General features: G+C 43.4%; 3 protein-coding genes across 3 annotated transcripts in view; all 3 read right to left on the bottom strand.

The window, feature by feature from the left end:
• Positions 1–24,048: 24,048 nt before the first annotated feature.
• Positions 24,049–34,261, bottom strand: LOC131928759 (ankyrin repeat and SOCS box protein 11). The gene is made up of 8 exons (XM_059284877.1): positions 34,135–34,261; positions 33,541–33,619; positions 32,509–32,562; positions 31,695–31,765; positions 27,889–27,947; positions 27,142–27,253; positions 26,865–26,912; positions 24,049–26,064 (listed from the first exon to the last, which is right to left on the bottom strand). Exons 1-8 carry the CDS (start codon positions 34,237–34,239, stop codon positions 25,927–25,929), a joined length of 666 nt encoding a protein of 221 aa, XP_059140860.1. The 5' UTR covers positions 34,240–34,261; the 3' UTR covers positions 24,049–25,926.
• Positions 34,262–35,210: 949 nt separating this feature from the next.
• Positions 35,211–64,697, bottom strand: LOC131928761 (serine/threonine-protein kinase 10). The gene is made up of 22 exons (XM_059284878.1): positions 64,197–64,697; positions 62,890–63,140; positions 62,533–62,697; positions 62,176–62,374; positions 61,912–61,984; positions 61,616–61,692; positions 60,448–60,565; positions 59,609–59,690; positions 58,977–59,099; positions 58,043–58,114; positions 57,613–57,960; positions 55,661–56,386; positions 54,339–54,472; positions 44,875–44,998; positions 44,287–44,415; positions 43,168–43,311; positions 41,962–42,091; positions 41,029–41,153; positions 39,997–40,185; positions 39,740–39,865; positions 39,191–39,304; positions 35,211–38,457 (listed from the first exon to the last, which is right to left on the bottom strand). Exons 2-22 carry the CDS (start codon positions 63,055–63,057, stop codon positions 38,281–38,283), a joined length of 3,543 nt encoding a protein of 1,180 aa, XP_059140861.1. The 5' UTR covers positions 63,058–63,140; positions 64,197–64,697; the 3' UTR covers positions 35,211–38,280.
• Positions 64,698–68,297: 3,600 nt separating this feature from the next.
• LOC131928765 (uncharacterized) overlaps positions 68,298–72,089 on the bottom strand; it is a 13,388-nt gene continuing 9,596 nt past the window's right edge. Inside the window, 3 exon segments of the mRNA XM_059284883.1 lie at positions 68,298–71,108; positions 71,564–71,695; positions 71,971–72,080. Of these exon segments, the coding sequence (XP_059140866.1) occupies positions 70,782–71,108; positions 71,564–71,695; positions 71,971–72,080 (569 nt within the window). The 3' untranslated portion in view covers positions 68,298–70,781.

Here is a 72,089-nt window from a genome sequence, read left to right as displayed (position 1 = left end):
TTCTCCATCTGACTAAACTTCTCCATCTGACTAAACTTCTCCTTGGCTAAACTTCTCCATCTGACTAAACTTCTCCATCTGACTAAACTTCTCCTTGGCTAAACTTCTCCCTCTGACTAAACTTCTCCTAGGCTAAACTTTTCTCTCTGACTAAACTTCTCCTAGGCTAAACTTCTCCCTCTGACTAAACTTCTCCTTGGCTAAACTTCTCCATCTGACTAAACTTCTCCCTCTGACTAAACTTCTCCTAGGCTAAACTTCTCCTTGGCTAAACTTCTCCATCTGACTAAACTTCTCCTTGGCTAAACTTCTCCTTGGCTAAACTTCTCCATCTGACTAAACTTCTCCATCTGACTAAACTTCTCCTTGGCTAAACTTCTCCATCTGACTAAACTTCTCCATCTGACTAAACTTCTCCTTGGCTAAACTTCTCCCTCTGACTAAACTTCTCCTTGGCTAAACTTCTCTCTGGCTAAACTTCTCCCTCTATGACTTCTGATAGAGCAAGTGAGCTTCCCCAAACTTAATCGAATATTCTAGTAGTAAAGGTTGGGATGTCCCTTTCAGAGCCATAGGGCTATAGAAATAGTAGGCAAGGTCAAGGCAAAACCGCTGGTTTTATTTTTTAATATATAGGGGCTGAAAGGGGTATTAAAGTGTGTTACTTTGTAGAAATTATCAAATTCAGAAGCTTTTTGAGAAATTATAAATGAGTGAAGTATCGCTTCTGATTACCCAAAATTGTCCAAAGTTTATAGAAACCTAGAAATAGATCAAATACTAATTTGCAATTACGTCCACCTAACTTAAACGGGATTTTATAGTATCGGTTTTTTATATTCCGGTTACCGGAAATCGCTCAAATGTTAAGAGACGGCCACGTATCCGATTTATCATTTTTTCTCTATTCTGCCGATAAACTAAATTGATTTCTATACATAGAAAAATAAAGACGTTCTTTTTAAAGTTTGTAAAAAAATAACTTGAAAGATACCAGGGTATCTTACTTTAAAAAAAAAAATACTTTTATTTTCAATAAAACAAATTACGACATGTTTGTGAATTTCTTAGTCTGTAGAAGCAATCAGGAATTTTACAGTAAAAAAATTTACATGCAAGTGGTAAGGTAATAATTATTTACATAATGGCAAATACGTGAGGAGCTAAGTTTGATACGTAAAAAAGGGGGGGGGGGAAATAATTATAAGGGGCTAAATACAACAAATAACAACAATCTTAAGATAACCTTAAGATATCAAATTACCTCTTCCTAAAATATTCAAATTAGAAAATAATGCATTTTATATTTTTGTCTTTAGCCTTCAATTTAAAGTCATGCAGCTCTAAAAAGCTGACAATAGTGAAACTAATGACTGCTGCCTTACACCTTGAGTAACTGAACAGTAAGGCACATCCCACTGAGTGAACGTCTGTAGAAACAATCAGGGGAACAATTATAAGGGGTTAAATTAAAATAAGCGAACGGTAGTGAAGGCCCGTGGAATCCGAGCAAAAGTAGTTGTTGTGGGGACCAATCAATGTGCTGTGATGTATGAGAGATATAAAAAGGCGAACATGTACTAGTTGTTCATACCAGGGTTTCTTTCAGACGTTTGGGGGGCTCTTGAAATTTCCGTGAAGCTGCTATGGTTGAAGTAGATTTTTTTTTCTTATTTCCTCTGGGTGGGGGGGGGGGGTGTCGACTGACGTGCTGTTACACCCAGTCAAGTCAGCGAGTAAATGACCAGCTAGCGACCGACATGATACCAATGTTTAACTTGTCATCCCATCCGACGTTTGTTGACACCTGTCTATAATCTGTTGACGCCAAGGTGTCAAACACGTAATTACTGACACCAAGCACACAATGGGCCCCACACCCGCGGGCCGGTCAACTAGGGGGGTGGCGCTGGCTGCAGCACTTACAGGGGGCACGACGGGTGTCACGTGACCCATTCACGCCGCGACACGGCTGTTTGCCGGTCTGCCGGCTTGGGTTGCTGGCACAGACAATCGTGTGTCGGACACCGGATCATTTGGTGGGAGGGTTAATAACTTCTTATCGGCCCCATCATCTGCTTTTCCAATTCCCGACCCTCGTGTCCAGAGAGCCCGCCGCTCAAAGGGCGACCAGCCTGGGTGTCAGGCGGCAGGGGAGTTTAGTTACCTCCCCCTGGCGTAGGCGGATGGGGGGGTGGCAAGCCCGTATGGGCATCGTGTTTGGGCCGACCAACGTCCCTCTATTGTAATTTTTTTCTGTTTAAAGTTGTGATAACCATCTTTTAAATGCACAAAAAATAAGAAAATAAAAATGCTCTCTTCAAAATGACACATTCTCGAATGGCTAAAAAAAACTTTCTTTCTACCCGCTTGTCTGATGTGGCAAATGTTCCCTAATAAAAACCTCTCTATACGATTGGTAAACATTTGCCGTGAATCCCATACCAGCTTACCTGCAGAGTTTCTTTCAGACATCTTCTCGGGGATATCAAATCCCCCCCCCCCCCCCCACACACACACACATACTCACAGAAAGAAATAGAATTTATATAAAAATATATACTTTTACCAGTGTCCGCCCCGATTGTAGGGAAAAAGAAAAGCGTTGGTCACTTTAGTATCTTTTGGATACCTTTACTAATGTTAAGGAAGACACCCACGCTTTTCTTTATAGTTATTTAAAAAGTAGTCTATAATTTATTTTCTACTTTTTAGTGCATTATTACATAAAAGCTTGTTATTAAAACGTTTTTTATGAAATTTTTTTCAGTACTTTACATGTTTTGTTTACAATAGAGTTACATAACTAAAAAGCCAACTGAACGTGATGGCGCAGCCATTGAACGTGATGGCGCAGCTATTGAACGTGATGACGCGTGTGGTGTGGTTGGATAGACATGCCTACTAATTCGGTCCAAATTTTAATTAATTCATAAAAAATTAATTAGGCATCCAATTAAGTCAAATTTAATTTCAGATTGCATTGTCTTCATGTCTTGATCCACGCGCCAAGTGTGAATCGTATTGGTCAAGTAGAAGTGTCCGAATTTTCACTCCGGCGTTTCGATCTAGACAGACTTACGACAGACTGACGACAGACTGACGAGCTTGTAATAAATCAAAATATTTCTGAAAAGATTTTTGTGACTTTTTTCTGTGACTTTATTTCTGTGACTTTTTTTCCGAAATAATTTTTCCATAGTGACTTTTTTTGTGTGACTTTTTTTTCTAGCAAAATCTGTGACTTTTTCTGTGTTTGTTTTTCTTCGCAGTTTTACCCCACACCTCACAGTTTTACCCCCACACCTCTCAGTTTTACCCCACACCCAACACTTTTACCCCACACCTCACAGTTCTGGGGACCTCACAGTTTTACCCCATACCTCACAGTTTTACCCCACACCAAACCTCACATACCTCACAGTTTTACCCCACACCAAACCTCACACACCTCACAGTTTTACCCCATACCTCACAGTTTTACCCCACACCAAACCTCACACACCTCACAGTTTTACCCCACACCTCACAGTTTTACCCCACACCTCACAGTTCTGGGGACCTCACAGTTTTACCCCACACCCAACAGTTTTACCCCACACCAAACCTCACACACCTCACAGTTTTACCCCACACCTCACAGTTTTACCCCACACCAAATCTCACAGACCTCACAGTTTTACCCCACACCTCACAGTTTTACCCCACACCAAATCTCACAGACCTCACAGTTTTACCCCACACCTCACAGTTTTACCCCACACCTCACAGTTTTACCCCACACCTCACAGTTTTACCCCACACCTCACAGTTTTACCCCACACCAAATCTCACAGACCTCACAGTTTTACCCCACACCTCACAGTTTTACCCCACACCTCACAGTTTTACCCCACACCTCACAGTTTTACCCCACACCTCACAGTTTTACCCCACACCCAACAGTTTTACCCCACACCAAACCTCACAAACCTCACAGTTTTACCCCACACCACACCTCACATACCCCACAGTGGCACAGATTTACCCCACACCTCACAGTTTTACCCCACAACTCACAGTTTTACCCCACAACTCACAAACCTCACAGTTTTACCCCACACCTCACACACACCCACAGTATTACCACACCCCCCACACTCTCAGCCCATACCCAACAGTTTTCCCCCACACTTTCACCCCCACCCCACACTTTAACCCCACACCCCACAGTTTTCCCCCACACTTTCACCCCCACCCCACACTTTAACCCCACACCCAACAGTTTTACCCCACACCTCACGTGTTGCCTATCATGTTACTCACCCAGGAAACGACGCACGACCATCTTGTGTGCTCACCCGACCGTGACAAAGGCAGCCAAGCCCTCACGTTTCGGACCTTGCACCAAGCCCTCACGTATGGGAAATGTCACCAAGCCCTCACGTGTGGGACCTGGCACCAAGCCCTCACGAGTGGGACCTTGCACCAAGCCCTCACGAGTGGGACCTGGCACCAAGCCCTCACGTATGGGACCTTGCACCAAGCCCTCACGAGTGGGACCTGGCGGCCAAGCCCTCACGAGTGGGACCTGGCACCAAGCCCTCACGTATGGGACCTTGCACCAAGTCCTCACGTGTGGGACCTGTCAGCCAAGCCCTCACGTATGGGACCTTGCACCAAGCCCTCACGTGTGGGACCTGTCAGCCAAGCCCTCACGTATGGGACCTGGCGACAAACATATGATTTGAGCGCCACAAGATGAGCACTCTTTCACTGAGTTCCTCAACTCTCACGAGTAGTCCTCTCCTGGGTGGGGGGGGGGAGGGGTCAGGTAAAGCTTTAAACTGTTATTTGATGCGTCATTAGACTCCTATCGCCTCGTGTAGGTTTTATAACCTCTGTTTTTGTGGGACGGGGGGGGGGATATTCGGGTATTACATTGGTGCCCGGGGGAGGGGAGATATTCAGGTATTACCGTAGGGGAGATATTCGGGTATTACCGTGGGGCCCGGGGGGGGGGAGATCTTCGGGTATTACCGTGGTACACAGGGGGGGGGGAGATATTCGGGTATTACCGTGGGGGAGATATTCGGGTATTACCGTGGGGCCCGGGGGGGGGAGATCTTCGGGTATTACCGTGGTACACAGGGGGGGGGGAGATATTCGGGTATTACCGTGGGGGAGATATTCGGGTATTACCGTGGTACACAGGGGGGGGGGGGAGATATTCGGGTATTACCGTGGAGGAGATATTCGGGTATTACCGTGGGGCCCGGGGGGGGGGGGAGATCTTCGGGTATTACCGTGGTACACAGGGGGGGGGGAGATATTCGGGTATTACCGTGGGGGAGATATTCGGGTATTACCGTGGTACACAGGGGGGGGGAGATATTCGGGTATTACCGTGGGGGAGATATTCGGGTATTACCGTGAGGCCCGGGGGGAGATCTTCGGGTATTACTGTGAGGCCCGGGGGGGGGGGGATATTCGGGTATTACCGTGGGGCCCGGGTGGAGATATTCGGGTATTACCGTGTGGCCCGGGGAGGGGATATTCGGGTATTACCGTGGTACCCGGGGGGGGGGGATATTCGGGTATTACCGTGGTACCCAGGGGGAGGGGGGATATTCGGGTATTACCGTGGTCCCCACCCAGGCTCTTTGTTCTCCCTCCCTGCGTGAAAAGTGATCAGACGAGAGGTGATTTATTTCAGACGGTGACTTGATCGTTTGCAACAACTGTCGCGCGACACTGAACACACCGGATCACCACAGAGGTTTCAGGTGTGAGCGGGAGATAACCTTTGATAGCACATCTTGTTTGTCTCCCTTCTTTATCTTCTGACGCCGTGTTTCTTTTTTATATCATTCTTTCGTTTCTTTTCATTTGATGCAGTTTCGTTTCGTTTGTTTTTATTTGACGCAAGTTTCCTTTTGTTTCCTCTCATTCTACACGTGTTTCGTTTTGTTTCTTTAATTTTTTAGAATTTTAATTTCGTTTCTTTTTACTGGGTTTTTTTCCCGTCTGTGGTAACTTTTCACGCATTACAAAACAAGTTAATAAAAAGTCTAGTGACAATTTAAGCGCAATTTCCTTATGTTATCCATAACAATTTTTTATTTTTTGTGACCGAAGGAAAGGATATTTTTTTTTGCGCTAAAAACCTACACGATGCTCAGTTTAAATTAAAAATATCATCCTAGGCCTATACGATGCTCAGTTTAAAAATTCTTAATTAATTTTTTGTGACCGAACGAAAGGATATTTTTGAAAACTTTCTTCGGCAATATTGTTCTAAATTATGGCAGGAATCGATTGGTAAATGGTCTGGTTGCCGAGATATGGACCAAAAACTGCATTTGTTCGAGGTTTTTTGGCTTTTCCGGGAAATCCAGGAAGGAATTCCGGGAATTTTTTTGGCTCACAATCATCCTTGGAACTTGCTTAACATATTTGATTTTGGAACTAGTCCTCGATATTGCTTCGTTGAGGAGGAGATACGACTTAAAGCTGCGGACACACATCCATACATCCATCCAGAAATGACGAGTTAATAAGTGGTGTGACGTCACTTTTTTTGCATTATAAAAATCAATGTTAGAAAACGAGTTTTAGCCGTTATTTCGCGTTTTAGAAAAAGGTTTTAATAAATCGTAATAGGAATTGATCAAAATACTCTATGTTGACAGAGTTCAGAAAAGATTTTGGAAAAATATCGATGTTTTAAGAAAAATTCAACAGCAATTTTGAGGGGGTTGTAGGCTGAGGTGTGACGCTATTTTAGGGGGGGGGGGAGGCTGGCTTTTTGTGGGGAAGTGTGACGGAGGGGAAGGGGGGGGGGGTAAAAATCGTCCAAAAAAGCGTGACGTCATTTATGGATGACCCCCTAGCTCTAGTTTCAAGATCCTGAAAATACCAAAAGTACCTAAAATGAAACAATCATAAACAGTTGACTAATAATAGCATCAAATAAAGTACCGCAGGGCCTAGGGTATTAATGATATTATATAAATTTTTTTGGTTACAGAATCGAATAATTAATAACAAACAAACTGTACGCTCTTAAAAAAAAACTTTAAGTAGGCTATAATTTTCTTTTAACTAGCCTACTTGTCTATCATTATCATTGTTTACGATTTTAAATAAATTAATAGTAGGGGAAGTGACTTTTTTTTACAGATTTAATAAAAACGAGCTGACCCGCGACGTAGCATACGCCGCTATCTAGTTGTTTATTTTCTACTTATCAACAATTCATAATGTGTAAATTCTGTCCCCAATAGCCGGCTCTCCTATTGTAAACATTCGGGGTGAACCACAGCTCACCTGACAGGTGGGGATGAGGGTGGCGGCTAAGCTGCCTGGTGTTTTCTATGGTCTCAATGAAGAGAATTATATATATAGATATTCACATTTGGTTTGAAAAATACTGGCTGGCAAGTACGACACTTGGTGACTACTTAAAATTTTAAAAAGCCCTAATACTATTACTATTACTATTGGTACTATTGCTATTGCTATTGCTATTGCTATTGCTATTGCTATTGCTATTGCTATTGCTATTGCTATTGCTATTGCTATTGCTATTGCTATTGCTATTGCTATTGCTATTGCTATTGCTATTGCTATTGCTATTGCTATTGCTATTGCTATTGCTATTGCTATTGCTATTGCTATTGCTATTGCTATTGCTATTGCTATTGCTATTGCTATTGCTATTGCTATTGCTATTGCTATTGCTATTGCTATTGCTATTGCTATTGCTATTGCTATTGCTATTGCTATTGCTATTGCTATTGCTATTGCTATTGCTATTGCTATTGCTATTGCTATTACTATTACTATTACTATTACTATTACTATTACTATTACTATTACTATTACTATTACTATTACTATTACTATTACTATTACTATTACTATTACTATTACTATTACTATTACTATTACTATTACTATTACTATTACTATTACTATTACTATTACTATTACTAACCAACATTTTTTTAAACTTTATTAGCATCGTACCATTCTTATTTTTATTATATTAAATATTAAAATATAGAAAACACATTTTAATGTAATCGAAGTAAGAAAAAGAAACATATTATTAAGCTTTCTTAACCTTTAGCTATAATAGAAGACTAGAACAAATGAAAATGTATGTTTATTTTTTATATTTATATTTAGTACATTTCAAACGTGCTTGTATTAATGTGGTAAAGAGTTTTGTTCTAGTCACTGAGAAATCCAAGAATTTGACCAAGTTGGATCAAACTAAGCTGGTTACCAGTATGTACAGATGTCCTAATATGGTGACGTCATAGTCCTGAGTAAGTACCGGGCCGCATCTTTGTGAGTCAGCCATCAGGATGGAGCCGTGAGCATGGCTCCGCACGGCTGGCTCCGGCTAGCGGTGCCAGTAGCCACCAGAGACCCCGCAGACAATGACGGGCTTGTGGTGCCATCTGCTCTGTTTTAAGTCCAGCTACACGCAAACAATGTACAAGACTGCTGCCCAAATCTGATACAAATATCTGCGCTGTTTTAAGTCCAGCTACACGCAAACAATGTACAAGACTGCTGCCCAAATCTGATACAAATATCTGCGCTGTTTTAAGTCCAGCTACACGCAAACAATGTACAAGACTGCTGCCCAAATCTGATACAAATATCTGCGCTGTTTTAAGTCCAGCTACACGCAAACAATGTACAAGACTGCTGCCCAAATCTGATACAAATATCTGCGCTGTTTTAAGTCCAGCTACACGCAAACAATGTACAAGACTGCTGCCCAAATCTGATACAAATATCTGCGCTGTTTTAAGTCCAGCTACACGCAAACAATGTACAAGACTGCTGCCCAAATCTGATACAAATATCTGCGCTGTTTTAAGTCCAGCTACACGCAAACAATGTACAAGACTGCTGCCCAAATCTGATACAAATATCTGCGCTGTTTTAAGTCCAGCTACACGCAAACAATGTACAAGACTGCTGCCCAAATCTGATACAAATATCTGCGCTGTTTTAAGTCCAGCTACACGCAAACAATGTACAAGACTGCTGCCCAAATCTGATACAAATATCTGCGCTGTTTTAAGTCCAGCTACACGCAAACAATGTACAAGACTGCTGCCCAAATCTGATACAAATATCTGCGCTGTTTTAAGTCCAGCTACACGCAAACAATGTACAAGACTGCTGCCCAAATCTGATACAAATATCTGCGCTGTTTTAAGTCCAGCTACACGCAAACAATGTACAAGACTGCTGCCCAAATCTGATACAAATATCTGCGCTGTTTTAAGTCCAGCTACACGCAAACAATGTACAAGACTGCTGCCCAAATCTGATACAAATATCTGCGCTGTTTTAAGTCCAGCTACACGCAAACAATGTACAAGACTGCTGCCCAAATCTGATACAAATATCTGCGCTGTTTTAAGTCCAGCTACACGCAAACAATGTACAAGACTGCTGCCCAAATCTGATACAAATATCTGCGCTGTTTTAAGTCCAGCTACACGCAAACAATGTACAAGACTGCTGCCCAAATCTGATACAAATATCTGCGCTGTTTTAAGTCCAGCTACACGCAAACAATGTACAAGACTGCTGCCCAAATCTGATACAAATATCTGCGCTGTTTTAAGTCCAGCTACACGCAAACAATGTACAAGACTGCTGCCCAAATCTGATACAAATATCTGCGCTGTTTTAAGTCCAGCTACACGCAAACAATGTACAAGACTGCTGCCCAAATCTGATACAAATATCTGCGCTGTTTCAAGTCCAGCTACACGCAAACAATGTACAAGACTGCTGCCCAAATCTGATACAAATATCTGCGCTGTTTTAAGTCCAGCTACACGCAAACAATGTACAAGACTGCTGCCCAAATCTGATACAAATATCTGCGCTGTTTTAAGTCCAGCTACACGCAAACAATGTACAAGACTGCTGCCCAAATCTGATACAAATATCTGCGCTGTTTTAAGTCCAGCTACACGCAAACAATGTACAAGACTGCTGCCCAAATCTGATACAAATATCTGCGCTGTTTTAAGTCCAGCTACACGCAAACAATGTACAAGACTGCTGCCCAAATCTGATACAAATATCTGCGCTGTTTTAAGTCCAGCTACACGCAAACAATGTACAAGACTGCTGCCCAAATCTGATACAAATATCTGCGCTGTTTTAAGTCCAGCTACACGCAAACAATGTACAAGACTGCTGCCCAAATCTGATACAAATATCTGCGCTGTTTTAAGTCCAGCTAAACAATGTACAAGACTGCTGCCCAAATCTGATACAAATATTCATAACATGCCAGTTGGGTGCACTCGTAGTCTGGTGTGGATTAGTTAGGGTGGGGGTGGGGGGGGGGGGGAGAGAGAAGGGTGTTGTTAAAAAAAATTGAAATGTAACACTCATACAATCATATGTGAGCGAATAAAATAGCTTTAAAACATTCATGGCTATTTTTGGACAGAACCTGTCACGTGATACGTCAGTACAGCCTGGTTGTTGGTACCTGAGTTTTAATATACCAACCCCGGACTTTCGGCGTATGTTGGTATACATGTCAACATAGACACGGTCGGCATCATAGACACGGCCGGCATCATAGACACAGACGGCATCATAGACACAGTCGGCATCATAGACACAGACGGCATCATAGACACGGTCGGCATCATCATAGACACAGTCGGCATCATAGACACAGACGGCATCATAGACACGGTCGGCATCATCATAGACACAGTCGGCATCATCATAGACACGGTCGGCATCATAGACACGGTATGCATCATAGACACGGTGGGCATCATAGACACGGTCGGCATTATAGACACAGACGGCATCATAGACACAGACGGCATCATCATAGACACGGCCGGCATCATAGACACAGACGGCATCATAGACACAGACGGCATCATAGACACAGTCGGCATCATCATAGACACGGTCGGCATTATAGACACAGACGGCATCATCATAGACACGGTCGGCATCATAGACACAGACGACATCATAGACACAGTCGGCATCATCATAGACACGGTCGGCATCATAGACACAGACGACATCATAGACACAGTCGGCATCATCATAGACACGGTCGGCATCATAGACACAGACGACATCATAGACACAGTCGGCATCATCATAGACACGGCCGGCATCATAGACACAGACGGCATCATAGACACGGCCGGCATCATAGACACAGACGGCATCATAGACACAGTCGGCATCATAGACACAGACGGCATCATAGACACGGTCGGCATCATCATAGACACAGTCGGCATCATAGACACAGACGGCATCATAGACACGGTCGGCATCATAGACACAGACGGCATCATAGACACAGACGGCATCATAGACACAGACGGCATCATAGACACAGAAGGCATCATAGACACGGTCGGCATCATCATAGACACGGTCGGCATCATCATAGACACGGTCGGCATCATCATAGACACGGTCGGCATCATCATAGACACAGTCGGCATCATAGACACGGTCGGCATCATCATAGACACAGACGGCATCATCATAGACACAGACGGCATCATCATAGACACAGACGGCATCATAGACACGGCCGGCATTATAGACACGGTCGGCATCATAGACACAGACGGCATCATAGACACGGTCGGCATCATCATAGACACGGTCGGCATCATCATAGACACGGTCGGCATCATAGACACGGTCGGCATCATAGACACGGTCGGCATCATCATAGACACGGTCGGCATCATCATAGACACAGACGGCATCATAGACACAGACGGCATCATAGACACGGTCGGCATCATCATAGACACGGTCGGCATCATCATAGACACGGTCGGCATCATCATAGACACGGTCGGCATCATAGACACGGTCGGCATCATAGACACGGTCGGCATCATCATAGACACGGTCGGCATCATCATAGACACAGACGGCATCATAGACACAGACGGCATCATAGACACAGACGGCATCATAGACACGGTCGGCATCATCATAGACACAGACGGCATCATAGACACAGACGGCATCATAGACACGGTCGGCATCATAGACACGGTCGGCATCATCATAGACACGGTCGGCATCATAGACACGGTCGGCATCATAGACACAGACGGCATCATAGACACAGACGGCATCATAGACACGGTCGGCATTATAGACACGGTCGGCATCATCATAGACACAGTCGGCATTATCATAGACACGGTCGGCATCATAGACACAGACGGCATCATAGACACAGACGGCATCATAGACACAGACGGCATCATAGACACGGTCGGCATCATAGACACAGACGGCATCATAGGCACGGTCGGCATCATCATAGACACAGACGGCATCATAGACACAGACGGCATCATAGACACAGACGGCATCATAGACACGGTCGGCATCATAGACACAGACGGCATCATAGACACAGACGGCATCATAGACACGGTCGGCATCATCATAGACACGGTCGGCATCATCATAGACACGGTCGGCATTATCATAGACACAGTCGGCATCATAGACACAGACGGCATCATAGACACAGAAGGCATCATAGACACGGTCGGCATCATCATAGACACGGTCGGCATCATAGACACAGACGGCATTATCATAGACACGGTCGGCATCATAGACACAGACGGCATCATAGACACGGTCGGCATCATAGACACGGTCGGCATCATAGACACGGTCGGCATTATCATAGACACAGACGACATCATAGACACGGTCGGCATTATCATAGACACAGACGGCATCATAGACACAGACGGCATCATAGACACGGTCGGCATCATAGACACAGTCGGCATCATAGACACAGAAGGCATCATAGACACAGACGGCATCATAGACACAGACGGCATCATAGACACGGTCGGCATCATAGACACGATGGTCGGCATAATCTAGACACAGACGGCATCACATAGACACGGTCGGCTGAAGAGCATGCCCTGACCTCCATGATTACATTTCCCTCTAGTTTTTGTGCCAGCCCTAGCTAACGGCACTCGACAGATCGGTGGGGTAGGGGAGACGACCACTCCGCCTAACTTACAAGATAATTTGCAAGTCGACAAAGCGAGTTATTGCCCATCACATGCTAGCCTCGACTTTTTTAATCTGCCGCCGTGGCAAAAATCTGGACAGATGGCACTAACTCGGTTGTCCCCCCCCCCCCCCCCCCCCCACAGAGAGGGAACCGCTAAAACAATACGAGCCATATCTCGCACGACGTCATCACTGGGTGCCCAAATTGATTGCAGTGCGCGCGCATTAATCTGCTAAGCACCACGATTGCGCTTAAGTAATCAATTGAGTAAAACAAGAATAGAGGGAGCGGAAGCGGAAGTAGAAAGAGGGCACGTGGTGTGACGTGGCTGACTTCTGCCGCGGTGTAAACTTTGGGCCAACAGATTTAGGCAATCTTTGATGTGGCTTACAAAACAAATCGAAGCCGAAAATGTTGTCAACACAATTTTAAAATCATTTATTTTTAGACTGACCTAGACGTAGTGCAAATAGCCGGATCTGGAGGGGGGGTGTCATTGTGGGTACTCGAGAACTAGAGCAGGGATAGAGGGAAACTATGAGCCAAATATGTTGTTTACAATGAGCCAAATCTGTTGTTTACAATGAGCCAAAACTACTGCATACGATCAGTGGCGTAGCGAGGTCGGGTGTCACCCGGTGCGGCACTTAATGGTGTCACCCCCCCCCCCCCAGAGGCATAGAGACCCTTCCCAGGGACAAACTTTCAAATTTTCGATTTGCACCCCCCCCCCTCAAACTTTCGATTTGCACCCCCCCCCCTCGAGTTTTCGATTTGCACCCCCCCCCCTCGAGTTTTTCTCTATATATTTTGCTATTTTTTGCCTTGGTGTCACCCCCCTAAATGGTGTCACCCGGTGCGGTCCGCACCCCCCGCCCCCCCCCCCCCCTCGCTACGCCCCTGCATACGATGAGCCTTGAAACAAAGTCGTCTGCTAGAAAGTTTAGCCGTGTAGTCAGTCGTCTGCTACAAAGTTTGTCTGCATGTTTACTCTCCAGCCCTCTGACTGCATACAGCACCATCTAGATCTGCTTCTCCTAGCTGGCTAGTCAGCTACATGCAGTGTTTCTTCCAGACTTTTTTCTCGGGGGGGGGGGGGGGCGGACACTGTTTAAAGTATATATTCTCTATATAAATTAAATAAATTTCATTTTGTTCGGGGGGGGGGGCGGAAATTTTTTTTCGGGGGGGACGACTGCCCCCCCCCCCCCCCCCCCGCCGAAGAGATGCCTGAAAGAAACTGGCTACATGTACATTTAAATATTGTATTGGCCTTTTTCTTACAAAGTAATTGATGTTGCGTTTTATAAAAACAATCCTACTTTGAATGTGAAGCGATAATTACAGACACCTTTTGTTTCAATCCCAGAAATTCTGGGTGTAAAAATATATTTAAAATATAAAAAATTTAATTTATATTGCGATGCTATCTGTTACATTAAAATCCCGCTACAAATCGGATGTTATCGAGATTTAGAAATACATTTCGTCTTTTTGCCAATGTTTAGTGAACGAATTTAGTTTAATCATACAATGACAAGCGCGACCAAGTACGTCTGCATTGAGTCCGACACTACCCCAAAGTTCTGAGCAGTCAAGTTTTAAAGAAATGTTTTCAGATCGATATCGATAAGGGAAGACAAGTTGCCACCCTACATAGCGCCGTTAACCGCTCTCCTCGCGTCTGCTAGCTAACCCATGACAGGTGGCGAGGTGCCGCCCCGCACCCCCACCATTGTCCCCCTCCCATTGGCTAGAGGGCTGTAGCTACGCAGACCGTAAACAAAGATAGCAGTCGCCAGGGGAGGGAAGGCGGAAGAAATGATTGTCCGCTGGAGTAGCGCCCTCGACCGGGAGGGAAAGTCAATTGGGGAGACGTCGCTACGGCAGTGTCCCCAAACTTGGCCGCTCCCCCGGGATGTAAGAATCATTAATGATGATTAAAACTAATTTACTTTTTCACCGGCTTTATCGCGCGAGCACGCGTGCGGGACAAGACGAAACAACTGGCGTCATTTTAAACCGCCGAGTCGATCTTTGAGTAGGTAACAAAGATGTTGAGCAATCGTTAAGTGTGTACAGCATCTCTTCGCTCCCCCCCCCCCCCCGAAGAAAGTTTACAGCCCCTCCCCCCCCCCCCCCGAACGAACTGGAATTTATATAGAAAATATATACTTTTAACAGTGTCAGCCCCCCGTCCGCCCGAAAATTTTAAGTGCCCCCCCCCTCCCCCCGGAGAAAAAAGTCTGGAAGAAACACTGAGTGTGTAACAAAAGATCTTAGATCAATCTTTAAGGAGGTAACAAAGAGCTTCACTCATTCTTTAAGTAGGTAACATAAAAAGATGTTTGATAAATTGTTCGGTGTGGAACATTTCTCTTTTATTAAGCTATTAATATGTAACGATTCTCTTTCATTAATTAAGCTATTAATATGTAACGATTCTCTTTTATTAATTAAGCTATTAATATGTAACAATTCTCTTTCATTAATTAAGCTATTGATATGTAATGATTCTCTTTTATTAATTAAGCTATTAATATGTAACAATTCTCTTTCATTAATTAAGCTATTGATATGTAATGATTCTCTTTTATTAATTAAGCTATTAATATGTAATGATTCTCTTTTATTAATTAAGCTATTAATATGTAATGATTCTCTTTCATTAATTAAGCTATTAATATGTAACAATTCTCTTTCATTAATTAAGCTATTGATATGTAATGATTCTCTTTTATTAATTAAGCTATTAATATGTAATGATTCTCTTTTATTAATTAAGCTATTAATATGTAATGATTCTCTTTCATTAATTAAGCTATTAATATGTAATGATTCTCTTTCATTAATTAAGCTATTAATATGTAACAATTCTCTTTCATTAATTAAGCTATTAATATGTAACAATTCTCTTTCATTAATTAAGCTATTAATATGTAACAATTCTCTTTCATTAATTAAGCTACTGATATGTAACGATTCTCTTTCATTAATTAAGCTACTGATATGTAACGATTCTCTTTCATTAATTAAGCTACTGAAATGTAACAATTCTCTTTCATTAAGCTACTGATATGTAACAATTCTCTTTCATTAATTAAGCTATTAATATGTAATGATTCTCTTTCATTAATTAAGCTATTAATACGTAACAATTCTCTTTCATTAATTAAGCTACTGATAGGTAACAATTCTCTTTCACTAATTAAGCTACTGATATGTAACAATTCTCTTTCATTAATTAAGCTATTAATACGTAACAATTCTCTTTCATTAATTAAGCTACTGATAGGTAACAATTCTCTTTCACTAATTAAGCTACTGATATGTAACAATTCTCTTTTATTAATTAAGCTACTGAAATGTAACAATTCTCTTTCATTAATTAAGCTACTGAAATGTAACAATTCTCTTTCATTAATTAAGCTACTGAAATGTAACAATTCTCTTTCTTTAATTAAGCTATTAATATGTAACAATTCTCTTTCATTAATTAAGCTACCGATAGGTAACAATTCTCTTTCATTAATTAAGCTACTGATAGGTAACAATTCTCTTTCATTAATTAAGCTATTAATATGTAACAATTCTCTTTCATTAATTAAGCTACTGATATGTAACGATTACAAATACATACACAAACGAAAACCTAACAACAAACCCAACCACAAACATAAATACCAAGAAAAAACAAACAAAAAAAGCAAACGAAAACAAACCAATGCGGAACGTAAACCCAACCACAACACAACACAAAGACAACACAAAGATAACACACAACACAAACATAACACAAACACAACATAAACACAACACAAACACAGCACAACACAAACACAACTTAAACACAACACAAACACAACAAATACACAACACAAACCGGGACGGCAATTAATATATAAAATTGTATATCTTCTTGTAGTTTGGTGCAGGTCTCTATAAAAGAGTTTTCTGGTGAAACCGACAAAAATGAATTCGTGTGGAAAAAAAAGGACACAGAAACGAACACGCCAAAAAAACAGAGAATTAGTAACCTGCGGGAATTATCGTTCTTGAATAAAGATGTCTTTGATTAAAAATAATAATCTAATACAGGGGTCTCCAAACTTTTCAGTCCGAGGGCCGCATTAACTATCAAATTTCAGTTCGGGGGCCAGTTTCTTCCAGACATGCCGTGATTTTTCTGAGCAAAGTTCCTCAGCCATCACCAACAAACGTTTTTTTCGGTGGACAAAAAGATCTCCGCGGGACGGATGAGAGGACCTCGCGGGCCGTAGTTTGGAGACCCCTGATCTAATATATAAAATTGTGTATTTTCTTGTAATTTGGTGCCGGTGTCTATAAAAGAGCTTTCTGGTGCGACCAACCAAAACGAATTCCCCTTAAGTGCGCAAAAAAGACAGAATTTTCAACTTTATATATTAGATTGATATGTAACGATTCTCTTTCATTAATTAAGCTATTGCAAAATGTACAGAAGAAAAATAATTTTTGGCAGTTCCATTATTGATTACTTAAAGTTAAATAGTCTTTTAAGTAAACATCGCCATTTATTACAAGGGGTAGTGGTGACAACGTAAACGTGTTAACTAAAGAGAAAACAATGCTACATCCAACTGTATTATTAACAGACTATAGATAAGCATAGTCTGCAATGATTAAAGATTATACACATACATGTACGCATATGTGGCATGTATTTAAATTATAAACCTATGTAGGCCATCGCATAAACACACACACACACATATAGGCATATATATATAGGCATATATATATATATATATATATATATATATATATATATATATATATATATATATATATATATATATATATATAGGCCTATATATATATACTTTGTTTCTCAGGGGGGGGGGTAAGGTTGACACCACTGAGAGCCGTATTGGGTGACACCCAACCTAGCTAGGCCACTGAGACTAGCCTACATATGTATCAGCTACATGACATTACCCCCCACCCCCCAGAGCAATTACCCCCTGTCAATTATCCCTCCTGAATCATGCAGTACCCCTGACCCCCTGAATCATGCAGTACGCCTGACCCCCTGAATCATGCAGTACCCCTGACCCCCTGAATCATGCAGTACACCTGACCCCCTGAATCATGCAGTACCCCTGACCCCCTGAATCATGCAGTACCCCTGACCCCCTGAATCATGCAGTACACCTGACCCCCTGAATCATGCAGTACCCCTGAATCATGCAGTACCCCTGACCCCCTGAATCATGCAGTACCCCTGACCCCCTGAATCAAGCAGTACCCCTGACCCCCTGAATCATGCAGTACCCCTGACCCCCTGAATAATGCAGTACACCTGACCCCCTGAATCATGCAGTACACCTGACCCCCTGAATCATGCAGTACCCCTGACCCCCTGAATCATGCAGTACCCCAGACCCCCTGAATCATGCAGTACCCCTGACCCCCTGAATCATGCAGTACACCTGACCCCCTGAATCAAGCAGTACACCTGACCCCCTGAATCATGCAGTACCCCTGACCCCCTGAATCATGCAGTACCCCTGAATCATGCAGTACACCTGACCCCCTGAATCATGCAGTACCCCTGACCCCCTGAATCATGCAGTACACCTGACCCCCTGAATCATGCAGTACCCCTGACCCCCTGAATCATGCAGTACCCCTGACCCCCTGAATCATGCAGTACACCTGAATCATGCAGTACACCTGACCCCCTGAATCAAGCAGTACACCTGACCCCCTGAATCAAGCAGTACACCTGACCCCCTGAATCATGCAGTACCCCTGACCCCCTGAATCATGCAGTACACCTGACCCTCTGAATCAAGCAGTACACCTGACCCCCTGAATCATGCAGTACACCTGACCCCCTGAATCAAGCAGTACCCCTGAATCATGCAGTACACCTGACCCCCTGAATCAAGCAGTACCCCTGAATCATGCAGTACACCTGACCCCCTGAATCAAGCAGTACACCTGACCCCCTGAATCAAGCAGTACATCTGACCCCCTGAATCAAGCAGTACACCTGACCCCCTGAATCATGCAGTACACCTGACCCCCTGAATCATGCAGTACACCTGACCCCCTGAATCATGCAGTACACCTGACCCCCTGAATCAAGCAGTACCCCTGACCCCCTGAATCATGCAGTACACCTGACCCCCTGAATCATGCAGTACCCCTGACCCCCTGAATCATGCAGTACACCTGACCCCCTGAATCATGCAGTACCCCTGACCCCCTGAATCATGCAGTACCCCTGACCCCCTGAATCATGCAGTACACCTGACCCCCTGAATCAAGCAGTACACCTGACCCCCTGAATCAGGCAGTACCCCTGACCCCCTGAATCATGCAGTACACCTGACCCCCTGAATCAAGCAGTACACCTGACCCCCTGAATCATGCAGTACACCTGACCCCCTGAATCATGCAGTACCCCTGAATCATGCAGTACCCCTGACCCCCTGAATCTTGCAGTACCCCTGAATCATGCAGTACACCTGACCCCCTGAATCAAGCAGTACACCTGACCCCCTGAATCAAGCAGTACACCTGACCCCCTGAATCAAGCAGTACCACTGACCCCCTGAATCATGCAGTACCCCTGACCCCCTGAATCATGCAGTACACCTGACCCCCTGAATCAAGCAGTACACCTGACCCCCTGAATCAGGCAGTACCCCTGACCCCCTGAATCATGCAGTACACCTGACCCCCTGAATCAAGCAGTACACCTGACCCCCTGAATCAAGCAGTACCCCTGACCCCCTGAATCATGCAGTACCCCTGACCCCCTGAATCATGCAGTACACCTGAATCATGCAGTACCTCTGACCCCCTGAATCATGCAGTACACCTGACCCCCTGAATCATGCAGTACACCTGACCCCCTGAATCATGCAGTACACCTGACCCCCTGAATCATGCAGTACACCTGAATCATGCAGTAAACCTGACCCCCTGAATCATGCAGTACACCTGACCCCCTGAATCATGCAGTACACCTGACCCCCTGAATCATGCAGTACACCTGACCCCCTGAATCATGCAGTACACCTGACCCCCTGAATCATGCAGTACACCTGACCCCCTGAATCATGCAGTACCCCTGACCCCCTGAGTCATGCAGTACACCTGACCCCCTGAATCATGCAGTACACCTGACCCCCTGAATCATGCAGTACACCTGACCCCCTGAATCATACAGTACCCCTGACACCCTGAATCATGCAGTACACCTGACCCCCTGAATCATGTAGTACCCCTGACCCCCTGAATCAAGCAGTACACCTGACCCCCTGAATCATGCAGTACACCTGACCCCCTGAATCAGGCAGTACCCCTGACCCCCTGAATCATGTAATACACCTGACCCCCTGAATCATGCAGTACCCCTGACCCCCTGAATCATGCAGTACACCAGACCCCCTGAATCAAGCAGAACCCCTGAATCATGCAGTACACCTGACCCCCTGAATCATGCAGTACCCCTGAATCATGCAGTACACCTGACCCCCTGAATCAAGCAGTACCCCTGACCCCCTGAATCATGCAGTACACCTGACCCCCTGAATCAAGCAGTACCCCTGAATCATGCAGTACACCTGACCCCCTGAATCATGCAGTACCCCTGAATCATGCAGTACACCTGACCCCCTGAATCAAGCAGTACCCCTGACCCCCTGAATCATGCAGTACCCCTGACCCCCTGAATCAAGCAATACCCCTGAATCATGCAGTACCCCTGACCCCCTGAATCATGCAGTACACCTGACCCCCTGAATCAAGCAGTACCCCTGACCCCCTGAATCATGCAGTACCCCTGACCCCCTGAATCAAGCAGTACCCCTGAATCATGCAGTACACCTGACCCCCTGAATCATGCAGTACACCTGACCCCCTGAATCAAGCAGTACCCCTGACCCCCTGAATCATGCAGTACCCCTGACCCCCTGAATCAAGCAGTACCCCTGAATCATGCAGTACACCTGACCCCCTGAATCTAGTAGTACACCTGACCCCCTGAATCATGCAGTACACCTGACCCCCTGAATCAAGCAGTACCCCTGACCCCCTGAATCAAGCAGTACACCTGAATCATGCAGTACCCCTGACCCCCTGAATCATGCAGTACACCTGACCCCCTGAATCAAGCAGTACACCTGACCCCCTGAATCAAGCAGTACACCTGACCCCCTGAATCATGCAGTACCCCTGACCCCCTGAATCATGCAGTACCCCTGACCCCCTGAATCATGCAGTACCCCTGACCCCCTGAATCATGCAGTACCCCTGACCCCCTGAATCATGCAGTACACCTGACCCCCTGAATCAAGCAGTACACCTGACCCCCTGAATCAAGCAGTACACCTGACCCCCTGAATCAAGCAGTACCCTGACCCCCTGAATCATGCAGTACCCCTGACCCCCTGAATCATGCAGTACACCTGACCCCCTGAATCAAGCAGTACACCTGACCCCCTGAATCAGGCAGTACCCCTGACCCCCTGAATCATGCAGTACACCTGAATCATGCAGTAAACCTGACCCCCTGAATCATGCAGTACACCTGACCCCCTGAATCAAGCAGTACACCTGACCCCCTGAATCAGGCAGTACCCCTGACCCCCTGAATCATGCAGTACACCTGACCCCCTGAATCAAGCAGTACACCTGACCCCCTGAATCAAGCAGTACCCCTGACCCCCTGAATCATGCAGTACCCCTGACCCCCTGAATCATGCAGTACACCTGAATCATGCAGTACCCCTGACCCCCTGAATCATGCAGTACACCTGACCCCCTGAATCATGCAGTACACCTGACCCCCTGAATCATGCAGTACACCTGACCCCCTGAATCATGCAGTACACCTGAATCATGCAGTAAACCTGACCCCCTGAATCATGCAGTACACCTGACCCCCTGAATCAAGCAGTACACCTGACCCCCTGAATCAGGCAGTACCCCTGACCCCCTGAATCATGCAGTACACCTGACCCCCTGAATCAAGCAGTACACCTGACCCCCTGAATCATGCAGTACCCCTGACCCCCTGAATCATGCAGTACCCCTGACCCCCTGAATCATGCAGTACACCTGAATCATGCAGTACCCCTGACCCCCTGAATCATGCAGTACACCTGACCCCCTGAATCATGCAGTACACCTGACCCCCTGAATCATGCAGTACACCTGACCCCCTGAATCATGCAGTACACCTGAATCATGCAGTAAACCTGACCCCCTGAATCATGCAGTACACCTGACCCCCTGAATCAAGCAGTACACCTGACCCCCTGAATCATGCAGTACACCTGACCCCCTGAATCAAGCAGTACCCCTGAATCATGCAGTACACCTGACCCCCTGAATCAAGCAGTACCCCTGAATCATGCAGTACACCTGACCCCCTGAATCAAGCAGTACACCTGACCCCCTGAATCAAGCAGTACACCTGACCCCCTGAATCAAGCAGTACACCTGACCCCCTGAATCATGCAGTACACCTGACCCCCTGAATCATGCAGTACACCTGACCCCCTGAATCATGCAGTACACCTGACCCCCTGAATCATGCAGTACACCTGACCCCCTGAATCATGCAGTACCCCTGACACCCTGAATCATGCAGTACACCTGACCCCCTGAATCAGGCAGTACCCCTGACCCCCTGAATCATGTAATACACCTGACCCCCTGAATCATGCAGTACCCCTGACCCCCTGAATCATGCAGTACACCTGACCTCCTGAATCAGGCAGTACCCCTGACCCCCTGAATCAAGCAGAACCCCTGAATCATGCAGTACACCTGACCCCCTGAATCATGCAGTACCCCTGAATCATGCAGTACACCTGACCCCCTGAATCAAGCAGTACCCCTGACCCCCTGAATCATGCAGTACCCCTGACCCCCTGAATCAAGCAGTACCCCTGAATCATGCAGTACCCCTGACCCCCTGAATCATGCAGTACACCTGACCCCCTGAATCAAGCAGTACCCCTGAATCATGCAGTACCCCTGACCCCCTGAATCAAGCAGTACCCCTGAATCATGCAGTACACCTGACCCCCTGAATCAAGCAGTACCCCTGACCCCCTGAATCAAGCAGTACACCTGAATCATGCAGTACCCCTGACCCCCTGAATCATGCAGTACACCTGACCCCCTGAATCAAGCAGTACACCTGACCCCCTGAATCAAGCAGTACACCTGACCCCCTGAATCATGCAGTACCCCTGACCCCCTGAATCATGCAGTACCCCTGACCCCCTGAATCATGCAGTACCCCTGACCCCCTGAATCATGCAGTACCCCTGACCCCCTGAATCATGCAGTACCCCTGACCCCCTGAATCAAGCAGTACACCTGACCCCCTGAATCAAGCAGTACCCCTGACCCCCTGAATCATGCAGTACACCTGACCCCCTGAATCAAGCAGTACACCTGACCCCCTGAATCAAGCAGTACACCTGACCCCCTGAATCATGCAGTACCCCTGACCCCCTGAATCATGCAGTACCCCTGACCCCCTGAATCATGCAGTACACCTGACCCCCTGAATCAAGCAGTACACCTGAATCATGCAGTACACCTGACCCCCTGAATCAAGCAGTACACCTGACCCCCTGAATCATGCAGTACACCTGACCCCCTGAATCAAGCAGTACCCCTGACCCCCTGAATCATGCAGTACCCCTGACCCCCTGAATCATGCAGTACCCCTGACCCCCTGAATCATGCAGTACCCCTGACCCCCTGAAACATGCAGTACCCCTGAATCATGCAGTACACCTGACCCCCTGAATCATGCAGTTAGCTGACCCCCTGACCTAAACCACTGACCCAGTCAACTGACAACACAAATGTTAAAAGTTGCCTGACAACCTACAGAATTTGTGTTCTCAAAACAAAACCAAATCAGTACCAAATTTGAAAATATTTTCTTATTTTATATTCCTTGAAAAACTTGAAAACAAAACCAAATCAGTACCAAATTTGAAAATATTTTCTTATTTTATATTCCTTGAAAAACTTGAAAACAAAACCAAATCAGTACCAAATTTGAAAATATTTTCTTATTTTATATTCCTTGAAAAACTTGAAAACAAAACCAAATCAGTACCAAATTTGAAAATATTTTCTTATTTTATATTCCTTGAAAAACTTGAAAACAAAACCAAATCAGTACCAAATTTGAAAATATTTTCTTATTTTATATTCCTTGAAAAACTTGAAAACAAAACCAAATCAGTACCAAATTTGAAAATATTTTCTTATTTTATATTCCTTGAAAAACTTGAAAACAAAACCAAATCAGTACCAAATTTGAAAATATTTTCTTATTTTATATTCCTTGAAAAACTTGAAAACAAAACCAAATCAGTACCAAATTTGAAAATATTTTCTTATTTTATATTCCTTGAAAAACTTGAAAACAAAACCAAATCAGTACCAAATTTGAAAATATTTTCTTATTTTATATTCCTTGAAAAACTTGAAAACAAAACCAAATCAGTACCAAATTTGAAAATATTTTCTTATTTTATATTCCTTGAAAAACTTGAAAACAAAACCAAATCAGTACCAAATTTGAAAATATTTTCTTATTTTATATTCCTTGAAAAACTTGAAAACAAAACCAAATCAGTACCAAATTTGAAAATATTTTCTTATTTTATATTCCTTGAAAAACTTGAAAACAAAACCAAATCAGTACCAAATTTGAAAATATTTTCTTATTTTATATTCCTTGAAAAACTTGAAAACAAAACCAAATCAGTACCAAATTTGAAAATATTTTCTTATTTTATATTCCTTGAAAAACTTGAAAACAAAACCAAATCAGTACCAAATTTGAAAATATTTTCTTATTTTATATTCCTTGAAAAACTTGAAAACAAAACCAAATCAGTACCAAATTTGAAAATATTTTCTTATTTTATATTCCTTGAAAAACTTGAAAACAAAACCAAATCAGTACCAAATTTGAAAATATTTTCTTATTTTATATTCCTTGAAAAACTTGAAAACAAAACCAAATCAGTACCAAATTTGAAAATATTTTCTTATTTTATATTCCTTGAAAAACTTGAAAACAAAACCAAATCAGTACCAAATTTGAAAATATTTTCTTATTTTATATTCCTTGAAAAACTTGAAAACAAAACCAAATCAGTACCAAATTTGAAAATATTTTCTTATTTTATATTCCTTGAAAAACTTGAAAACAAAACCTGTTCCACTGGGCGACTCCCCCACACCAGCAAGTGTACAACAAAACTTTCAGCCATTTGTCCAAACTTGTCTTGTAATGTGTTGTATCTAGCATGGGCTGACATCACAATCTATTTTTAGCAAGTTTTTCTCATGGCTGTATAGGACCAGGACAGTTGCCGGATCTGTCTACAAGTCCTGTAGGACAGTTGCCGGATCTGTCTACAAGTCCTGTAGGACAGACAGTTCTTGTGTCACAACAATGCCACATGACACCAAATGCTGGATGACACCAAATGCTGGATGACACCAAATGCTGGATGACACCACTGCCACATGACACCACTACCACATGACACCACTGCTGTATGACACCAATGCCACATGACACCACTGCTGTATGACACCAATGCCACATGACACCACTGCTGTATGACACCAATGCCACATGACACCACTGCTGTATGACACCAATGCCACATGACACCACTGCTGTATGACACCAATGCCACATGACACCACTGCTGTATGACACCAATCCTGCATGCCACATCACTGACATCAACCGCTGGAGTCATTTGATGTCTCCGAGGCCAGTTCTATTTCCAGATGGAATAATTGGGCTGTGTACGGGTGTCAGGTGGTCCCATCTCATCCTCCTGATTGGCCAGGACATCACCAGACACAGCAGCGAAGTACGCCCTCTCTTCACTGCGGGGGCTGGGCTTGTAGCCAACCTGGCAATAGACCTTACATCAAACAGGTGTGTTGTCTCAGCTGACGTGTGTACAGGTGTGTTGTCAACTCACATCAAACAGGTGTGTTGTCAACTCACATCAAACAGGTGTTGTCAACTCACATCAAACATGTGTTGTCAACTCACATCAAACATGTGTTGTCAACTCACATCAAACATGTGTTGTCAACTCACATCAAACATGTATTGTCAACTCACATCAAACAGGTGTGTTGTCAACTCACATCAAACAGGTGTGTTGTCAACTCACATCAAACAGGTGTGTTGTCAACTCACATCAAACAGGTGTTGTCAACTCACATCAAACATGTGTTGTCAACTCACATCAAACAGGTGTGTTGTCAACTCACATCAAACAGGTGTGTTGTCAACTCACATCAAACATGTGTTTTCAACTCACATCAAACAGGTGTGTTGTCAACTCACATCAAACAGGTGTTGTCAACTCACATCAAACATGTGTTTTCAACTCACATCAAACATGTGTTGTCAACTCACATCAAACAGATGTTAACACAAACGTAAACATGTGTTGTCAACTCACATCAAACAGGTGTGTTGTCAACTCACTTCAAACAAATGTTAACACACCTGTACTCACGTATGTTGTGCAAACACTATGTGATTTAGAATTTATTGCTCACCACAACATCATTTTTAAAAATGTCTAAATATACCTAATTATTATATAAATAAATAATAAATGGTCCTGCTATATTACTTATATCATTTAAAATCCTTGTAAATGAACCTAATTAATCTAGAAAGAAATGGTCCTACTATATTTATTCCTAAGCTTGGGCTCTTTGTCTGCATCATTCCAGAACCCTACAAGAATGGTTTACAGTTTTAAGCCAAAGATAAATTTTAAGCGTTAAAAATGACAACATCTTTTAAACCAAGGGTAAATATAAATTCTAGTCATGAAATGAGAAAATCTTCAGTACAGATGATGTTCTACATTTACATAGATGAACTCATGCTAAACACACACACATCAACACACATCAAGACACATGATGGCATCAAAAGAATTTGTCTCAATGTACAGACTTACTGGTCGTAAAATATTCCTCTCCACCAGCTCACTGCGTGGGGTGCGGGGGATGTTCAGTGCGGCAAAAAGTGGCCAGATTACATCAGAAGCTGAGGCGAATTGGGCAGCTGTTCTGTTGGTGCCAGAGATAAAACAGGCAATTATCTGGCACTGGTGAAGCTTAAATTATCATTAGACAGGTTCTATTGTGGGAACATCATACTCAGTAAAACATATCACACTGTGAGGCTACACAACAAACAAGTGAGAGGACACAGGTGAGAGGACACACAACTGAGAGGACACACAACTGAGAGGACACACAACTGAGAGGACACACAACTGAGAGGACACACAACTGAGAGGACACACAACTGAGAGGACACACAACTGAGAGGACACACAAGTGAGAGGACACACAACTGACAGGACACACAACTGAGAGGACACACAAGTGAGAGGACACACAAGTGAGAGGACACACAACTGAGAGGACACACAACTGATAGGACACACAAGCGAGAGGACACACAAGTGAGAGGACACACAAGTGAGGGGACAAACAAGTGAGAGGACACACAAGTGAGAGGACACACAAGTGAGAGGACACACAAGTGAGAGGACACACAAGTGAGAGGACACACAAGTGAGAGGACACACAAGTGAGAGGACACATAACTGAGAGGACACACAACTGAGAGGACACACAACTGAGAGGACACACAACTGAGAGGACACACAACTGAGAGGACACACAGCTGAACTGACCTGTTTTCAGCATCTGGAATCTCAGCCTCAGCTCCATATTCCAACAATAACATAACAACCTTTAGAATAAACACAACAATAACATAACAACCTTTAGAATAAACACAACAATAACATAACAACCTTTAGAATAAACACAACAATAACATAACAACCTTTAGAATAAACACAACAATAACATAACAACCTTTAGAATAAACACAACAATAACATAACAACCTTTAGAATAAACACAACAATAACATAACAACCTTTAGAATAAACACAACAATAACATAACAACCTTTAGAATAAACACAACAATAACATAACAACCTTTAGAATAAACACAACAATAACATAACAACCTTTAGAATAAACACAACAATAACATAACAACCTTTAGAATAAACACAACAATAATATAACAACCTTTAGAATAAACACAACAATAACATAACAACCTTTAGAATAAACACAACAATAATATAACAACCTTTAGAATAAACACAACAATAACATAACAACCTTTAGAATAAACACAACAATAACATAACAACCTTTAGAATAAACACAACAATAACATAATAACCTTTAGAATAAACACAACAATAACATAACAACCTTTAGAATAAACACAACAATAACATAACAACCTTTAGAATAAACACAACAATAACATAACAACCTTTAGAAGAAACACAACAAACACATAACAACCTTTAGAATAAACACAACAAACACATAACAACCTGTAGAATAAACACAGCAATAACAAACAGCAAACTTGACACAAATTACAGAAATTACAATGTCAATCATTCAGCCAACTACAACAACCCACCTGACCCACACAACCCACCTGACCCACACAACCCATCTGACCCACACAACCCATCTGACCCACACAACCCACCTGACCCACACAACCCATCTGACCCACACAACCCATCTGACCCACACAACCCATCTGACCCACACAACCCACCTGACCCACACAACCCATCTGACCCACCTGACCCACACAACCCACCAGACCCACACAACCCACACAACCCACCAGACCCACACAACCCACCTGACCCACACAACCCACCTGACCCACACAACCCATCTGACCCACACAACCCACACAACCCACCTGACCCACACAACCCATCTGACCCACACAACCCATCTGACCCACACAACCCACCTGACCCACACAACCCACCTGACCCACACAACCCACCTGACCCACACAACCCACCTGACCCACACAACCCATCTGACCCACACAACCCACACAACCCACCTGACCCACACAACCCATCTGACCCACACAACCCACCTGACCCACACAACCCATCTGACCCACACAACCCACCTGACCCACACAACCCACCAGACCCACACAACCCACCAGACCCACACAACCCACCTGACCCACACAACCCACACAACCCATACAACCCACCTGACCCACACAACCCACCAGACCCACACAACCCACCTGACCCACACAACCCATCTGACCCACACAACCCACCTGACCCACACAACCCATCTGACCCACACAACCCATCTGACCCACACAACCCACCTGACCCACACAACCCACCTGACCCACACAACCCACACAACCCACCTGACCCACACAACCCATCTGACCCACACAACCCATCTGACCCACACAACCCACCTGACCCACACAACCCACACAACCCACCTGACCCACACAACCCACCAGACCCACACAACCCACCTGACCCACACAACCCACACAACCCATACAACCCACCAGACCCACACAACCCACCTGACCCACACAACCCACACAACCCACCAGACCCACACAACCCACCTGACCCACACAACCCACCTGACCCACACAACCCACACAACCCATACAACCCACCAGACCCACACAACCCACCTGACCCACACAACCCACACAACCCACCTGACCCACACAACCCACCTGACCCACACAACCCACACAACCCACCAGACCCACACAACCCACCTGACCCACACAACCCACCTGACCCACACAACCCATACAACCCACCAGACCCACACAACCCACCTGACCCACACAACCCACACAACCCACCAGACCCACACAACCCACCTGACCCACACAACCCATACAACCCACCAGACCCACACAACCCACACAACCCACCTGACCCACACAACCCACACAACCCATACAACCCACCAGACCCACACAACCCACCTGACCCACACAACCCACCTGACCCACACAACCCACCAGACCCACACAACCCACACAACCCACCAGACCCACACAACCCACCTGACCCACACAACCCACCTGACCCACACAACCCACACAACCCATACAACCCACACAACCCACCTGACCCACACAACCCACACAACCCACCAGACCCACACAACCCACCTGACCCACACAACCCATACAACCCACCAGACCCACACAACCCACACAACCCACCTGACCCACACAATTTATCTGACCCACACAACGCACCTGACCCACACAACCCATCTGACCCACACAACCCACCTGACCCACCTGACCCACACAACCCACCTGACCCACACAACCCACACAACCCACCTGACCCACACAACCCACCTGACCCACACAACCCACACAACCCACCTGACCCACACAACCCACCTGACCCACACAACCCACACAACCCATCTGACCCACCTGACCCACCTGACCCACACAACCCACCTGACCCACACAACCCACACAACCCACCTGACCCACACAACCCACCTGACCCACACAACCCACACAACCCATCTGACCCACACAACCCACCTGACCCACCTGACCCACACAACCCACCTGACCCACACAACCCACACAACCCACCTGACCCACACAACCCACCTGACCCACACAACCCACACAACCCACCTGACCCACACAACCCATCTGACCCACACAACCCACCTGACCCACCTGACCCACACAACCCACCTGACCCACACAACCCACACAACCCACCTGACCCACACAACCCACACAACCCACCTGACCCACACAACCCACCTGACCCACACAACCCACACAACCCATCTGACCCACACAACCCACCTGACCCACACAACCCACCTGACCCACACAACCCACACAACCCACCTGACCCACACAAGCCACCTGACCCACACAACCCATCTGACCCACCTGACCTACACAACCCACCTGACCCACACAACCCATCTGACCCACCTGACCCACACAACCCACACAACCCATCTGACCCACCTGACCCACACAACCCACCAGACCCACACAACCCACACAACCCACCAGACCCACACAACCCACCTGACCCACACAACCCACACAACCCATACAACCCACCAGACCCACACAACCCACACAACCCACCTGACCCACACAACCCACCTGACCCACACAACCCATCTGACCCACCTGACCTACACAACCCACCTGACCCACACAACCCATCTGACCCACCTGACCTACACAACCCACCTGACCCACACAACCCATCTGACCCACCTGACCTACACAACCCACCAGACCCACACAACCCACACAACCCACCTGACCCACACAACCCACCTGACCCACACAACCCACCTGACCTACACAACCCACCTGACCCACACAACCCATCTGACCCACACAACCCATCTGACCCACACAACCCATCTGACCCACACAACCCACCTGACCCACACAACCCACCTGACCCACACAACCCACCTGACCCACACAACCCATCTGACCCACCTGACCCACACAACCCATCTGACCCACACAACCCATCTGACCCACACAACCCATCTGACCCACACAACCCACCTACCGGACCATGTTCCTGAAATGCAGCAGCATGAAGTGGGGTCCACAGTGTTGAACTGTTTTGAAAATTTGGATCTAGTAACAAATTCATGAACATTAACTGCAGAAAATATTCGTGTCTCAATGTATTCTGAGTTACTTCCCTTTCAGAATGTCTTGATTAAAAGTTGGCTTCTTATATTGTTTTTAATCCTTTCTTAATCATAGTAAGACAGTGTTTTCAAGTTTATCTATTCTTATAATTGAACCAAGTTATATAATTGACATTACATACAAGATAACTATAATTATTTCATGATTTTATGGTGAAAATAAAAAAGCTATATTTTTTAAAGGCATTCCAATATATAAAAAATAAAAACATTGATGTAGGTTGTAAATTTATATTTGTAATAAATACCAGTACCCTTAAATAAGTTGTAAAATTCGATATTTATAAAAGAAACAAGTAATGGAATGTAAATACACCTAAAACAAGGCTTCTTGTCCAGAGGCGTAGCGACCGGGGGGCAGGGGGGTACATATGTCCTCGGGCGCCGACCCTAGGGGCGCCAAAATAAGCTCATTTTACCTGCTATTTTGAAATTATAAATATAAAAAATATAGGGGGGGGGGTGCCAAATCGAAAGTTTGTCCCCGGGCGCCGGGAGGGGTCGCTACGCCTCTGTTCTTGTCAGTTTTAATTAATCTTTGGATCCAGAGTTTCTTCCAGGCATCTCTTTGCCCCACCCCCTTCCCCCAAACAAAATAGAATTTATATCACTTTAGGCGACAGGACAATGACATTCTTCTTAAACCAATCTATCAAACCAACTTACTTGTACCAAGTTCCAGAAGCTTCTGTACAGTATCTTTGATGCCCCAAAAACAAGCTGTCAATGGAAATTACTGGTATTAGTAATGTTATTAATGAGAGTCGCAAATTGTTTTATTTTTACAAACAATAGAAACAAAGCTACAATACATTTTTTTAGTAAATAAATTAAGCAAAGTGTGAACTTAACTATTTAAAGCTAATACCTAAAAGCTACCTACCACAATAAAGCTTATGCCGCCATAAAGCTACCTACCACTTTAAGCTACTGCCGCCATAAAGCTACCTACCACTATAAAGCTACTGCCCCCATAAAGCTACCTACCACTATAAAGCTACTACCACCATAAAGCTACCTACCACAATAAAGCTACCACCACAATAAAGCTACCACCACAATAAAGCTACCTACCACCATAAAGCTACCTACCACCATAAAGCTACTACCACCATAAAGCTACCACCACAATAAAGCTACCACCACAATAAAGCTACCACCACAATAAAGCTACCACCACAATAAAGCTACCACCACAATAAAGCTACCACCACAATAAAGCTACCTACTGCCATAAAGCTACTACCACCATAAAGCTACCTACCACTATAAAGCTACCTACCACAATAAAGCTACCACCACAATAAAGCTACCACCACAATAAAGCTACCTACTGCCATAAAGCTACTACCACCATAAAGCTACCTACCACTATAAAGCTACCTACCACCATAAAGCTACTACCACCATAAAGCTACCTACCACTATAAAGCTACCTACTGCCATAAAGCTACTACCACCATAAAGCTACCTACCACTATAAAGCTACCTACTGCCATAAAGCTACCACCATAAAGCTACCTACCACAATAAAGCTACCACCACAATAAAGCTACCACCACAATAAAGCTACCACCACAATAAAGCTACCACCACAATAAAGCTAACACCACAATAAAGCTACCTACCACTATAAAGGTACTACCACCATAAAGTTACCTACCACTATAAAGCTACCACCACCATAAAAATACCTACCAACATAAAGTTGCGAAGACTTGGCTAACGGACCAGATATTTGTATTCTGACATTGTCTGTAAGAAATTCTTGAACCAGCTGTGTATTAAAATACAGATTTTTAAAGTCAGTTTTTTCAAAACACAATGGCAAAGAGTAAAGAAATTCAATGCAGATGTCCACAGACAAAAAGTAATGAAACTAAATGTAAGATCTCAGATAAAATGTTAAGAAACTAAATGTATAATATCTCAGATTACAAGTTAAGAAACTAAAAATATGTAAGATATCAGACTCATCAGATAAAAGTTAAGAAACTAACTAAATGCCAAATGGGTAAGATATCAGATAAAAGTTAAGAAACTAAATCATACTAAATGTATAAGAATGGCGCTAGCTCTAGAGTCACTCTGCTCTAGTCTAGAAAATAGATCAAGAATCTAGGCATTCCGACATTCTACTTCTAGTGTCTTCTACTAACTAACTAGGCTCTAGAATTCTAGATTCTAGCTAGATTAAATTTAAAACAGGAACCAACCTTTATCTTTATATTATTTGGAATACAAACAAAAAAATAGAACAGCTTTCGATTTAGATTCTAGATCTTGATATACCTTATCATTCCCTTGGCGCGCTAAAGTTGACAAATGCTGATCTAATGACTTAGCCCTTTGCAGATCTGCTTGTAAATCTTGGAGTATTTTGTCATCATCCGCCATTTTGACGCTACTGGTTGCTAAATAAAAATTTTTACAAGTGACCTAATTTATTAAGCAATGCCAGTGGTTTCCCTTTGATGCCATTTGTAAAGGCTATAAAATCTTTCAAAGTTACCTAGATTCTACATCTCAGAGATCTTGGTCTTTTCAAATACTGATTAAAAATATTAGTATTTTTTTAAAAGGAAAAACGCTTGTGGGATTGCTTTGTTCTCTTATAATATTAAGTCGACTTCTAGGGATCTATTTTTATTAGCTTACTAGAGTGTCCGTCCCGCACGTTGCCGCTGCCGCGTGACCTTGTTTTTTAAAACTGGGTTCTTTATATTTAAACAATGCCAATGCCAGCGCTATATTTCTATGATCACATTTGTCGGGGCACGGGTTTGCCCACACTACTGTCCCAGGGTGTGCTGTATGAAAGCCTTGAGCGAACGTTAATCACTCCCCTTCCCACCCCCACCCCCCTAAAATCACCACAAAATGAGAACGGGCTAGGCCTACCTTTCCTCACTCACTGGAACTCTCAAAGTTCAATCGTCCTCCTTTAAAAAAAAACTATTATACTAAAAAAACTATAATAATATTCGAATTTTTTTGTTTACATCTTGAACCTTTCAATTGCGCATATAGATCTAGGGGTAAAATTTTGACAACGAAATTAGAGAAAAAAGTTTTACCCACTTCTTCCAAACTGGTTTATTTCAAATTTAAAAACTAGCTACGATGACAATGCAATGTGTTATATAATAAATAATTAAATTTATAAAATTAAATGTCTTAATTGAAAACTGCTAATACTATATTAAGTAACCTACAAATAGTAATAGTCACTTTTACTTTTGTTCACTTGATGTTTTAGTCTTCTTAACATTATAAAGTTTTTTAATAAATATAAAAATATTACTAACAGGACAGATCCTATAAAATACACCACAATAGGCACACACAAAATCAACAAACAAGCAAGACTTGATGAAAATAAATATATTTTTACTGATCCAGTTACAAGAAGTGAAAAGTTTTATAATAATTGTACATGTCTAAAACAACTCCAGAATTGTATCAATTCCAAAAGTTCAGTTTGTGTGAGAAGAAAGCAAGTGTGTGGCCAGATTTAGCAGCATGTGCTAGCCAAATGTGCCTTGTGTATTATGACTGTGGTCCAGACACCTGTCATTCAAACATGATGCTGACTCAATACATTACAACAACAAAAATTACATGGTTTATTTTGACAGAAAACATGTTTCCTTTTTCATGTTAGGACAAAAAAATTGACATAAATCCCAGAATTCATCCCAGCAGAAACGTAGTTATATTTCAGGAAAAAAAAAGGTACACTAGCATTTTAATTCAATGTAGTGTTGCACAAATAATACTGAGTAAGTGAACCATTTTAACATCTTTTATAATAAGCAGATCTAGTATGTTTTATTTTATCAAATTTCCCCAAACTTTTGATTCGGACAACTCGCAAAGGATGGGCCTCTGTCAGCTTTGGTCAGCCAGCTGGTCTGGTCCAGAATTTGGGCCTCTGTCAGCTTTGGTCAGCCAGCTGGTCTGGTCCAGAATTTGGGCCTCTTGTCAGCTTTGGTCAGCCAGCTGGTCAGACAGCTTTGGTCAGCCAGCTGGTCTGGTCCAGAATTTGGGCCTCTGTCAGCTTTGGTCAGCCAGCTGGTCAGACAGCTTTGGTCAGCCAGCTGGTCTGGTCCAGAATTTGGGCCTCTGTCAGCTTTGGTCAGCCAGCTGGTCAGACAGCTTTGGTCAGCCAGCTGGTCTGGTCCAGAATTTGGGCCTCTGTCAGCTTTGGTCAGCCAGCTGGTCTGGTCCAGAATTTGGGCCTCTGTCAGCTTTGGTCAGCCAGCTGGTCTGGTCCAGAATTTGGGCCTCTGTCAGCTTTGGTCAGCCAGCTGGTCTGGTCCAGAATTTGGGCCTCTGTCAGCTTTGGTCAGCCAGCTGGTCTGGTCCAGAATTTGGGCCTCTGTCAGCTTTGGTCAGCCAGCTGGTCTGGTCCAGAATTTGGGCCTCTGTCAGCTTTGGTCAGCCAGCTGTTCTGGTCCAGAATTTGGGCCTGACAGCTATGGTCAGCCAGCTGGTCAGACAGCTGTGACTGTAAGACATGGAGCAGGTAATGGAAAGCTGCACACCTGACTGTAGCTACATGTCTACAAACATCAGACTGTTTTCACTCTAATGTCAGTGTCATTAGAACTAGTCTAATTCAGTTGTCAGTGTCATTAGAACTAGTCTAATTCAGTTGCCAGTGTCATTAGAACTAGTCTTTAAAATGAAACATTGGGTATCAAAATACAAGTCATCAATAAATTCAGACAAATAATGAATGATGTAAAAATATCCTGGAAGCCGTATTAATCAACGTGTACAGTCAGATAAAAAAACACAAAATTTGATTCTTGCTAGGGCATTAACTTCTCTTGGCACAGTAGAGAACAAATGGGACACACACACTACCCTGACACACAGCTAGAATGGGAATGTCTTGATGATGCTTCATCACTGGTAATATCATTATCATATGTACACATGACCTTCACCTCACCAGACACAACTTACACAAAAAGCTAGAGTAAATCAAAGCTAAAGACACATGGTTACATATATATGGTATGTAGAGCTGTATATGGCAGCAACTAAAACAAACTGCTATCCACTCATCCAAACCTTTGGCAAGATGTGCACTACACTACTATCATAGCTAAAGCAACCACTGGTCTGGGGGGAGTCAAAACTAGGGGACACCCAACTCTCATCATTACTGGTGTGTGGGAGACTGTGTGGGCCTCTCATCATTACTGGTGTGTGGGCCTCACATCATTAATGGTGTAAGTGACACTGTGTGGGCCACTCATCATTACTGGTGTGAGTGCCACTGTGTGGGCCACTCATCATTACTGGTGTGAGTGCCACTGTGTGGGTCACTCATCATTACTGGTGTGTGGGACACTGTGTGAGCCTCTCATCATTAATGGTGTGTGGACCTCTCATCATTAATGGTGTGGGACACTGTGTGGGCCTCTCATCATTAATGGTGTGTGGGACACTGTGTGGGCCTCTCATCATTAATGGTGTGTGGGACACTGTGTGGGCCTCTCACTAATAGTGTGGGACACTGCAGTAACAACCAAGACACTTATAATACAGTGCACAAAGTCTTGAGAAAGGGTGCCAAGGACTACAACTGATCCAACTTTTAGTGTAATGGTTTTCTAAAAATACTAAGTGAATTTCTTAAAGAATACATAGTAAAAAATGCTCATTTGAGGAGTAAATCTACAGACAAAAACAGCATCAAATGAAAGACTATTTAAAATGAAATGAGTTTGACAATGCCAATGTGTGTAATGAATTGTATATAAATAAAAATGACACCAAGACAGCACAATACCACATCAACCATAAAATATGACAACCTCCACTGTCATAGCCTGACACTCTCAGCAACATGACAGTGTCAGTAACATGACAGTGTCAGTAACATGACAGTGTCAGCAACATGACAGTGTCAGTAACATGACAGTGTCAGATGTCACACATCACACCATGACATGTTAAAAAAAATCACATTTTAAAAGTGTTGATTGAATGAGAAATATCAAATTTAAAATGCATCAATATAAGTGATTGACCTGGACCTACCAAATGGAGCTGACACACCAGTGGGGGTTTGGTAGCTCACACAGGGCACACAATGGGAGACAACTTGCCCTACCACAGGTCAAACCTGTGTTCTAGTCAACTATTAAGTAGAACAAAACTTGACATACAAGAAGAAAACTTGTAAATTTGCTATGAAATATGTATAGGTCTTATCAAAGTGCAACAAGGAGATGCTCAGGTCCAGCTTTATAAGGGCACTTATCCTTCAATGCTCTAAGCCCCACAGCCAGCTATCACTTGATTGTAAGCCCAATAGAAATAAATAGTTCAGGAACGAGAGATGTCTAACAAACCCTGAATGGAACAAGCCGGTACAAATATTTCCAATCTATTTACAGTAGACATTAAAATAAGCTCCTCTTATATAACTGTTGAGTGACGCGAGTAGTTTGACCCCTCCCCGCGACCTTTACTCCGAATGGTTGACGGGTTGGAGCGAATGCTAGGCAATGAAGGTATGCCAGCATCTCCTGAGACTACATCCGCGTAGAAAGATTGCTGCTCTTCTGTCTCTCGCTGGAACTGTTCTTCAAGAGCCTGGAGATAGAAAACATTCATCAAACAAAACATTCATCAAACAAAACATTCATCAAACCCTTGACAAACCAAACATTCATCAAACCCTTACCAACAAAACATTCATCAAACCCTTGACAAACCAAACATTCATCAAACCCTTGACAAACAAAACATTCATCAAACCCTTGACAAACCAAACATTCATCAAACCCTTGACAAACAAAACATTCATCAAACCCTTACCAACAAAACATTCATCAAACCCTTGACAAACAAAACATTCATCAATCCACAAACAAAACATTCATCAAACCCTTGACAAACAAAACATTCATCAAACCCTTGACAAACAAAACATTCATCAAACCCTTGACCAACAAAACATTCATCAAACCACAAACAAAACATTCATCAAACCCTTGACAAACAAAACATTCATCAAACCCTTGACAAACCAAACATTCATCAAACCACAAACAAAACATTCATCAAACCCTTAACAAACAAAACATTCATCAAACCCTTGACAAACAAAACATTCATCAAACCCTTGACAAACAAAACATTCATCAAACCCTTAACAAACCAAACATTCATCAAACCCTTGACAAACCAAACATTCACCTAATGATAAAACAAGAACGTAAATAAAACTTATGATTTCCTGCTTCTGATGCATACACGCTAAATTCTCTGGCGACCATGGGCACATATGTCAGTATATGGTTCAACAGCCATTCTTTCAACTGACCTGTTTGCGAGGGATGAGCATGGCTTTCCACTGAGTCATGTCAGCATTAAACTGGTCATCTAATTCTTTGATCTTCTGGGTCTCTTGTTCCATCAACATTTTACGTTTTTCAGCCTGAAAGACAAGTTGAAACAATGACAAGAATAATTTTTTTTAAACTTTCATCCTGCACGTTGCCATGAGGGATTTTTTTTTAAATTAAAGGCTATGTGTCAGGTCAAGGTTATGTGTCAGGTCAAGGTTGTGTGTCGGGTAAAGGTTGTATGTCAGGTCAAGGTTATGTGTCAGGTCAAGGCTGTGTGTCAGGTGAGGTTATGTGTCAGGTCAAGGTTATATGTCAGGTCAAGGCTATGTGTCAGGTCAAGGATGTGTGTCCGGTCAAGGTTATGTGTCAGGTCAATGTTATATGTCAGGTCAAGGCTATGTGTCAGGTCAAGGCTGTGTCAGGTCAAGGTTATGTGCAAGGTCAAGGCTGAGTATTAAGTCAAGACTATGTCACAATCAGGGCAACATGTCAGGTCATTGACTAGGCTATGGGTTAGGTCTTGCCTGTAACTGCTCCAACTCTTTGACCGCTGCATCATTCTTGTCCTGCAGTGCCTTGAGCTGTCTCTTGTGTTTCTCTTCCTGCCTCATCTGCTCAGACTTCATTCTTTTCTTCTCACTTTCTTCAAACTGTCAAACAATTTAGTACAAAAGTCTCAACACTAGAGTGACCTTTCAACTATTGGACACTCACAAACATCAAGCAGCCAAGTGGACAACCCCCCCCCCCCAACTGCCCATATCTGTCAGAACCAAGTTACCTGTTTGATCTTGACCTTGTCATCCTCAGGTGTCCCTATGGTGCTCAGCCTGAGACTCTGTTTGAACATCTGTGCCCGAGTCTTGGCCTCACTTTTGAGAATTTTGGGCAACCTGCGTCTCTCTAGTGCATGCCTGTTCATCATCTCATCCTCCTTGGTTTGGTTGTAGCGCTTCAGGTTTTCCATTTCCTACACAGGGCAACAATACAGAGGATACTACAACTCTAATGCTGCTTAGAGCAGCCACAAATGTGTCTACAGCAATATCACAAAAACACTTGCATGGTTACAAAAACAAAATGGTGTGTACAGTGTGATGGTATAGATTAAACGTAGATTGCAGGCGTAGGTTTGACGACACACGCGATGAGACTAAACGGGTCATGGCAGGGGCGAAGAGGGGAGATGTTGTTGCTGAGTCATTGTTGATGCGAGCAAGTTATTTCCCCTCTCACCTGAACCAGGACTGACCGTGGCCGAATAGGAGACAGTACCAGTAGCCTGACCGTGACCGGCGTTCTACCCCAACTGACCGCGAATGTAAATGTGAGGAAAGCCACGCTATTGTACGGGAGGGGTTAAGTCGGGGACATGGAAGCCAGGCTGGGTGGTGAGAAGATGACAAAGAAGTGAGAACAGTTAGGGGTTGGGGACAGTCGAGGGTTGAGACGTTGTAGAGAAAGGACGTAGATAAGAGTAGAGCTAGGAAACAGTGTAGTGAGAATAGTGTAGAGAACATTAACCTGTAGGGTAGGCAACTAATGTATATTGTGTTGTAGCGTGAATCCTATTATATTCAATCATTAGATGTATAATAATTAAATGTTGTGTATCAAGCTGATCTTCGAGTTTCATTGAATGCACAATAGTAAACTATATGTGTGGAGACTGGTAAAACGTCGTATTTAATAAGGAAAGTAATAATAGAATAATAAGAAAAGCAAGCAAATTCCCCCCACCACATACAGTAACATGTGTACAGAAACAAAATGGTGTGTACAGCACCATGCGTACAAAAAAAAAAGTGCGTACCTTCTGATGTCTGGTGAGCATCTGGTGACGTTTGACAAAAAACATGTCCTTAAGCTGAGTCTTCATCAGCTGATGTCTCTCATGGAGCTGGCTTTTCTCCATCTCCCAAATGTTGGCTTCACGACCTGCACACACATTTTACAATTTTAGCTGACTCAACGCTACGATTGTTACAGCAAACTGTTTGTCAGAATGCTAGGATTGAAACAGCAAACTGTTTGTCAGAATGCTAGAACTGAAACAGCAAACTGTTTGTCAGAATGCTAGAACTGAAACAGCAAACTGTTTGTCAGAATGCTAGAACTGAAACAGCAAACTGTTTGTCAGAGTGCTAGGATTGAAACAGCAAACTGTTTGTCAGAATGCTAGGACTGAAACAGCAAACTGTTTGTCAGAATGCTAGGACTGAAACAGCAAACTGACAGAATGCTAGGACTGAAACAGCAAACTGACAGAATGCTAGGACTGAGACAGCAAACTGTTTGTCAGAATGCTAGGACTGAAACAGCAAACTGTTTGTCAGAGTGCTAGGATTGAAACAGCAAACTGTTTGTCAGAATGCTAGGACTGAAACAGCAAACTGTTTGTCAGAATGCTAGGACTGAAACAGCAAACTGTTTGTCAGAATGCTAGGACTGAAACAGCAAACTGTTTGTCAGAATGCTAGGACTGAAACAGCAAACTGTTTGTCAGAGTGCTAGGACTGAAACAGCAAACTGCTTGTCAGAGTGCTAGGACTGAAACAGCAAACTGTTTGTCAGAATGCTAGGACTGAAACAGCAAACTGTTTGTCAGAGTGCTAGGACTGAAACAGCAAACTGTTTGTCAGAACCTTTTGGGTTCCTATGACTAAGTAGTGTATTTTAAGTGCTTCATCTCAGGACATTCTTCAATGAAAAACTCAAGAAAAGTGTTGAGAAAAAGGAAACTCACTTCTATAGAGCTGCTGTTTTTGCTGCAGACACTGGCTCTCTAACATGGCTATCTTCTGCCTGTGTTGGTCCGCCAGTTGACGCATGTGTTTTTCCATTCTCTCATTTTGATTTTCCATGAACAAACGCTCCTGAAACAAAATAATATTCTTTAGCACAGCTTGGACAGGTATAGTACTATTAAAAACTACCCCTACCATTATCTGTGTATAGCAACCAGACAGGCCCCTGGGTGAGCCAGACCTGACCCCTGTGAGAGCCAGACCTGACCCCTGTGTGAGAGCCAGACCTGACCCCTGTGTGAGAGCCAGACCTGACCCCTGTGTGAGAGCCAGACCTGACCCCTGTGTGAGAGCCAGACCTGACCCCTGTGTGAGAGCCAGACCTGACCCCTGTGTGAGAGCCAGACCTGACAAGTGTGAGAGCCAGACCAGACCCCTGTGTGAGAGCCAGACCTGACCCCTGTGCGAGAGCCAGACCTGACCCCTGTGTGAGAGCGAGACCTGACCCATGTGTGAGAGCCAGACCCCTGTGTGAGAGCCAGACCTGACCCCTGTGTGAGAGCCAGACCTGACCCCTGTGTGAGAGCCAGACCTGACCCGTGTATGAGAGCCAGACCAGACCCGTGTATGAGAGCCAGACCCCTGTGTGAGAGCCAGACCTGACCCCTGTGTGAGAGCCAGACCTGACCCCTGTGTGAGAGCCAGACCTGACCCCTGTGTGAGAGCCAGACCTGACCCGTGTATGAGAGCCAGACCAGACCCGTGTATGAGAGCCAGACCCCTGTGTGAGAGCCAGACCCGTGTGTGAGAGCCAGACCTGACCCCTGTGTGAGAGCCAGACCCCTGTGTGAGAGCCAGACCTGACCCCTGTGTGAGAGCCAGACCTGACCCCTGTGTGAGAGCCAGACCTGACCCGTGTATGAGAGCCAGACCAGACCCGTGTATGAGAGCCAGACCCCTGTGTGAGAGCCAGACCTGACCCGTGTGTGAGAGCCAGACCCCTGTGTGAGAGCCAGACCCCTGTGTGAGAGCCAGACCCCTGTGTGAGAGCCAGACCCCTGTATGAGAGCCAGACCCGTGTGTGAGAGCCAGACCCGTGTGTGAGCCAGACCAGACCCCTGTGTGAGACCCAGACCAGACCCCTGTGTGAGAGCCAGACCTGACCCCTGTGTGAGAGCCAGACCTGACCCCTGTGAGAGAGCTACCTTCTCCTCCATCTCAATCTGTTTGGACTCCCTCATCTTCTGAGCTGTTTCCTTCTTGTTGTCCCGAGGCAACATGTCCAGCTCTTGCTTCAGCAGCTTCATCTCCTGCTTCTGTTTCTCTCTGAACATCTTCAGCTCTTTGTCCTGTTTTAGACAAGGTATACAAATCAGTGGGGTTTTATACAACATCTTTAGCTCTGTACAAATCAGTGGCGTTTTATACATCTTTAGCTCTGTACAAATCAGTGGCGTTTTATACAACATCTTTAGCTCTATACAAATCAGTGGAGTTTTATACAAACTCAACATCTTTAGCTCTTAATGTACCTTACTAAAACAGACAGTTATAAACCATCTGATGACAGGTTTGACCAAGTTAACAATCATCTGACCAAGTTAACAATCATCTGACCAAGTTAACAATCATCTGACCAAGTTAACAATCATCTGACCAAGTTAACAATCATCTGACCAAGTTAACAATCATCTGACCAAGTTAACAATCATCTGACCAAGTTAACAATCATCTGACCAAGTTAACAATCATCTGACCAAGTTAATCATCTGACCAAGTTAACAATCATCTGACCAAGTTAACAATCATCTTACCAAGTTAACAATGATCTGACCAAGTTAACAATCATCTGACCAAGTTAACAATCATCTGACTAAGTTAACAATCATCTGACCAAGTTAACAATCATCTGACCAAGTTAACAATCATCTGACCAAGTTAACAATCATCTGACCAAGTTAACAATCATCTGACCAAGTTAACAATCATCTGACCAAGTTAATCATCTGACCAAGTTAACAATCATCTGACCAAGTTAACAATCATCTGACCAAGTTAACAAACATCTGACCAAGTTAACAATCATCTGACCAAGTTAACAATCATCTGAGCAAGTTAACAATCATCTGACCAAGTTAACAATCATCTGACCAAGTTAACAATCATCTGACCAAGTTAACAATCATCTGACCAAGTTAACAATCATCTGACCAAGTTAACAATCATCTGACCAAGTTAACAATCATCTGACCAAGTTAACAATCCTCTGACCAAGTTAATCATCTGACTAAGTTAACAGTTAGGAGCAATTGGAGCTACTAGACCTGCTCTGCCTTGAGTTTTTTAGCAGCATTCTTCATGTCATTTTGTTGGTTCCACTCCGCCTTCTCTATCAGCTGTTTCTGCTGCTTGATCAACATGTCTAGATCCTGGTCAAAGGTTTTCTTCAGGTTCTGTTAGACAGACAAACAGACAAACTTTAGTTGCTAGGGCTGTCAGACAGACAAACAAACTTTAGTTGCTAGGGCTGTCAGACAGACAAACAAACTTTAGTTGCTAGGGCTGTCCAACAGACAAACTTTAGTTGCTAGGGCTGTCCAACAGACAAACAGACAAACTTTAGTTGCTAGGGCTGTCCAACAGACAAACTCTAGTTGCTAGGGCTGTCCAACAGACAAACTTTAGTTGCTAGGGCTGTCAGACAGCAAACAGACAAACTTTAGTTGCTAGGGCTGTCAGACAGCAAACAGACAAACTTCTAATAAGCTAAAGAGGACAAGTTATGGGGAACAAGTGTGAAGTTAAAACAGTATATAAGCAGGGACTCCATGTAGAATAGCTTTAAAGGGGCCCTCAGATCAAACTAGAGACTGCAGGCAGTACCAAAGCTAGAAGAAAGCCGAGCAACTTACAGCACTGTCTGTGTCAAACTTCTTCTCCTTGGCCTCCAGAGCCAGGTGGTTCTTGTAGGACAGGTCAGTGATCTGCTTGTTCTCTTGTTTCTGGAGCAGCTTCAACTCACGCAGGTCTTGTTTTCTGGGGAACACAAACACTCACAGCTCTAACATCTTTCTGCTGGTGGCGGGGTGTCATGTGACTAACTGGTGGTGTTGTGGGGTGTCATTATGTCTAACACTGGGGTGGTGGGTGTCACTATGTCTAACACTGTTGGTGGTGGCGGGGTGCCATTTGACTAAACTGGTGGTGGTGATGGGGTGTCACTATGTCTTTCACTGGGGTGATGGGGTGTCACTATGTCTTTCACTGGGGTGGCGGGGTGTCATGTGACTAACTGGTGGTGTTGGTGGTGGTGGGGTGTCATTATGTCTAACACTGGGGTGGTGGTGGTGGGGTGTCACTATGTCTAACACTGGGGTGGTGGTGGTGGGGTGTCACTATGTCTAACACTGGGGTGGTGGTGGTGGGGTGTCACTATGTCTAACACTGGGGTGGTGGGGGTGTCACTATGTCTAACACTGGGGTGGTGGGGTGTCACTATGTCTAACACTGGGGTGGTGGTGGTGGGGTGTCACTATGTCTAACACTGGGGTGGTGGGGTGTCACTATGTCTAACACTGGGGTGGGGGGTGTCACTATGTCTAACACTGGGGTGGTGGTGGTGGGGTGTCACTATGTCTAACACTGGGGTTGTGAGGTGTCACAATTCAATGTCTAACACTGGGGTGGTGGGGGTGTCACTATGTCTAACACTGGGGTGGTGGGGTGTCACTATGTCTAACACTGGGGTGGTGGGGTGTCACTATGTCTAACACTGGGGTGGTGGTGGTGGTGGGGTGTCACTATGTCTAACACTAGGGTGGTGGGGTGTCACAATGTCTAACACTGGGGTGGTGGGGTGTCACAATGTCTAACACTGGGGTGGTGGGGTGTCACTATGTCTAACACTGGGGTGGTGGTGGTGGTGGGGTGTCACTATGTCTAACACTAGGGTGGTGGGGTGTCACAATGTCTAACACTGGGGTGGTGGGGTGTCATTAAGTATAACACTGGGGTTGTGAGGTGTCACTATGTCTAACACTGGGGTGGTGGGGTGTCACTATGTCTAACACTGGGGTGGTGGGGTGTCACTATGTCTAACACTGGGGTGGTGGGGTGTCACTATGTCTAACACTGGGGTGGTGGGGTGTCACTATGTCTAACACTGGGGTGGTGGGGTGTCATTATGTATAACACTGGGGTTGTGAGGTGTCACTATGTCTAACAATGGGGTGGTGGGGTGTCACTATGTCTAACACTGGGGTGGGGGGTGTCACTATGTCTAACACTGGGGTGGTGGGGTGTCATTATGTATAACACTAGGGTGGTGGGGTGTCACTATGTCTAACACTAGGGTGGTGGGGTGTCACTATGTCTAACACTGGGGTGGGGGGTGTCACTATATCTAACACTGGGGTGGTGGGGTGTCACTATGTCTTACACTGGGGTGGTGGGGTGTCACTATGTCTAACACTGGTGGTGGTGGGGTGTCACTATGTCTAACACTGGGGTGGTGGGGTGTCATTATGTATAACACTAGGGTGGTGGGGTGTCACTATGTCTAACACTAGGGTGGTGGGGTGTCACTATGTCTAACACTGGGTTGGGGGGGTGTCACTATATCTAACACTGGGGTGGTGGGGTGTCACTATGTCTAACACTGGGGTGGTGGGGTGTCACTATGACTAACACTGGGGTGGTGGTGGGGTGTCACTATGTCTAACACTGGTGGTGGATGTGTGTCACCCATGTAGCACTGTTGTTGGTGTGCTGAAGTGTAAAACAGCTGGTGTATTAAGTGTGTACTAACACAACACTTATTTTGTCCACACATACAAGGCCGCCGCTACCCAAAAAATTATTTCAGCAACAAAAATATCGATTGTCGGCAAAGTTGACCTTTTCAGCGCATCAATCTTTTCACACACGCTGTTGTTTAAAAATATCTTGCTAACTATGGCCATCAGTGGCGTCAAATACTAAGCGATATACACGATACAGACCACGTATGGAGCGTGGTGTTTTTACTTGACACAGAGAGAGGGCCTATAAATATGGAGCGTGGTGTTTTTACTTGACCCAGAGAGAGAGGCCTATAAATATGGAGCGTGGTGTTTTTACTTGACATAGAGAGAGGGCCTATAAATATGGAGCGTGGTGTTTTTACTTGACCCAGAGAGAGAGGCCTATAAATATGGAGCGTGGTAATTTTACTTTACCCGGAGTGAGAGGCCTATAAATATGGAGCGTGGTAATTTTACTTTACCCGGAGTGAGAGGCCTATAAATATGGAGCGTGGTAATTTTACTTTACCCGGAGTGAGAGGCCTATAAATATGGAGCGTGGTAATTTTACTTTACCCGGAGTGAGAGGCCTATAAATATGGAGCGTGGTAATTTTACTTTACCCGGAGTGAGAGGCTTATAAATATGGAGCGTGGTAATTTTACTTTACCCGGAGTGAGAGGCCTATAAATAACCCAGCTCATAATCGTATCGTGGCGGCCATTAAACCCCAGCAAATACACGGTCTAAGAAGCAAAGTTCAAGAAACTCATGTCTCAACGGTACCTTAGCATGTAGATGTTACAGTAACTCTCAACACTACCTTAGCATGTAGATGTTACAGTAACTCTCAAAACTACCTTAGCATGTAGATGTTACAGTAACTCTCAACACTACCTTAGCATGTAGATGTTACAGTAACTCTCAACACTACCTTAGCATGTAGATGTTACAGTAACTCTCAACACTACCTTAGCATGTAGATGTTACAGTAACTCTCAACACTACCTTAGCATGTAGATGTTACAGTAACTCTCCATGATAAACTGCAGCCTAAAGGGCAGACTGTGAGCTGGCCCCACACTGACGTCATCGTCACTCTCTGGGACGGGCTCCTTGCTCTGAGAGCTGACGGAGCCCGGCTCCTTACTCTGGGAGCCGGGCTCTGGGTTGTGTGAGTTAATAAAGGTGGAGAACAAGCTGGCCCGGCTCCTCTCGTCCTGATGACGGATCCTGGTGCTCAGCTGCTGCTCCAGGTGTGAGATGGCGGCCGTCAGATCCGTCTCCGACACGGAGAAGGTGTTGAAAGGGTCCCTGTCTGGGTTCTCACACCAGAGGAAATAGAAGACGCCCCGCAGTAGTTTGGGCAGGAGGGAGCTGGGGGCTTTGAGCGCCTGGGCTGGGTGGGCTGTGGGGAACAAGTGCTTGCTGCTGATGGCCGACCAGGTCGAGTTGGATGAAAGCTTGCGGACTTTGGCCGGGATACGGTACAGGCTCCCACAGCTGGTGGCGGCCGACACCGTGGTACACACAGACATGACGGAGTCCGTCGGCACCAGTGGCCTCAGCGGGTCGGGGGCCGGCCTTGACCTGAGGGGGTCGGGTGAGGTCAGTGGCCGTGACGGGTAGGTGTCGGGTGAGTCCAGTGATGTGTGAATGCCAGGTGAGGTCAGTGGCCTTGACCTGTGAGGGAAGCTTTCAGACTGCTTGAGCAAACACTTCTTGGGCAGGGGGTAGCTGTCTAGTGATACCGACCTTCTGGCTGGTGCACACGTCTCTGTCTTCAGGGCCAACCTATGGGGGGCGACATAACAAGGGTCCTCACAGATCTCCTCATAGTCCCCGTCCTCCTCTGTGTCAGCAGCTGTCTGGCCCTCCACAAACTCCAGAGTTCTGTCCTCTTCTGCTGGCCAGATGTCATCCAAGTTGACATCTAATGACATCTCCTCCGTGAGGCCACTGACGTCTGCTTGCTGTAAACAGGCCGACCTGTGAGGCTTGGGCTCCATCTCCATGTAGATCCAACTAGACCTGGCACTCTCCCAGCACGTGCCATCGAACATGTCCTGTTCACACATCTTATACTCACACTATACAGCTAAATCATGGCCGTTCACAAAGTACACAGTGTATTCAGGCAGTTGATTTATTGGATGTACACATATACAAGTACACAGTGTATTCAGGCAGTTGATCCATTGGATGTACACATATACAAGTACACAGTGTATTCAGGCAGTGGATCCATTGGATGTACAGACGGACAAGTACACAGTGTATTCAGGCAGTTGATCCATTGGATGTACACATATACAAGTAAACAATGTATTCAGGCAGTTGATCCATTGGATGTACACCAGTGTATTCAGGCAGTGGATCCATTGAATGTAAAGACGGACACGTACACAGTGTATTCAGGCAGTGGATCCATTGGATGTACAGACGGACAAGTACACAGTGTATTCAGGCAGTTGATCCATTGGATGTACACATATACAAGTAAACAATGTATTCAGGCAGTTGATCCATTGGATGTACACCAGTGTATTCAGGCAGTTGATCCATTGAATGTAAAGACGGACACGTACACAGTGTATTCAGGCAGTTGATCCATTGGATGTACACATATACAAGTACACAGTGTATTCAGGCAGTTGATCCATTGAATGTACAGACGGCAATAGATCCATAGGAAGATGGTGGTGTGAGAAAGCTAGACAAGAAAAGTCACATCCTACATTGTATCAAGTCATTGTTTCAAGACTGACTCACACAAAGCTCCACTTGAGCCTGTCCTGCTGGGAATTTCCACAAGAGAAAACTTGACAGGATCTTACACACTTTGACAGAAATATGAATGGGGAACTACGAGACTGCAGGTCAAAGTTTAACCCTGTAGATCATTGGTTAACGTGAATCTCCATCAGCTACAACGTGAGCACACACAGAGCGGCAATTTTAGACAGTAGATCACACACGTGAATCTCAAACTGTCCAGTAAACACACACAGAGAGCGGCTATTTTAGCCAGTTAACCACTAACGTGAATCTCCATCAACTGCCCAGTGAGCAGCGCGCTCACACATACAGACACACACACAAACACACGCACACGGAGAGCGGCTATTTAAAGCGCTGACTTGAGCCATCGCCCCTAAAAATCAATACAAGAAAACGCCGCGAGTCTGTGAGGAGTGTCAAGCAATGTCCATCCGAGGGCCAGTTCACATCAATCTCTGGCCACAACTGTTGCATGGCCTTCTCTCTGGCCACAACTGTTGCATGGCCTTCTCTCTGGCCACAACTGTTGCATGGCCTTCTCTCTGGCCACAACTGTTGTATGGCCTTCTCTCTGGCCACAACTGTTGCATGGCCTTCTCTCTGGCCACAACTGTTGCATGGCCTTCTCTCTGGCCACAACTGTTGCATGGCCTTCTCTCTGGCCACACTACTATGTTGCATGGTCTTCTCTCTGGCCACAACTGTTGCATGGCCTTCTCTCTGGCCACAACTGTTGCATGGCCTTCTCTCTGGCCACAACTGTTGCATGGCCTTCTCTCTGGCCACACTACTATGTTGCATGGTCTTCTCTCTGGCCACAACTGTTGCATGGCCTTCTCTCTGGCCACAACTGTTGCATGGCCTTCTCTCTGGCCACAACTGTTGCATGGCCTTCTCTCTGGCCACACTACTATGTTGCATGGTCTTCTCTCTGGCCACAACTGTTGCATGGCCTTCTCTCTGGCCACAACTGTTGCATGGCCTTCTCTCTGGCCACAACTGTTGCATGGCCTTCTCTCTGGCCACACTACTATGTTGTATGGCCTTCTCTCTGGCCACAACTGCTGCATGGCCTTCTCTTTGCCCCCCCCCCCTCAGTTTAGAGGTACACTGTGCAGATCTTCAATAGAGCGTAGACTAGAGATAGGGGATTTCTTTACTTGGTTGGATTGATTCACAAGTCTACATGTAGGGACTCACGGGGTTAACAAAATTCACAAGTCTACATGTGTATTACATTTGGGTGACGTAGGGTTAACAAAATCCACAAGTCTACATGTGTATTACAGCTGGGTGACGTAGGGTTAACAAAATCCCCAAGTCTACATGTGTATTACATTTGGGTGACGTAGGGTTAACAAAATCCACAAGTCTACATGTGTATTACAGCTGGGTGACGTAGGGTTAACAAAATCCACAAGTCTACATGTGTATTACAGCTGGGTGACGTAGGGTTAACAAAATCCCCAAGTCTACATGTGTATTACAGCTGGGTGACGTAGGGTTAACAAAATCCCCAAGTCTACATGTGTATTACAGCTGGGTGACGTAGGGTTAACAAAATCCCCAAGTCTACATGTGTATTACAGCTGGGTGATGTAGGGTTAACAAAATCCACAAGTCTACATGTGTATTACAGCTGGGTGATGTAGGGTTAACAAAATCCCCTCTACAGAACGTCCCCTCAATGATTGGATGAGTCACTCAGTAATCCGCGCGCTGTCCCAATGGTGCTAATAGACGTGAGCAGGGGAGAGAAGCAGAGATCAATACACGCTTCTTGTTTGGGACATCTAGGGAAGGGTGGGGCAGACACTCTCAAAACATTCATATTTGCTTGCAGTGTAATCACAATGCTAATATAGGCGCTCCAGTAGCTGGCATTTGCCCTTTGTACTAAGCCGCATTCACTATTAAGTTCTTACTTTATATCTGCTGTCTATATACTACCACAAGTTGTAATAAGTTCATATCTGATTCTATAACCAACCCGTATATATTACCCGTGTATATATATATATATATATATATATATATATATATATATATATATATATATATATATACATACATATATATATATATATATATATATTTATATTTATATTTATATATATACATATTTATATATATACATATTTATATATATACATATTTATATATATACATATATATATATATATATATATATATATATATTTATTTATATTTATATATACATATATATATATATATATATATATATATATATATATATATATATATATATATATATATATATATATATATATATATATATATATATATATATATATATATATATATATATATATATATATATATATTTATATTTATATATTTATATTTATATATATATATATATATATATATATATATATATATATATATATATATATATATATATATATATATATATATATATATATATATATTTATATATTTATTTATATATATATATATATATATATATATATATATATATATATATATATATATACTTATCCGGACGTACTCTGTGACATTTATAAAATTTTCTCTGTCTAAAGTAATACATATTACTTTTAAAAACAACAGAAACACCATTGAACTACTGGGGTTTTAAAGGTATCATCTAATTCTCCTAAGGGGTCGTCCATAAATGACGTCACACTCGTAGGGGGGAGGGGGGGGGTCCGTAATTTTGTGACGGTGTGTGATGAGGGGGAGGGGGGGGGGGGTTCAGATGGGTCGACGTCACACTTTTGCTTTATACAAAAGCAACGTCAGAAAACGAATTTTTAGACGTTATTCCGCGTTTTAGAAAACTGTTTTAATAAATTGTAATAGGAATTGATTAAAATACTCTATTTTGACATAGTTCAGACAAGATTTTAGAAAAATATCCATGTTAAAAAAAATCAACTACAATTTTGAGGGGGGTTGTAGGCTGAGGTGTGACGTCATTTTAGGGGGGGGGGTCTGGCTTTTTGTGACGACGTGTGACGGAGGGGGGGGGGGGAGGTAAAAGTCATCAAAAAAGCGTGACGTCATTTATGGATGACCCCCTAATCAGTGTGTTCATTTAGTATAGTGTTGTGTTGACTAATGTGTAGGCCTACATGATTTGGTTTTTCTAATAGGTATTGGTAGCCTATGTTATTTATAACGGGTACCGGGTACCGACGGCTAGTATATATATACTAGCCGTCCTGGCCAGGCCTGAAAACTTAACCCTATTCCACACAAACAACCAAAACAAAAACACAAAAGCAAATACAAACGCAAACAAAAACGTAAACATTAACACAAACGCAAACACAACCACAAACAGAAAAGCAAACACAAACAAACACCAACCTCCCCCCCCCCTTTCACGTAACTCCAACCCCAAACCAACCTACCGCATACCCTTTTTCATAGCCACACCACCCCATACCCCAACCCGCAAGAAATACGATATCCACTTACCTCCAAGAACACATGCAATCACTCATATACCACCAAAAAGACCACTTTCCATTACCCCACCCCACACAGAGTAAACCTACCCCCACACCAACCCGGCCCACACCCCACCCTACTGTAAACCACACCCCACCCTACCATAAACCACACCCCACACCTAGTTTTCACAACGTGAAAATCATGTAGGGCCAGAACGAAAAAATCCCGATGGGCCGATAGGATCAGTGCTGCTATTGGCAATTATTGCTTTGAGGTTGTTTTTTTTAATGTGTTCATTGCCCCTTCCGATTTGTCGTTTTGATATTACTGTGTATTGAATTTTGTAAATAGGCCTGTGAATTATAGGATTCTGACCAAAGGCTTGGGTTTTTAAAGATGCACTATGAAAAACCCCAATATGAACCACTTGGATACAGCTAGTCCACCCTTGCCACCACCCCAATATGAACCACTTGGATATAGATAATAATTTAAAAAATAGCAGTCTTAAATGTTCATCTAATGGTATATAAAGTAATAATAATAAATAAAGAAAATAGGGGATAATTTAAGATAAATATCAACATAGACAGCTAAATTTAGTATCAGAGTTAATTCCCTTTAAATTATCTCCCCTAGCATGAAGAATTTATTACATTAACTTTATTCATTCTATTATTATTAATATCTATTAATTTTGATGTACTGGTCTAAGAAAAAATTCTATTTGAAGAAGGTGCAAGTGTACAATATTTTCTTTATGTTCCTTCGTCAAATATGCAAACACATAGAAACCTAGCCGATATAGGCCTACTTAAAATATTACGGCAGTAAGTAATGGACCATAATCCTGCATTTGTAATAAGATGATTGACTTGCTTCTTTTCAACAAAGTCAAAGGAAGGAGAAAACACACAATCAGAACAGAAGTTACCTGCACCTAAGGTTATAAGCGGCCAACAAGTCTGACATTACGATCAAGTACATGCAGACATTGCATACTATGAATGAGGGGTGATGTGAAGCTAGCTACCAACAATACGAAGATCTATCCGATAATCCACATCATCCCAGTCTACAAAATTTGACTTTTTACAATGTGGAGGTGATAAATGGATGAGTAAGTGAGGAGCCGCATGCAAATCCCCACCCCCCCTCTCTAAGTATAAAAGACCTTTCCAACCTTAGGGTCTATGGGGCAATGACTTGAGAACATGAAGAGATAGTGTAGTCAGCACTATGACCAGCCCATTTTACTACCTAAAGTGAGTCAGGTACCAATTAAAGCTGGGTGGACTCAAGCCCAGGAACTCAAGAGTTTTGGGTCAGCAGTGAGGTGAGAAATGGATGAGTCAAAGCACTCAACTGACCTGTGTAAGTGTTCCTCTCTCACCCTGTTCTCTTCACCTGTGGCAATAACTTTGGTAGTTGTTGATGTAATCACCTGACCATCTTTCATGTAGGTTCTAGTCTTTGCTATTGTCCTATAATGGCTCTTGCTCTCCTACAAGAGTGGAGGAAATAAAACACTGAGAGTTCTAATCAAGTAAATGTCAACAGGTTCACTTTTTCAGGATCTGGGTGATACACATTTATAAAGGGTTGAACCTATGTTTGGTTACATGTTTGGTGGACTATAGGAGAGAGTGGGTGGACAGATGGAGAGAGTGGGTGGACAGATGGAGAGAGTGGATGGACAGATGGAGAGAGTGGGTGGACAGATGGAGAGAGTGGGTGGACAGATGGAGAGAGTGGGTGGACAGATGGAGAGAGTGGGTGGACAGATGGAGAGAGTGGGTAGACAGATGGAGAGAGTGGGTGGACAGATGGAGAGAGTGGGTAGACAGATGGAGAGAGTGGGTGGACAGATGGAGAGAGTGGGTGGACAGATGGAGAGAGTGGGTGGACAGATGGAGAGAGTGGGTGGACAGATGGAGAGAGTGGGTGGACAGATGGAGAGAGTGGGTGGACAGATGGAGAGAGTGGGTGGACAGATGGAGAGAGTGGGTGGACAGATGGAGAGAGTGGGTGGACAGATGGAGAGAGTGGGTGGACAGGTGGAGAGAGTCGGTGGACAGATGGAGAGAGTGGGTGGACAGATGGAGAGAGTGGGTGGACAGATGGAGAGAGTGGGTAGACAGATGGAGAGAGTGGGTGGACAGATGGAGAGAGTGGGTGGACAGATGGAGAGAGTGGGTGGACAGGAGGAGAGTGGATGGACAGATGGAGAGAGTGGGTGGACAGATGGAGAGAGTGGGTGGACAGATGGAGAGAGAGGGTGGACAGATGGAGAGAGTGGGTGGACAGATGGAGAGAGTGGGTGGACAGATGGAGAGAGTGGGTGGACAGATGGAGAGTGGGTGGACAGATGGAGAGAGTGGGTGGACAGATGAGAGAGTGGGTGGACAGATGGAGAGAGTGGGTGGACAGATGGAGAGAGTGGGTAGACAGATGGAGAGATTGGGTGGACAGATGGAGAGAGGGGGTGGACAGATGGAGAGTGGGTGGACAGGTGGAGAGAGTGGGTGGACAGATGGAGAGTGGGTGGACAGGTGGAGAGAGTGGGTGGACAGATGGAGAGTGGGTGGAAAGATGGAGAGTGGGTGGACAGGAGGAGAGTGTAGTGGGTGGACAGAATTAATCATCTGATACATGTACAAAGAGTTTTTTAATGTGCGTATAGCGTACTCACATTGCGTGTGCGGATTTGTCCTTTCTTCTGTCGTCTCTGGACGGGTGCACCCTCTCCATTTTTGTCTGGGTCCTGCATGTCGCTGTCCACTGTGTTGATGCTGCCAGAGTCTGACCTCTTGTCCGACTCGTCGTCCACAGACACCTCGTCAATCATCTTGGTCTCAAAAGTATCCAGGTCAGTCTGTGGCACGGCAGCCGGGGCTGGCACTATCAGAGTGGACTGCTTGTGTTGGGGCCTGCTCTCCTCAGATTCACTGCTTGTTCCATCTTTCTTCTCAGCCACTGCTGGCTCTGGAATCTCTTCAGGACAGACCACATAGCCATTGGCAGCAATTATGCCAGCATCAGAATCAGGTAAGCTAACAACAGTTTCTTCAACACAAACTTCTGCAGGTAATTCTGTTTTTTCCACTTTAGGCGGTGTAACTTCTGCAGGTGATTCTGTTTTTTCCACTTTAGGTGATGTAATCTCTCCAGGTAGGTCTGGCTTCTCTGTGCCCTGAGCAGGCAGCACTATGGTGTCCTCTGGTCTGTCAGCCTGGCCTGTTTCCTCAGCGCTGCCCTCAGGTGAAACAAAATCTTTGAAGGTGTCAAACACCACACTGGCCACAGAGGGCTCTGATGTGGTGGAGTTGAGGACGTCGTCAATGATGTCAGTGACAATCTCTGACACCATCACCTCACTCTTGCTGCTTGAGTCTTCTGTAGGAGCTGACTTCACATCCTGCAACATTGGGCAATGTAGAGACTAGTCAGTGTCATTAGCGATGTTATAACTATGACATTAGAGATGTCACAACTATGACATTAGAGATGTCACAACTATGACATTAGAGATGTCTCAACTATGACATTAGAGATGTCACAACTATGACATTAGAGATGTCACAACTATGACATTAGATTGGTCAAAACTATGTCAATTAAGATGTCACATCACAATAATATTACTAGATGTTACAATGTCATCAGAGATGACACAAGAACAGAGCCGGCGTTTGGGGGTGGCGAACGGGGCGGACGCCCCAGGCCCCGCGCCTGAAGTGGCCCCGCGCTTCAGCACCTTCACTGTTATCTGAATTAGTTTGGAAACTTAAAATTTTTTTGCTGAATTCACTTGGGAAAAACGACATATTCGAATGCCGACGTTGTTGATTGTTATAACTGAGGCCCCGGTTGATGCTAGTGAGTTATCACCCACATAAACTGCGACAGGCCGTAAATTATAGTGTCACACACCTCCCTGTATGAAGGGTACGGTCGCCTCGCATTTGACCTGAGGTGACTGGAGATGGGTGGACTCGAATTAGCCCCCGACCTGAGCAGGTATATACCGTATATAGAGAAAAATCGCATCCTCCCGTGGCGCCGCCCTTGCGAAATTAAAAATGTTTTTTGTACAGAACCCTTCCCTAGAGTGTTCTAATCAACTCCCCAAAGTTTCATGCCTATCGGATGAACAGTGTGAAATCAAAATAGACTTTTATTTTTATATACCGTATATAGATAGACTTTTATTTTTATATACCGTATATAGAGAAAAACAAATTGCGCCCTGCCGGGGCGCCACCCCTGCGAATTTGAAATTTTTTTTTTCGCAGAAACCTCCCCAGGAATATTCTCAACAACTTCCCAAAGTTTCACGGCGATGTGTTGAGAGGTGTAGTAATGCATAAAGGACACACAGACACACACACACACATACATTGCTTTTTATATATATAGATAGATATAGATATATATAGGCTATTTATATAATGGAAAAAAGTAGGCCCCGTGCGGATGGTTGGCACTAGGCCCCGTGTATTCCTAACACCGGCTCTGCACAAGAATGTTATCCAAGATGGCACAATGTCATTAGACGTCAAAACAATGTCATCAAATGACTACAAATGTGATAAAAACAGACGTGACAAGTGTAGAAACAGCAGCAAAGATCCTGCTACTGACCTCAGTGATATCAGAGCCTTCAGAGCTAGACTTCTCATCCCCAATGCCTTCATCTGATGATGACGGTTTCTCTACATCAGACTGTTGGCTCACTTCTGTTACAGTTGGTTGGGGGGCGGGGACTTCAATGATGACAGGTACAGGAGGCTGGGGGGCGGGGACTTCTGCTACTGCAGGTGAAGGAGGCTGGGGGGCGGGGACTTCTGTTACAACAGGTAGTGAGGGTTTGGGGACCTCAGCGTGTGGAGGAGATGGGGCAGGCTTGCGTTTTACTGAAGGTGATTTGTCAGCACTTGAGACCACCACAGAGACTGGCTTCAGACTTTTGTGATGTTCATCACCATGTTCCTGGGGATTAGAGCAGAGGTTACTTAATGCTGGCAGCGTGCTTCTTACAACATTCATAAACCACACACCATACCAAGCTTACCTTATCTTTCTCATCACTAGCAAGTGAAATGCTGTCCAGGTCTATTGACTGGGAGTCTGCACTCATATTTCTCTGGAATACAAGCATAAACTCTCGAGGTAAAAAATAGTGATCAATCAGACTATATCAGTACCAACTAAATGTTTATTTAAAACAAGAGAAGTTGAGCCTATTTGCAAATGATAAAATCAACTGATCCTTGGGATTCTTGTGGGGATCACTAACATGGTTTGGTCCTGCTTAGGAATGCCAGGGATTTAAATTTAAAGAGATTTAGAGACTTTTATTACCACAACATCAAGATTGAATAGGACAGTTTTCAATTAAAGGGGAAATATTTCTAATCTAAAGGTGACGACACACCACACAGGCTGTAGTGATCAAGTGACTTGATGCAGCTAGATGCCTACTGCAATATCATCTTTTTTATGGGGCTCATTTAAAGCTAGGTGCATATTCATATCAATCATAAATCTTCTACACATATATTCAATTTCACCGAAATATTTATTCATAAACAAGATCAGGGCTTCAAGGGTTAAGATTACAGTCAGCAACTAAATGACTGAGTTCACCCTTCATCTAGCTGTAGGCCCACTACAGGGCAGACTTAATGATTACAGACATCAACTAAATGACTGAGTTCACCCTTCATCTAGCTGTGTAGGCCCACTACAGGGCAGACTTAATGATTACAGTCAGCAACTAAATGACTGAGTTCACCCTTCATCTAGCTGTAGGCCCACTACAGAGCAGACTAAATGATTACAGTCAGCAACTAAATGACTGAGTTCACCCTTCATCTAGCTGTAGGCCCACTACAGAGCAGACTAAATGATTACAGACATCAACTAAATGACTGAGTTAATCCTTCATCTAGCTGTAGGCCCACTACAGGGCAGACTTAATGATTACAGCCAGTGTACACTCTGACCTTTATAGCCAGAATGTCCTCATCTTCTGTAAGGTCCTCCACAACTTCAACAACCTCAGCTTTGGCCTCATAGATAAGATCCAAGATGGCTGTTTTGTTGGTGTAGTCCTTTATAAATGGGTGCTGGGGACAAAGAGAGGTAAGGTTGATAGACACAATGGGTGCGCATAACTAGTTCAAGTTCATTTTATGCTAATGTTAAAAGAAACAAGAAACACCAGAAAAAAAAAAGTAAAATTACACAACATTGTCATTTACTGCTGAAATAGTGAAGTTTAAAATAGTATATAATTATTGCCTGCATTTGTATTTTTACTATTTAAAAAATAACAAAATAAAAACTAGAACAAGGGCAGGTAGAGTTACCTCCAAAAAATAACTGGAACAAGGACAGGTAGAGTTACCTCCAAAAAATAACTAGAACAAGGACAGGTAGAGTTACCTCCAAAAAATAACTAGAACAAGGACAGGTAGAGTTACCTCCAAAAAATAACTATAACAAGGACAGGTAGAGTTACCTCCAAAAAATAACTATAACAAGGACAGGTAGAGTTACCTCCAAAAAATAACTATAACAAGGACAGGTAGAGTTACCTCCAAAAAATAACTATAACAAGGACAGGTAGAGTTACCTCCAAAAGTTCGTGGGCAGTAGCTCTCAGTTCTGGGTTTTTGATCAGGCACTTGTTGACAAAGTCTTTAAAGCTACTTGACCTGAAAGGTTTGCATACACTAGCGTAAGTCTGCACCTCCTCATCAATGGCATTACTCAAAATGATATTCATAGAACATTTTAACATTTGTAGAACATTTGACATTCACAGAACATTTGACATTTGTAGAACATTTGACATTCATAGAACATTTAACATTTGTAGAACAGTTGACATTCATAGAACATTTGACATTCATAGAACATTTGACATTCATAGAACATTTGACATTTGTAGAACATTTGACATTCATAGAACATTTGACATTCATAGAACATTTGACATTCATAGAACATTTGACATTCATAGAACATTTGACATTCATAGAACATTTGACATTCATAGAACATTTGACATTCATAGAACATTTGTAGAAAATTTGACATTTGTAGAACATTTGACATTCATAGAACATTTGATATTCATAGAACATTTGACATTCATAGAACATTTGACATTCATAGAACATTTGACATTCATAGAACATTTGACATTCATAGAATATTTGACATTCATAGAACATTTGATATTCATAGAACATTTAACATTCATAGAACATTTAACATTAATAGAATATTTGAATTTGACATTCACAAAACAGCTGACATTCACAGAACAGCTGACATTCACAGAACAGTTGACATTCACAGAACAGTTGACATTCACAGAACAGTTGACGTTCTAAACACTTTTTATAAGAACTTTGTAGTTGATCACAATAACATGAGACAATAAGCTGAAGAGACATTGAAACGTACCACTTGGATGGTTTATCAAACCCTGGGGGATCTGATTTCTGTATTTTAATTAACACTCTCATGGGATGCATGTCTTTGTTTGGGGGCTCTATCTGGGCAAACTCTATCATAGTTATACCTGGGGAATGTTTCATATATATGGTTGACATTAAAACATGTCATTGTGAGAATGTTGTGTACACCATGTCATTGTGAGAATGTTGTGTACACCATGTCATTGTGAGAATGTTGTGTACACCATGTCATTGTGAGAATGTTGTGTACACCATGTCATTGTGAGAATGTTGTGTACACCATGTCATTGTGAGAATGTTGTGTACACCATGTCATTGTGGGAATGTTGTGTACACCATGTCATTGTGGGAATGTTGTGTACACCATGTCATTGTGAGAATGTTGTGTACACCATGTCATTGTGAGAATGTTGTGTACACCATGTCATTGTGAGAATGTTGTGTACACCATGTCATTGTGAGAATGTTGTGTACACCATGTCATTGTGAGAATGTTGTGTACACCATGTCATTGTGAGAATGTTGTGTACACCATGTCATTGTGAGAATGTTGTGTACACCATGTCATTGTGAGAATGGTGTGTACACCATGTCATTGTGAGAATGTTGTGTACACCATGTCATTGTGGGAATGTTGTGTACACCATGTCATTGTGAGAATGTTGTGTACACCATGTCATTGTGAGAATGGTGTGTACACCATGTCATTGTGAGAATGTTGTGTACACCATGTCATTGTGGGAATGTTGTGTACACCATGTCATTGTGAGAATGTTGTGTACACCATGTCATTGTGAGAATGTTGTGTACACCATGTCATTGTGAGAATGTTGTGCACACCATGTCATTGTGAGAATGTTGTGCACACCATGTCATTGTGAGAATGTTGTGTACACCATGTCATTGTGAGAATGTTGTGTACACCATGTCATTGTGAGAATGTTGTGTACACCATGTCATTGTGAGAATGTTGTGTACACCATGTCATTATGAGAATGTTGTGTACACCATATTGTGGGTACATATGAATGTTACACTTTAGTTACAGAGATGGTGGATATATGAACGTTATTCCCAGAATATTATTAAGTGTGAAGAAGTTAACATTAAAAGTGAAGAATAAGTTGACATTATTCGAATGGAAAGATCTTTACCTAAAGACCAAATGTCAGCTTTGTAATCATAAGGCACATCCTTTAATGTTTCACACATTATTACTTCTGGGGCCATCCTAAATATGATAATAATTCCATTCAAGAAAATTATACAACCATAAAAATGTAAACAATTTTAATAGCAACAATAATTGCTGCCAAAGCATGTTAATTTAGATGCATTTAGGAAGTGGAATAGCTGCATTTATAAATAATAAAGCTCGCCACAATCAACAACTACATATCCTTTGTTAAATAGTTTGTCAAAAATGACATTAAACAACTAAGTGGCTTACCAATAAGGGGTCCCGATAAATGTGTCACGTCTTTGGGCAGTTTTTGTGTTCTTAGCAGATACACCAAAATCAGCTGAAACAAACAAAAAGTAAATTTGGAAAGGGAATAAAACAACCAATAAAACTTAAATTTGTAAATAATTTAATGTTTTTAAGCCTGTTACGGATCAATGAAATTTAAAAGCTAACAAAAAAAACTACCATTTAGCACTAAAACTTAACACTTGAATTTTGTAAAACTGAAATGTGCAAGTAAAAACCAACCTAATTTCACCTCTCCTTCTGATGTGAGCAGTACATTGCCTGCTTTGATGTCTCTGTGGATTACCCTGTGTTCATGAAGAAAAGCTAGTGCAACACACATCTCATGGGCTACATAACGGATCATGGGTTCAGATAAAGGCTTTTCTAGATCCACCATAATAGAATCTAGTGCACCCCCACCACAGTATTCTATAAACATCTGGAAAAAAAAACATTTTAAAAACTGATTGAAAAAAATGTACTAATTTTAATTCACTAACATTTAAAAATAACAAAAGCAAACTTTTAAAAAAAAAGATCTTGAACTCAAAATCCATCCAATAATAACCAGAAAATAACCAGAGGACATAAACTCACCCATAGTTTATTTTCAAAGAAAAAAGCTTCATGCAGCCCTACAATATTTTTGTGGGCACACTCTGCTAGGATATTTATCTCTACAGAGAAATCTTCCAAGTCCTCTTCATTCTTTATCTCCACTTGTTTGAGCGCAGCAAATTGATTTGTCTCTTTGTTGCGTGCCTAAATGTTTTAAATAGTTAAAAGCATTAACAATTAAAATAGAATAATTTTAAGCTTTACGCACTAATCAAAATCCCCTTACACAAATAAATTGTTTTGCACAAGGACTCCTTAGTAATGATAGGCTGATATAATAAACATAGATTATTTCATTAAAACATATTGTCATATATTATTTCTCTACATTGTCACCTTATAGACTGCTCCAAAAGCACCTTCTCCAATCTCTCCGGTTATTTCCCAGAACTGTGTTGGGTCAGTATCTTTTTTTATGTTAACATTCCACTGGCCTTTCTTCTTGTCATGGGCATCATCAGCTCCAAACCGAAAAAGCTTTTTAAAACTACTAAGGAAAGACATTTTTCAGTCTGAGGTCCGAGCAAGGGTGCCAATGTGGCAATCGCTGTCTAAGGAAGTTATGGCCAGATGTCTAACAGTCACACCTGTAAAAATGAAAAAGAAATATGAGGGCAAACCAGCAACATTCATATAAAGAAATACCAATGTGCATACACAAAAATCAAGCAGCATGTGAAAGTGCACTTGTCTGTTGACAAGAGTAAGTTAGTAAAGATGCTAGACTGGAGCTATTACAAACATATTTCCCATAGTTGTCTGATGAACATCTTATTCATTGCATATTTTTCTTGCTTGGAATGCAAGATCAAACAACATAATACTTATCAATGAACCAAAGTATTTAACTTCACGCTCTATAAATAATTGGTATACTGTATAGGCCTAGTCATATGAACTTTAATAAGAAGGGCTACACTACAAATATGGGTAATCTATCGTTTTGGGTACGTAAAATCGCCCGCGGCTATTTATGTACGAAAACGCTACCTCATTGTCAAGGCTTTAATAGAAGTATATTGTCATACTTTTGTGTCAAATATTATAGATAAATGAATAATAAACCTAAATCGATGGCTAAATATATCGATATAGGCCAGAAATTAACTTTAAACAGCAGTGTCTGAGAGCAAGATTTGCTATATAAACAGCAGCCATTTGTAAAATAGAGTGACTTCCCCCTGAATCTGGCGCTAAAAGCTTATAAAAATAAAACAGACAAGATGGCTGCTATAGTAAATGTGCATGATTGCATCTGTTGGAAACATCGCTAGTCTTCATTTATTACGGAAACGTTTTAATTCAATTGTTTAAAAACAGGTACATAAATGAATCAAGGAAACATTTTTGAATTTTTTAAAACATAAATCCTCCTCAAAATGTGAAATAATTATTAAAATTTAAGGAGTCACCTGTTTTTCACATTACAAATCGCGGGCGATTTTACGTACCCAAAACGATAGATTACCCAAATATGTTATTCAGTTAGGCAGTGTTAGGCCTAGACCTATTTAGTAAATAGTAGGCCTATTTACTAGATCCTATAATTATAATACTATAAACTACAATAATATAGGCCTAACTATAACTAATGAATTAGGCAAATACTTAATAGATCTAGATCTAGATCTAGTAATACTTACCAAGTTACCAAAGTCAATTTTGCCAAAGTATCCGAGAGTCCACCAAATTATTAAATTGCTCCAACAAATCTAAATCTGGAGAACTTGCTTACATATCTAGTAATCTAGACTTAAGATCAAGAATCTAATATGAATAGATTTATAATTTAGATCCTTCGATATAAATACTAGATCTATCAACTGTAAGAGTAAACAGAAAATTGTTTTTGTCATGCAAAACAAACTGGGCTGGGCGGTGGTAGAATCCTACTCAAGTCAGTGGTAATGAAAAAAATTATAAAAATAATTAAAATATCGTTGGTGCAATGTCCGCAACAACTAGATCTACCCAGAAAGTGAAATTCCAAGAAACAGTATCCAATATATGGCCAAAATTAATCGCTAGCCAGCTGCAGAAAAATGTAACACAGTTGCCATTGTAAAATTCTTTTACAAGTATAAAATTCACTTTGCACTGTGACTTTTCCTGATATCCGCCATTTTGCTAAGTTGTGCCTTGCGCAGTGGAAAGAAAAATGAGTCAGGTGGAGTTCCTGTTACTTAAAATAGAACGATTTTTGTTGGTATTAAGTCAGAAACGCCCACCTGTTCACTGTTTAATTTACTGTTTTACTGTTGTTTGTTTACATTTCTAAAATCGAACCATGCGAATAATGCACTGATGCAATTGTTAAAATTATGTTTGCTATTAACATTATTTTAATATTTTATAACAGTAATATAGACTATTACATATCAAATTCGAAAACCCGGTTGCATTTTTACAATAACAATGCACGCATGGAGCAATGCGACTGAGAGAAGGATCATTATAATATTAGGGTCTTTAATTAAGCATTACCTACCATACCACGCCCTAAAGCAGTAGAAAGAGCCAATAATTTCAAGCAGTGGCGTAACAACCATGTAGCACAGGGAATTGCGGGCTTTTTAAGCAAGTAAATCGAGTAACTATTTCACTTACATTATTTTTAAGAACAAAACAGTACTCGGAATCGTATTGTTTCATCGGGGCACTTGAAACTTTGGGTGAGTGGGGGGGGGGGGGGGTGGGGGGGGGGGAGTTGTGGTTAAAAAATTATTTTTTTCTAGATATTTTCTATATAAATAAATTTCGTTCAGGGGCAGGGGGGTTAGACGTGTTTTGTGAAGGGGGGGGGGGGGGGCGAAGAGATACCTGGAAGAAACAATGGTCCATTTTAAAAGGAGAGCTGGGCGGCCTGTTTTCAGTAACAAACTGCTGCTACTTTCTCTACCGGAAACCCGAAAGTTGCAGAGAGAGAGAGGTTGTGCTTCTCCCCTGATCTACAGAGATGATGCTGCCATATTGGCTGGTTGTTTGCAGACAGGACAAGCCCTTATCGTCAGTTGCAGCGTATTGATTGTGGTCATGGAAAGTCGGAAAATCACTATGGCGCCTACATTCATTTCAAATAGCGCCATCTACTACTAAAGCTGATGACTAAATCTAACAGCAGGCGTCTTTGAGCGCCCCGGCAATAGAGTACGGATGGGCGCCCTGAGTTTCCCAGTGGCTACCAGAGCACATGGGGTCCGTTGATTGGGGCAAGGTTACTACTTGATTCAACTACAACGGGGGCGGACTCCCCGGCTCCCCTATGAACACTATGGCACCTATGTTCGTGTTAAAGAGCACTCCTACGTCCAGCTACTCCAGTTGATGACTAAACAGAGGGCAATTAATGCACGCTTAAGGCTTCCACACAGCACGCCCTGGGGCGTCTGGACTGTAGTGTGGACAAACCCTCAGGCGTCTGGACTATAGTGTGGACAAACCCTGGGGCGTCTGGACTATAGTGTGGACAAACCCTGGGGCGTCTGGACTATAGTGTGGACAAACCCTGGGGCGTCTGGACTATAGTGTGGACAAACCCTGGGGCGTCTGGACTATAGTGTGGACAAACCCTGGGGCGTCTGGACTGTAGTGTGGACAAACCCTGGGGCGTCTGGACTGTAGTGTGGACAAACCCGCGTCCCAAAAAGCTAAGATCCAAGAAATATAGCGCCGGCTTTGTTTACCCTGGGGCGTCTGGACTATAGTGTGGACAAACCCTGGGGCGTCTGGACTGTAGTGTGGACAAACCCTGGGGCGTCTGGACTGTAGTGTGGACAAACCCTCGGGCGTCTGGACTATAGTGTGGACAAACCCTGGGGCGTCTGGACTATAGTGTGGACAAACCCTGGGGCGTATGGACTATAGTGTGGACAAACCCTGGGGCGTCTGGACTGTAGTGTGGACAAACCCTGGGGCGTCTGGACTATAGTGTGGACAAACCCTGGGGCGTCTGGACTGTAGTGTGGACAAACCCTGGGGCGTCTGGACTGTAGTGTGGACAAACCCGCGTCCCAAAAAGCTAAGATCCAAGAAATATAGCGCCGGCTTTGTTTACCCTGGGGCGTCTGGACTATAGTGTGGACAAACCCTGGGGCGTCTGGACTGTAGTGTGGACAAACCCTGGGGCGTCTGGACTGTAGTGTGGACAAACCCTCGGGCGTCTGGACTATAGTGTGGACAAACCCTGGGGCGTCTGGACTATAGTGTGGACAAACCCTGGGGCGTCTGGACTATAGTGTGGACAAACCCTGGGGCGTCTGGACTATAGTGTGGACAAACCCTGGGGCGTCTGGACTGTAGTGTGGACAAACCCTGGGGCGTCTGGACTATAGTGTGGACAAACCCGCGTCCCAAAAAGCTAAGATCCAAGAAATATAGCGCCGGCTTTGTTTACATGAAACTCAGTTTTAGAAATCAAAGCCAAAAGTCTAACAATACATCATTGTTATCGTGCTAATGAAACACTTATAAAATGTTTTGTGAATGGTGTGAAGGACTAGATCGCAGCAACGTGGACGGGTACGCTAGTAACGTATAATGATGTCTCTTAATATACAAGAGCAGAAGTGGAAAGCAATCTGGAACTACGCTTCGGGGGAGGGGGGGGGGGTGTAGATGAATTATTTACGTGAACACTAAATGTCCTGGTTAAAGTGTAAGGATCTGATGCTTGTTTATAAGTTGTGTGACCTGAAATAAAACGTAGGCGACACAGCGAAACCAAGCTGTTTGCAATACACTTCCTGCTTGACTTGGCTACCATCACGAACACATTCTGTTTGAAAGTAAAATATTACTGGCAGGGACTCAGTTCCTGGTCCGTAGAGTTCTGACAGTTTCAGTCATCCCAAGTCACTAATCGAACCTAACCCTCAAATCGTCTGCTAAACTCAAGTTCATGACAGCCTAGCAAAACCAATCGTCAATTACTCACATACTGACATCCGGTTACGTCATTGTCTTAGTGTTGTGACCCGGATGAGCGTCAAAAGAACAAGTGTGTTGTTTGTCGGACGGCCTTACTGTAAAAATAATGGTGAACATTGTACGTGTCCATTCTGTATAACGCCCCTCGTGTAGGCCTACCATAAATCTGAGCAGTTAGAGTGATGTTTGACCAGAGCGGACGTAAAGCCTGGTAACAATGACTTGCCGTCCGTCCAAATAGTTCCACCAGCCCCCTAATGATATTCAGATAACTCAAGTTTACCATATTCAGATAATTCAAGTTTACCACACCGAATGTTCAATCTTTATTGTGCTATACTGGTAATCTGTTAAATACTGTTTTGCCATCAACATGTTTTTATTTTTAAGATATCTATTTCTAGAAAAAAATATATTCGAAATTGTCTTTCTAAAATCAACTTAACACAGAGGCGTAGCGGGGGGGGGGGGGGGGGGGGGTGTGCGGACCGCACCGGGTGACATCATTTAGGGGGGTGACACCAAGACAAAAAATAGCAAAATATATAGAGAAAAACTTGGGGGGTGGGTGCAAATCGAAAGTTTGAGGGGGGGGGGTGCAAATCGAAAATTTGAAAGTTTGTCCCCGGGAAGGGTCGCTACGCCTCTGGGGTGTGACACCATTAAGTGACACCCGACCTCGCTACGCCACTGACTTAACAGAAATATTAAATGTGATTTTAAGTGTAAACCATCGATTCCACAATGACACATAGTACACAGAAGAAATATCTGAAGAACACATTCATGTGCACACAATAAATTGAAAATACAACATCAATTTTTCAACCATTTTATAACTAGTAATCATTTAATAAGAAAAAAAAAACATTTCACAATAAAAATTGAACAATGAAACAATGAAAGACTTAAAATATGGGAGTCCCAAGTAGCCAGCAATGCCAAGGTCATGTCTTCCATCTTCTGATGGCGTGAACCACTGCGCCATGTCTAGGAAAGGGAAATAACCCATACAATCAGCCCCTTCCGTGGACTAGTCAGAGTTGTCTGGCACACACTGGACCCCATGTTATGCAGCAGGTGTATTTGCCAATTTTAAGAAAAAATTGTTTAATGGCCGATCAATCAAGGTCATAAGGTCACTTTGATGGCGATCATGTAAAATTGAGTACAATTATTAAGGCCACTTCCACAGGTTAAATAAACATTCAATGCTGTCTGAGGGCATGCAATGACATTGTCTATCTCCTCACATTGGAGAGTGTACAAAAAGATAACACAAACTAGGGCCTTTAAAGAAACAGCTGACTAGGTCAGGTTTCTTACAATGAAAATTTGACCACAGTATATCTGTTGTGTTACTTCACTAAATCATGGATTATTTGTATAAGGAGAAAAAACAGTTTAAGATTCACATGTCACATAAATACAACAAGATGATGTGGAGAGCTTTTGTGATCTGTGTCAGGTTTTATACAGCACCCAGTCAGTCAGACATACAACTAGTCAGACACCCAGCTAGTCAGACACCCAGCTAGTCAGACACCCAGCTAGTCAGACACCCAGCTAGTCAGACACCCAGCTAGTCAGACACCCAGACAGTCAGACACCCAGCTAGTCAGACACCCAGACAGTCAGACACCCAGCTAGTCAGACACCCAGGTAGTCAGACACCCAGCTAGTCAGACACCCAGCTAGTCAGACACCCAGCTAGTCAGACATACAACTAGTCAGACACCCGGCTAGTCAGACACCCAGCTAGTCAGACACCCAGCTAGTCAGATACCCAGCTAGTCAGACACCCAGCTAGTCAGACACCCAGCTAGTCAGACACCCAGACAGTCAGACACCCAGCTAGTCAGACACCCAGACAGTCAGACACCCAGCTAGTCAGACACCCAGCTAGTCAGACACCCAGCTAGTCAGACACCCAGCTAGTCAGACACCCAGCTAGTCAGACATACAACTAGTCAGACACCCGGCTAGTCAGACACCCAGCTAGTCAGACACCCGGCTAGTCAGACACCCAGCTAGTCAGATACCCAGCTAGTCAGACACCCAGCTAGTCAGACACCCAGACAGTCAGACACCCAGCTAGTCAGACACCCAGACAGTCAGACACCCAGCTAGTCAGACACCCAGCTAATCAGATACCCAGCTAGTCAGACACCCAGCTAGTCAGACACCCAGCTAATCAGACACCCAGCTAATCAGACACCCAACTAGTCAGACACCCAGCTAGTCAGACACCCAACATGGACAAAATATATTTTTGTTTGACTTGCTATGCTGCTACTTGGCATCACTGAAGCAAACAGCCAGCACAAATATTTAGCTGTGTAACAAGTGTCTTTTTACATAGCAATATTTTCAGGTAGAGTTGAAATACATTTCTAGGTACATGCAAACTGACATCAGATATTCCTCACTGCCAAGTACAAGACAGCAGTGTAATGCACAAGACAGCAGTGTAATGCACAAGACAGCAGTGTAATGCACAAGACAGCAGGGTGATACACAAGACAGCCCTGTAATGCACAAGACAGCATAGTGATACACAAGACAGCAGTGTGATACACAAGACAGCAGGGTGACTTGTGACAACAGGGTGACCCACACAGACGACAACATTAAAAGGGTGACATAAATCTCTTGAATGGATAATAAATAAGTCAATACTGCAGTGTTATATTACATCACTCAAGGAAAGCACATCGCAAACCTACATTTCTCACACATGATGGCTCAGTTTGAAACAGGAATGAACTAACACCAACCTTCACAGTTAACCCACCTCGCTAACAGTCATCTTCTAGCTAGTGAACCTGACATTTTACTAGAAAGCTGACATGTCTAGACTAACTAAACCAAACCAATACAAGTGAATCTGTGAACCAACTATAAATGCAACAGATAAATAAATATCATGACTAGCTTGTGAGGTGTGCTAAAGAAACACACGTATTGTGTGTAGTCTAACATGAGCTGTGTTCAGATCAGCACAGCAGGTGTGCTAGTTTTCTTGTATCACAAAATGAAGTGATGGCTAACAGCTCAATTATGTTAATGTGTTAATAATCAGCTGCTGACAGCCCAAAACTAGAATTACTGTAATTAAACAAGATGAACTGGATCTACAAACTCAATGATTTCTATTAAAGAATAATGGAGAAATCCATGATTTCAATAAAATGGAGAAATCCACAGATAAAATCCCTTGAAAAGCAGGTGAAATGTACTTTATATATTTACAGTGTATTCACATTGGGCCAAATCTAGCAGTCACATGACCCTTGAGTTCATCACATGACAATGCAGCTCTTGGCCGCTTCCTTACGCAGGTGAACTTTGGCCTCATTCATGCCACTAAACCCTTTTCTTCGACTAAAAGAGCGCTGTCGTCTGAAGCTGGGACTCTCCCCACTGCTGCTGCTGTTGGCACTGCTGCCAGCGCTGCCGTTGCTGGCGGTGGTTGTGGTGCCGCTGCTGCTGTTGAATGAGCAGCCATTCTTAGAGCCTGCTGAGGAGAGGGCAGCGACCTCCATGACATCATTGACGCTCCTCTGGGAGAGTTTGGCTGAGGTCTCAGAGTAGACCAGAGCTCCAATGTGCTTGGCTGTCTTTAGGCCCTGGAGGACATAAGTGGAGTCAGAATAAGATTCTTTAAACTTTTGACATTATCTAAACCTTTTAAACTAACAGTAAAGTAGGTGGAGTCAGAATAAGATTCTTTAAACTTTTGACATTATCTAAACCTTTTAAACTAACAGTAAAGTAGGTGGAGTCACAATAAGATTCTTTAAACGTTTGACATTATCTAAACCTTTTAAACTAACAGTAAAGTAGGTGGAGTCAGAATAAGATTCTTAAAACGTTTGACATTATCTAAACCTTTTAAACTAACAGTAAAGTAGGTGGAGTCAGAATAAGATTCTTTAAATATTTGATATTATCTAAACCTTTTGAACTAACAGTAAAACAACAATTTACGCTACTGTTTATAATAATAAGGGTAAATATACTGAATAATGACAAGTTTGTAATGATAAAGACTTGTTTAAACATAGGTAAGATGGAGGTTTACCTGGTCATATGTAACAAAGGCAGGCCTGACTTTGTCAGGAGACATTGACTTGATCTGTGTGCGCATGTCAGACTTGCAGCCTACCAACATGATGGGGACACTGGGGCACTGCTCCTTCACTTCAGGGTACCACTGGGGGACAATAGGCAGGGGTTACATGGCTGGCTGGGGGATTAGCTGCTATGCTGGATTATCTTGTGGTGCTATGGCTTGTGGTGGATTATCTCTTAGAGCTATTGACTATGTTACTGAAATAGCTGGTGCCTATCTAACAAAACCCTGATTTAATCTCTTCATGAATCCAATTACTAAGTGGTATACACATCCCCATTACACATTAGTGTACACACTCCCATTCCCCAAGAAGAAAGCAGGAACTATATTTCGCCCCGACAACCAATGCTTACCTTTGAGACAACATCGTCTAGACTTTCTGGTTTGTCAATGGCAAAACAAATAATGACCAAATCACACTCTGTGTAGGACAAGGGCCTGACCCTGTCATAGCCCACGTCACCTGAAACAA

Source organism: Physella acuta, unplaced genomic scaffold (assembly GCF_028476545.2).
Source record: "Physella acuta isolate Inbredline_101_S28 unplaced genomic scaffold, ASM2847654v3 ptg001542l, whole genome shotgun sequence".
Classification (NCBI taxonomy): domain Eukaryota; kingdom Metazoa; phylum Mollusca; class Gastropoda; family Physidae; genus Physella; species Physella acuta.
This window is presented reverse-complemented; position numbering and strand designations above follow the sequence as displayed.

Bases quoted from the DNA above. Each gene is read 5' to 3' on its own strand.
- LOC131928761 (XM_059284878.1), bottom strand. From the start codon at position 63,057: ATGTCTTTCCTTAGTAGTTTTAAAAAGCTTTTTCGGTTTGGAGCTGAT. The intron at 61,985-62,175 runs GTTGGTTTTTAC...TGTTTGTTTCAG, and splicing joins AGAAGGAGAGGTGAAATTAG to CTGATTTTGGTGTATCTGCT. The intron at 44,416-44,874 runs GTAAGTTGCTCG...TCTGTCTAACAG, and splicing joins AGTTTGACACAGACAGTGCT to AACCTGAAGAAAACCTTTGA.
- LOC131928759 (XM_059284877.1), bottom strand. From the start codon at position 34,239: ATGGCGGATGATGACAAAATACTCCAAGATTTACAAGCAGATCTGCAA. The intron at 32,563-33,540 runs GTAGGTATTTTT...TTCCATTGACAG, and splicing joins GTCTTCGCAACTTTATGTTG to CTTGTTTTTGGGGCATCAAA. The intron at 26,913-27,141 runs GTAAGTCTGTAC...CCATTCTTGTAG, and splicing joins AGAGGAATATTTTACGACCA to GGTTCTGGAATGATGCAGAC.